We start from the raw sequence: 72089 nt of genomic DNA, 5'->3' as shown, positions 1-72089 counted from the left end.
ACTTTCAATATTCTGTTATATTTTGTTCTAAGAGGTCTATTATTGTCATAAATCAAATAAAAGGCTTCAGTTATTCTGAAAGAAAATTCAACACGTCAATGTTAGAGAGCATACTTACTGTCATGTATAAAGCGCACATTTTCCTCATGTGCAGGGGTGAAGAGCTCCCCACTGTTAGTAGGGGATCGGGGGCTTGAAGTCCGCTTGTAACTATTCACCATCCTGGGAGCAGATGAGCTTCATAAACATGAAAACAGCAAAATTAGCAGCATCAACACATATCCATTTCATTAGTATTTTAATCATTGTTTACTGTAAACTAAACTTCACATTATAATCTTCTATGTCTGAAGCCCGACGCAGTACATTCCTAAAATTAGATTTGATGAAACTATAATGATCACTGTCAACACTAGCTCATTTGTATTTGTGTATTAGCACTTCAGTGCAGTGACTTTTTTCAGACCTGGTCATTCTGTTTGCAGTCTGTACTCGCTCCTCGCTCCTCTATGGTGAGTGGATTTGAAGGATACAAAGGTTCAGAAGTCCTCAGCTGGATTCTAACAATAAACAAGAGTGACAAATGTAGCATCCCCACATGATCTAAGAAGTCAGTTTCTAACACTGGTGGAATATAACCAAGTACATTTGCTCATGTACTGTACTTAAATACAATTTTGAGATACTTGTACTTTACTTGAGTATTTTGTTTTCATGGAACTTTTATACTCCACTACATTTCAGAGACAAATATACACTCTTTACTCTACTACATTTATCTGACAGCTTTAGTTGCTAATTACTTTACAAAATTAAGATTTTTGCTTAAAAAATATAAAACGTGCTTATAAAATATGATGCTTGTTATAAATTAAACTACCCAACAGTGTATACAAGTAGAGCTGAAACGATTAGTGATTAATCAATAAGTTGTGTGACAGTAAACTAATTATTAACTATTTTGATAATTGTTTAAAGTCATTGTTCAAAAGCAAAGCAAAAATGCCAAACATTTCATGGCTCCAGCTTCTCAAATGTGAAGATTTGCTGCTTTTCTTATTGATTATCTTAATCATTTTTTACTTATTTTTTAATCATTTTGAATTTTGGACTATTGATCGAACAAAACTAGCATTATGAAGGTGTCATTAAAGGCTCTGGATAAGTGAAATGGCATTATTCTCTATTTTCTGAATATCTGCAAACCAAACAATCAACTGATAAATCAGGAAAATGATTAGCAGGTTAATCCATAATGAAAATAATCATTAGTAGTAATAATATAATAATAAATAATTATTATGTATACAAGTAGTAGAACTGAAACATTAGTGATTAATCATTTAAGTTGTGTGACTAATAACTATTTATTAAATATTTAATTATTTGTTTATTTCAAAAGTTCAAAAAAAAAAAAAAAAACCAAACATGGTGGCAGCTTCATGTGAAGATTTGCTGCTTTTTTTTTATTTTATATATTTTATTTTTTTTTTTTTTTTTTTTTTTTTTTTTTTTTTTTATTTATTGACGAACAAAACTAGCATTATGAATGAAGGTGTAAGGGCTCTGGATAAGTGAAATGGCATTATTCTCTATTTTCTGAATATCTGCAAACCAAACAATCAACTGATAAATCAGGAAAATGATTAGCAGGTTAATCCATAATGAAAATAATCATTAGTAGCATAAAATAGTTGAAATGCATCAGTAATAATAATGTAATAATAACATTTATAGTAGTATAGAGCTGAAATGATTAGTTAATTAATCGATCAGCTGATCTAAAGAAAAATAATAAGCAAATATTTTGACACTAATATTGATATAGGTATTTTTTGAAGCAAAAATAGAAAAACAACACCAAATATTCTCTAATTCCAGGCTCTCAAATGAGCTGCTTTTCTTTGCCTTATATCACTGTAAACTAAATATTTTTGAGTAATTGGACTCTTAGTCAAACAAAACAATACTTTTGAAGATTTCACTTTTGGCTCTGCAAAGTTGCGATGGGCATTTTTTGATGTTCATTGACTAAACAATTAATTAATTTAAAAAATAATCGGCAGATTAATCAATAATGAAATTAATCATTAGTTGCCGCCTCTTAATGGTATAACAGTAACAGAACCAGTTTTTCAGAGTTATGTGAACTTTTAATTCTTTAAGTCAATTTTTTTGATTATACTTCAAACTTTTAATTAATTTTAATTTAACTTCAATCCAGGAGTTCTACTTGTAATTATGTATTTCTACACTGTGGTGTATGTACACGTACGTAAGTAAAGGATCTGAACACTTCCTCCACCACTGCTTTCTAAATGTCATAACACAGACCTACATTTATTTGAAAGCTGACAGTTTAGTTTGTCAGCTAGATACAGTACAACTATACTATAACATCTGATGGGTTCTGATGAGTCAAGTAACATTAGTAACAATACAGGTGTCGTTAACTCATCGTTGCAAACGTTAACTAATTTCTATATAGCCAAGGTACGCTAAACGTCTGTAGAAAATGAACAAATATTAACATTAGGAAACCAAGAGGCTATTGTTTACGTTTTGACTTCAGTAGCTTCAGTAGTGTTAGCAGCAGGCTCCCGAGCCAAACCCAGTATGTTTACCACTGGTCTAACTCTCATGAACAACAGTATGTACTGTCTCTCAAAATCGTTTCTGATTGTTGGGATCTGTGTTCTCCTCCAGTTACATCCTGAGGGACAGCTAACTATAGATTTGCTGACACAATAGTTTTAGCTAACTTTAGCCAGCTAGCTTGTGATTTGCATTGTCTTGTCGTAACGTTAGCTTAAAACAGCTAATATTTCAACAGCGTTACCGGTACAAAATATCTATTAGAAAGACACTTAACCCAATAATGATATTTTCAAGCTACCCAGTAAAGAACACAGTGTGAAAATAATCAACCAACCTTTTTTTATAATCTTTCTTTTCGATTTTTTTTTTTATTCAGAGACTGTATACGCCGTTAGACCTGGCTAAAACGTTGCCAATGCCAACCAATCATTTCCGGGAAAGGACACGGAAGTGCAAGGGCTCTAATAATATATACTCTATAATATATATAATATAATATATTATATTATATATATTATAACATAAAATAATATAATATGAAATGACATGATATAATATAATATAACGCAGAGAAATGTGCAATAGAACAGACTGGAGATCAGCTGAAGTAGCTTAATTAAAGACTTGGTAGCTCAATGGAGGAGGCTAAAATAAGTGAAAGAGTATCTATACATTAATTAATCTACATAGTTTTTTTTCCACCTTCTTTATCATTTTCTGTCTTATTTTTAAAAAAAGTACAACATTACAGTAAATTTTTCGTTGTTGTCACTGTATTTCAATTATTACATTCATGTCAGGATTTCAGGATGTATTATTATTTTTTTTTAATCATTTTTGTGTAGATGTACATATATCACAGTTTTTAAGCAGCGACGGAAAGACCTGACTAAAGCTGAGGGCACATCATGTAGCACAGGTGATTTTGTACCATAGTAACAATGCTTTACACAAAAAGGAGGATGGTTGAAAAGCTACAGCTTGAAGTGATGGTGGTGAAAATACCACACTGATCTCTCTAGTTCTTGTATTACACTTTAATTTTTGTTAAACAGACTACACAACTGCAAGTCAGTCATATTTATAAAAGTTTTCTTTATTTATGAAAATGTACAAAAATAATTATTGAGGAGAAAATTATAAGACTTTAATTGCTGATTTCTACCACAGAAAAAAAACAACAGCAATACATTAGGGAAAAAATACTGCAACAGTAGAAGTGCTTGTACAGCATAAACTTGATGTTTTCTTTTTTTTATTCCTGATCTATCAGTGAAGTATCAATTATTAATTTGGACGAACCTCTTTCTGCCCAGCAGTGAGGATACATAACTCTTTGTGTAGGACACAAACATCTCGGCCCAAATTCTGTGTTGTAAATTCGATATACAGGTAGTCTGGAAACATACAGGCTGTAGAAGTGCAACCAGCTACTTAACTGCTACACTAACACAGACACAATTGATACAATGCTTAAGCTGAAATATTTGTGAGGATGCAAATGAATCTAATTTTCTTCTGAAAGGACTATACATAACAAGTAAAGGTGACGTTCCGATTCAGTGACACATTGTTGGCATTGTGGTACATGAGCTGTGAGTGAAGACAGAGATATTTGCAGAATTGCAGAACATTTACAGCATAGACACTGGCAGTGTGACAAATACACAACGGCACAAAATAAAATGAAATGAAATATTAAGAGAAATCACCAGTAAGGGAAATACAGCTTCATTGAGTATTGCGTCATGGCTATAATTAAAAAAAAAAAAAAAAAATCTCATAGCAATTTTTGCTACACTTTTGAAACCAACAAAGAGACCCACCGTCTTGCTTTACACGATCAGTGACAAGGCCTGAGCTGTGGCTATGCCCTATTACAATTTGTTTGGTATTGTATACTGTTAAATATGTTCTCTTTAAAAAAAAATCTTTTCCAAGTGGCTGCTCATCTTTTTGTCTTGTCTTCTGCTGTTCTCTCTTGGGTCCATGTGGGGCCCAGTCACACACAGCCAGTCTCAAACAGTTTGGCCAGCTCTTTGCAGTCTGGGTCGATGAGGTCTGCAGGCTTCTCTCCGCTCTCATTCTCCGCCTCTGTGCTGGCTCCCATCGACAGCAGATAACTGAGTGAAGAATGAAGCAGAATATTGTTGAACAAATGAGGGATTCCCATTACAAATATATATGAAAACATGACATTATCATTTGTGTAACCGATCTTCCACAGTGGCTGTGGTTTTTCATTGTTTCACTGTCTCAACACTGAGCCTTCAGAGTGAGGGGAACTGTCAGAGGTATTGGCACAGCTCTATGTATAGTGGATCATGTTATGACCATGATTTCTCCTTATGGATATGCATAAACACAAAACATCTCCCTGTTATTTGTAAATTCTCTCCTATCCATTGTTTGTCCCTCTTTTATTCCCTGGGCTTGTTTTAGGATGAAAACCATGTTTTGTGTATTGTGATGGTTGAATTATGTCACTGCTTAATACATGCAAGATGCCTAGTCATTTTTAATACCTATTGCCAATGTCCAAAGCCAAACTACCAGTGTCATATACAGATAAATTTTGTCTGGTGAGGCTGTTGCAGTTAAGTGACCTGTTCTTGTTCTTTGGATGTTTCCACAATCTGTATGTCATAGAAGATATTCTAATTCCAAGCTTCACATTAACGTGGTGTCAAATGCCTCTAATTGTTGTAGAGCATATTAGAATTAAATATCTATGTTTTGTTGGAAAGAACTTTATTTTGCTTTTCAGAAATCAGTGGCCAACGATGAAGATGTATGTGATTTAGTCAGTGTCACTAAAACATTAAAGGTGAAATTACGTGGCAATTTCTGGGTAGCCATCACTGCAGGCCATGTGAAGTGGCGTCCAGCCATCCTCATCTCGCTGATGAACATCAGCGCCATATTTCACCAGCAGCTTCACCACCTCCAGGTTTCCCGTAAGCACCGCTTCATGTAGTGCTGCCATACCTGCACACAAGACTAAATTAGTCCTCTGCAGCAGGCACTGCTGCGCACGGCCATGCAGGCAGGTCACTGTTGAACATCAAATGATGCCATGCTTGGCATTATTTGTAACGTCAGAGCTGATTAGTTTAGGATTGTGAATGCCTGCAGGGAATATTGCTGGACAGTGGGTGAAGTAGAAGCTGTGGGAATTTAACTCACCTGAGGGGAAGACTGTATCCACACGAACCTTCCTCGCTCTCATGAACCGACCAATTTGCTCCAAATCTCCTCGTCTAACAATATCCTGGAAGATGATGTCATTGGGGAAGTGCACAGTTCTCTTTGCAGGTGCGACCGCTATTACAGGTGCAGGATTCTCCTGTGCTTGAGTGCGATGTGCTGAGCTGTACCGTGACCCTTTGCTATATGAAGGGATGTATGTTGCTGTAGTTTTGTGAGTGGATGTGTAATGTGATGGAGTGTAATGTGTTGTGCTATACTGTGTCGGGGTGTACTTTGTTGCAGTCGCATAGGTGGATGAGTAGTGCGTTGATGTGTAATGCAAGGGGGTGTAATAGGTGGGTGTGTGGTATGTTGGTGTGTACTGTGAGCTGCGTGTGTACGTTGACACTGGTACGTGGTAGTTGTACTTCATCACTGCAGTGGTTGCGGCTCTTCCTCCCCCTCTGCTGTCAGCCCAGGAGGAGGGAAGTGAGAAATCCAAGAGAATGCACCAATCCAATAAAAGAGCAGTATCCTTTGCTGCGTGTCCTTTTTGTCCTCTCCTCGCTTGTCTCTTATCCTTTTACTCTCCAGCTGGAGTAGCCCCTGCTGTTACTCACTTTGCATAATACAAGTACTTTTCAAATCCTTTGCCTCACTTCACTATGTCCCAATCCCCTTCCTTTAGCTTGTATTGTCCTCTTTTTCTCGCCTGCTGTGAATTTCTCCCATCTGAATTTTGAAAAGGTCTGTTGCACAGTACGTTTGCTGTTGCACAGAACCGTCGTTTGATAGAGCTAGTTGCAGAGGAGTCCTATATACCCTCTGTAGGGCTATTTTGGGGCCTAATATCCAGTGACTTCAGCTTAGAAATGAGTGGCCTTTTGTCCAGCTCCTCCCACTGTATAGTCACATGTCCACTGACACTACACCCACCCCATAGATCATAAAAAATGTTGACAACCAAAATGTTCTCTTAGAGTCTTGCTTGGGACATCTTCCCACACACACGCCTAAACAACTTTGATTAATATCAGAGCTAAACATTGCCAGAAGAAAGAGACTATTCCTCAAATTCATGTTTGTAGGAGGCTTGAAGCCATGTTAGTTCCTTATTTTGGGCCATTGCAAGCAGTTACGTATATCAGTTTTCTGTGAGTCATGTTTTGGTGCTTATTATTGGCAGATATTGCAGGACAAATAAACAACATCAAAGAGCAACAGCACATGATTTCATTGTGGCACATGTTGTTGATTTGTCTGTTTACATCATAGCTGATGGTGCAATATAATCCTAGCTATACTGTTTTGATTTCAAGAACACTTTGAAAATATTTGTAATTTTGAAACTACAGAGGGGGTTTGAAGTAAAGTTTCACAATTTTCCAAATTCAGTCAAGTGCTTCTGATTGTTTTTGCTCCTTTCGTCCATGTTCCTTCTTGTGTTCTCCATTGACCTGCAGGTTTGTCACGTGAAACTTCCTGCCCGCCCTTTGCGTCATAACCAGACACAACAATAAAATTCTCCCGTTGAGGTTATCAGTGGAAGTCCAGTCACGAGCAACTGAGGGGACAAACTGAGTAAATCATCTCCCCTCAAATGCCACTGAAAAGTCACACAGTTGCCTGAAACGCAGCTATTTACAACACGGAACTTGTACCATGCACTGCAATACACACAGCGACTTTATAACCTCCTAAATGTGAAATGTTGCATTTTTCTCAGACAGAAGTTCTATTGATATCGATGACTATATGCTTAGATGAATTTCCTTCATAAATGTAATATTCAAAATGTAGAATAACTGATTTTCATCACTGTGTGACATGCAATATGTGTGAACGGTGCTATAACATTGTGGTAGTGGCACCAGCTGTCCCCGGACAGACTTCTAAGACTGGTTAAAACTGGTTCACAAAACATTTGGAAGAGGACTTGGGCATCTCACAGATGCTGCCAATTTTGCAGAGGAAATAGCACAGCTATCTCCAACATTCGCTTCTCTGCAGTGGCTCCCTGTTAAATCCAGAATAGAATTTAAAACCCGACTCCTCACCTATAAATCCCTTAATGGAGCCCATTGTACCCTTTTACCCCACTAGAACACTGTGCTCCTAGAACGCAGGCTCACTTTTGGTTCCTAGAATCTCCAACAGTAGAACGGGAGGAAGACACCCTCTCCACATTTAAGAGTAGGCTTAAAACCTTCCTTTCTGATAAAGCTTATAGTTAGGTCCTCCTGTTTCTTTATGCAGCTATTTTCTGCCTCTGGAGCTGCAGAGTCTGGATCTGTGACTGTAAACCACCAGCTACCCCCATGATCCTGCTCAACACCCACTGCTACAATCATTATTATTAGTCTTATTATTAGTCTTCTTCTCTTCCTAAGATAACTTTTGTTATGATTTGGTACTATATAAATAGAATTGATGCGACCTGACAAAATCCTCAGGTTTTTGTCTCTCAACAAAACTCCAACCACTTAACGTATGACCTTGCTCCAGACCTTGATCTTCGGTGTTGTAATTTGCAGCTATTCTACTGCAGTGTAGATTTTAGACGGTCTACATTACTTTGAGGACTTCTGCTCACCCATCTTCACCTTCATAACAAGGCTGTCATACAACAGCTATGCTTCTAAGACTGGAAGCGCAGAAAAAAGGCAGGTAGCTTTTTTTCAAAACTGAAAACGCAAATAATTTACACAATTACACAGTTTGTTTCAAGCTGCTTTATGGCATATTTCCAGTTTTGTGTGTTACTCAACCAGAGGAGGGAGATCATATGACTCATACTATTCCAGCAGCAAATGATCAATGAATCTCTTCAACTCTTCAACTATACAGAAAAAATTTCTGTGAATGAATGTGTCAAGACACTAGCGTGATACCACACAGTCTATTTTCGATCCAGTACAAAATCAGGGCCAGAATCACTGATATCAGTAGTGATACTTTTTATTTTGAAAAGCAGCTAATGTAACGGTATGTAAATGTATGGAAGTGAAGAGCCATGTCTCATAATTTAGTAGGTGAGTGCATTATCAATAGGCTTTTTCTGATTGTATATGCATCATTTTATCTAGAGAATCCTGTTAGTGGCAGCACCTTGAGAACCATGTACCTACAGTTCATTATGCGTTTAGTTCCTTGTTACATTTATTTATAAATGTAACAAGAATTTTTTATTTATTTTAAATGTAAAATTATACTTACTAATTTTAGTCTCAAATTTATATTGATAAAATAAAATGTAAAATATTTTTACGATTGGAGAAAAATGAATATGGCGCACATCCTGTTTTAGGCAAGTTCTACAAGCAAATGCATATTTAATGAAGTAAACATTTTACAGAGTCAGGCTGTTTGTGTGTGTACAGTATATGTGTGTGCATATTACGTATAAGTTATAAGTTAAAACCAAACCTACTATTTTGACGTTAAAACACAACTTTGTTTTCAATAATTCCAAAGAAACTTGTTTACAGTGTGAATTCTCTGAACTAGGGAGGTGAAAGCTACATGCATGCATACAAGAACAACGGGGAATCAAATCAGGAGAAATAAATCTGACTTATTTTAGGTGAATAAAAAAACGCAGAGAGAAAGGATTCAGCATTTCAGCGCCAGAACTTTACTCCTTGCCATCTGAACAGACAATATAACCGAACAGGTATCTGAATAAATACAATATTAACTATTCAAATACTAAGACATTTTTGGTGTCTGGTCAAAACCTTCAGCCAGACCTGAACAAATATCCTGGCTCCAGCCCTGAGCAACAATCGCAATGGATTACTAAGTAGGATGGGACTACTGCTTCCCTGGGCCTTATTTTAATCAGAAAAACATGGTGGTGTTAAATTCAATTAATAAAGCCGTAACCCTCAGCAGTAACATTGAGGGAGCTGATGGCACCACACAGAGCTGAAATCTCTAATATTCGAATAATCCCTGTTACATCAATGACTGTTGTTGCCGATAATGTCTTCGGCGATGTTTCATAAACAGTGTTTTCAGCTCTGACTTCATGGTAAGTTTCTTGATAGATCATAACATGCACCCAAAAGGTCAGGTAGGTAGGGGGAAGGCAGCCTGAGGCTATGTATAGCATGTATAGTAGGAGGCGTGCGAGACCTCTCTCTGGCATGTGTCCAGGACTGGGCCTGACACCGGGATGTTCCCACCAGCTGAGCTTCTCGTTTCTTCTGGTGAGGAAAGAGTGAGGGAAGCTGAAAAGAGTATCACCACTGCTCAGGGACGCCCCTGCACCGCCACAATACCATATAAGAGACTCTGAAACCTGATAGCTGCTTTTAAAAGTTTCTTCCTCAAGCTGTGAACATTTAAATACTCTCACTTCAATTTGTCTATACATCTGCTCTAAGCCTCTTTTCCCCTGTTCCCCCTGTTTACAGACCAGTTGGGCAGGGAGGGGATAAATAATAATTCACAATGGCATTCAGACCCGGGCTCAACTCTTAATTTCTCTTCTCTTCCTTTCTCTCTGCGTTTTTTTATTCACCTAAAATAAGTCAGATTTATTTCTCCTGATATGATTCCCCGTTGTTCTTGTGTGCATGCATGTAGCTTTCACCTCCCTAGTTCAGAGAATTCAAACTGTAAACAAGTTTCTTTGGAATTATTGAAAACAAAGTTGTGTTTTAACGTCAAAGTAGTAGGTTTGGTTTTAACTTATAACTTATACGTAATATGCACACACATATACTGTACACACACAAACAGCCTGACTCTGTAAAATGTTTACTTCATTAAATATACATTTGCTTGTAGAACTTGCCTAAAACAGGATGTGCGCCATATTCATTTTTCTCCAATCGTAAAAATATTTTACATTTTATTTTATCAATATAAATTTGAGACTAAAATTAGTAAGTATAATTTTACATCGGCAGATTTTATAAATAAATGTAACAAGGAACTAAATGCATAATGAACTGTAGGTACATGGTTCTCAAGGTGCTGCCACTAACAGGATTCTCTAGATAAAATGATGCATATACAATCAGAAAAAGCCTATTGATAATGCACTCACCTACTAAATTATGCGACATGGCTCTTCACTTCCATACATTTACATACCGTTACATTAGCTGCTTTTCAAAATAAAAAGTATCACTACTGATATCAGTGATTCTGGCCCTGATGTCATTTTGTACTGGATCGAAAATAGACTGTGTGGTATCACGCTAGTGTCTTGACACATTCATTCACAGAAATTTTTTTTGTATAGTTGAATCTTTTGGGTTAAAGACAACTGTGGACGCTTACAACATTTAACTTGTGTAAAGATGATGTTAACAATATTATTTGAATTAAAATCAGTTTTTACTGCTGGCTTAAATCAGCATAGACAACCAAACTGAAATACTGACATCGCTAACTTATTATCAACAAAATATAAATGACAATCCGTCAATCTGTGCTCAGACCGATCTATTCGTTTCCCTTTACTACTGTGTCTGGCCCTATATGGCCATCTATTCAGTGACAAACACTTCAGGAGACATGAAAGTGAAGCCAAAAGAAAGACAGTCTTAATAGTGACCTGTCAAGAGGCTTATCAGTGGGCTATACATGCTACAAAAAAGCCAACTATGCATTCCTTAACGCTCAACTGACTCGCGTGATGCAGGTAGGAGGCAGCTTGGTGATTCCATCCTCTAAAAATAAAGGCCGTGAAGCATCCTGTCTGTGTATAGCATGTTATGAATGTATTCTGCCATCCTCATAAACATTGTTGACCAAAAAGGTCAGTGTAACACAAGTCATATGCATCTCTGAAAATTCTGTTTGAATAATCCATGTCTGTGCATACACATAGTTTCACAGCTTTGTTTTGACTCTTAGCAGGAATTTTAAACAGAAGTAGGGCACAGGCGGTCGAGAAAATGCAGACCATCTGCCAGGTTGTCGGTAGGTATATTTTTACAAAAACACCGCCCGTTCTTGTCTGCACCCCCCTTGCATGGCTTTACAAGCCTTTTCTCAGAAACCACCCCACTGTCCTGGGCAAATGGGGTCCCATGGGTGACTGCAGGAATATTTTCCTCAGCAGGCGGCATATGAACACACCTACATCACTAGACGGTAAACACTGTAGGGATTAGTCTCTGTCTGGATCCCCACAGGCCCAATGGGAGAAACTCCCTTGGGTCGAAAAGTATCTGGTTACGGCACGCGTGGTGGGCAGAAAAAAAAGGCGTTGGAATCTAAATCAGGAGTGAGTAATCCTCTGTCTTTCAGCGAGAAAGAGGGACACCATGATGCCTACTGCAGTGGAGATGGTCCCATCTTGGGAAACTCAAAGTGAGAAGCAACAACAGACTACATTAAAGCCAACTACTTGTTAGTGATTCAGAGTTTAAATGTGGCACATTTGGCCTGATACTCAGTCTCAACATATAAAAACCAGAATAGATATTTGCTAGACATCACAATATTTGGGATCTGTAATCGTAGATCTTTAATAAAAGATCTTGTATCGTATCTGTTGCTTACGCATGTAGAGACGTGGTACCTGCTATTTTCGCCAGTACACTATTTGGTTGAGTCACTTTGAGGACAGTTGATGCATCCGAAATAAAATGAACTGGCAAATATTAAGGATGTGCAGTATTTAAGGTTTGAGAAAAAATATGGCTACACTAGAGTTAACTCCACTGAACTGGATTGTCATCAATAATGATCTTCTTTCCACTGCGCTCTCGGCGAAAAAACTAATTACATAAGGGAAAAACAACAGCCATCCTAAATCATTTCATTCAAGTAATGCTAATTCTTTCCTGAATATTTGTTCTGGCATTTAATTCAAAGAAAACCTCACCCAGTAAAAGGCTTATTTTATTAAGCATCGTGCTCTTATTGAATCCTCCCACGCATGTAGTCTACAGGAACATGTGGCATGAGGTAAATTCGTAAACGGATGAGTCCCCGCACAGAGCCAAGTGAGCAAATTAGTCAAGCCAACCAAAAGTAAATTGAGCCATATGCTGTTGAAAATGAGCCCAACTACCATCTGGCCCTACATACGTGACATGGCCCTCGTGGTTCCCATGCCTCTAGACTCTTAAGTTGCTGGACCCTCCCAGTCATGAGCGCATAGTTTCCATGGGAATGGGTCCATATTCATTACCACTGACTGAATGAAAACATGTATGTATTTTTTTAACATCATGCTATTCAAATGATAAATATGTTTGATCCTTTTTGAGCCTTATTTAGATTTTTTTCTTTTTCATTTGGCATGAAACCCATACATAGCGCCCATTATAATAGTTGGTCAGTTCCAACAAACACTGTTAAAAAAACAAGATAACTCAATGAGTTATCCCCTTGGTTATACCGTTCATCTTTTTACATTAATATAGACCTTTTTATACAAATTGGGCTCATATTTTTCATTGTTTTTATTAACCGAATGTGATTGCCTGAAGACAATAATTCAGCACAACACCAACATCTGGGACCGAGTTTGTGCTTAGTGGAGAGCATACCCAGAGTCAGTACCAATAGTCAAAATATGCCAGTTCCACAAAGTGGACTTAGTGGAGATTTTTTCATCACTGTAAATGAAGTGGAACATGAGTTATAGCTGTTTGCCCATTTTAAGCATTTTACTTAATAAGTGCAACATGACATTTTACCTCATACAATGGCAGCATCACATGCCCTGTCAGTTTTATATTTGTGTTTATTTAGTTGTCATTAGAAATGCCTCTTTGCTGCTGTACCGAGCTTGAAAAAAACTGGCAGGCACAGTATGTCTCGATTAGAAATCATCTCTTCAGTGCTCCCATGTTGTTTGACTGGGCCAATAACAGCTTGATGGTGGAATGTGAATCTTACTTTTTAAGTTCCTCCTTGCCCAAACTTTGAACAAGGTTTGGTCCAAATCCATTCCAAAGAAACATAAAACAGACATTAACGGACAAAAAGATACAATCTCACCTCATAAGACTTTGAAAATAACTGGGCTCGGGCTGCATTTTAACAACAAAACAAAAGCGACATACTTTTTTCTGTCAGTTAAACTTAATTAAAATAGTTTCAAGGGGCACTTCACAGGTTTGGTTTATTCATCTGAGGAGTACTGCTCAGCCTGTGAAAACAGTTATGTAATATCTTCTGGGGGTCTGGATGAACTTTTAAAGATTGAAAAAATCAGGATATCTCGGCCTCTTTTGCTTCGATTTTGACCAGTCTTTTTAAAATCTGTTTCTTGTGAGTTTCCTCTCCAGCAATATTTACTGGATTACCCCTAAAACATTATTGTAAGTAAGTTTTTGTAAAGAAGAGTGGCTAAGCCTACAGAGTCTCATAGAGAGCTGTTGTTGCATTAGATAGCAGCAAGAAATGATTGTTTGTATTCTATTTCATGGATTAATGGTCATAATCTTAAAAAAAACTTGTACCTCTACTCAATTCATCTGGGTTTCAGGTAAGATATGGGTATTTATATAGTTTTAAATCATTAATTACTTGTTATCATGGCTATTATGTAGCCATAAACAATAACAGGTGCAGACTGGCAGAGGTGAATGAGGACTGCCCACTGGGAGTGTAAATGTGTTTTTTGTCCCAGGAGAAATTTAACTGTTCAGACATGTTGGCATAAGACAGGGCAGAGCATTTGAACCCAGGCACCTCCTGACTCCTCATAAACACTTTTATATTTTCCAGTGACCCAGGTAACCCAAAATTAAAAGGCTTCCAGTACAGCTGTGAATATCTTGTCCCTTGAGAAGGTTCAAAGCTTTTATAGACTGTTTAGAATAGTTATTAATATGCCATCCGGTGGCCCAAGTGAAGACAAGGGAAAAAAAGCTTCTACCCCACTGAGGGACTCCGTTGCTGACATTGGCCGAGTAAAAAGACCGCTGTGCTGCAAAGAGGCAAAGGCAGTAGACAGGAGCCGCAGCTGTCTGAGTAACGGTGAGAGCAAGATTGCTCGGACTTAGCACAGAAGGGAGTGGGAGTAGCACCAAGGCTGGCTGACTGTTTGTGTGAGGATAGGGTTACCTTAGCGGAAGCCCGCATCCATGGAAAAGGAGGTCAGAGGTTAAAAGTTGTGCGTAATTTGTTGATGCCTGATTGCACAATAAGGGCATGTGCTTGAGTCTGGAAATGGTCAGTGGTCACTGAAGAAAACTGTGTGTCCCGTGAACCTCCTCCACTGCTGCTGTGTGCTCTGACCAGGTTTCAAAAGGTTATAATGAATTAAGTTCCTGGATCTGTGAGAGCTAAAGCAATTAAACATGAAGGACATCAAACAGGTGTCCTTACTAAATCTACCCTTTACTCAGCATATGAAGGACAACAAAGTATCATACTGTCACACAATGGCATGCCTGGGCTGCCTTTAGCCTGCAGCCTTTATACAACACACTGAGATGTGTCTGCTTGGCAGTGACAAGAATAAAAAAATATATTGTATATACGTGATGCCAGCTTCAAAACTGGCAATTACCTCTTAATCTTCAATATTTTTCCCACCAGGAAACTGATGTGTCAAATGCAGCATCATACAAACATCTTAACATGTCATATAAAAGTAATGTAAATTAAATTAATTTTATTGTCAATTAGTTCTAAGGCTTGAATTGAATTTAGGTCATGGTTTGTATATTGTGTAGACCAACCCTCACATTTTAAAACAAATATTCTCCAATAAATTATGAATATTAGAAACAACTGGGCAGCACAGTGTTGCGGTGGTCAGCACTGTCTCCTCACAGCAAGAAGGTTCTGGGTTTGAACCTGCCGGCTGGCTGGGGCCCCCCTTCATGGAGCCTGCATGCCCTCCTCTTGCCTGCGTGGGCCTCCTCAGGGTACTCCGGTTTCCTTCCACACTCCAAAGACATGCAGGTTAGGTTAATTGGCAACTCTAATTTTTTGGACAGGACACCCTGTCCACCCCGTCCAGGGTGTACCCCGGCCCAGTGTCAGCTGCGATTGGCTCCAGGCCCCCCGCGGCCCTCAAGGATGCGTGGTATAGCTAATGGATGGATGGATACCAGAAATGATTATTTCCAGTTTGAGACTGGCTCTATTTCTCACACGGTACTGGAGAAAAGCAATAGATCATTATAAGAATACATTTAAAAGGGATAGATGTGCTCAGGTTTGTGTAAATATTTCTATACTATGCAAGACAAATGATATGATAACATATTTGTCTCTGTCATGTTACTTAAGGAGTCTTATTACATTATGTTGGATTTGACACAATATATATCTGGTTGAGGTTTTATCATCACAATGACGAGGGATCGTGGTTACTCAGATTACCCATTATACCATGAATGAATTTAAATAAAAATGCTTGTCATAAAACATGAAATTATTATTATTAAATTATTACATTATTAGGAAATTAGGGAATTAGTATTTCTGCACAACTTGAATTGAGTTATATGGGTAGACAAAACATTCAATGTACACAGTAACTGTATTTTTATGTCTTTTCATTAAATCCTTTGGCACCACTACAAAAAACATTTTGTGTGATTTAGTCTCACATAGCCTGACCTGCCTCCATGAACTGTGTAGATATTCTTCATGAAAACAACCTTATATTCATAATTTGCTAAAACTACTATTTTACTCCTAATATTACTACTACTACTGCAAATACACCTTGATTACAAGAATGCATAAATAGAAGAGTAGTAATACTGTAATAATATAGAGTAGTTATATTGAATCTCAGCATTTAAATTAACTAATGTTAAATGATTATAATGAGAGGTGCAAATATAAAACCACATACATTGAGGAATATCTCTTTAACATTAATGTTCCTTTGCAGGAAGAAAAAAGATGAGGTTACACGATGACCTCAGTGCTGCGTCTGAAGACTGGCCCCATAAGGCCAAGTCAAAGACAGGATATTCCCAGAATGCATTTCACAGGGGTCAATATGCTAATTTTAGCACAGCAGCCAATGGCAATTCAGGAGTCGTGCTCTAGATACAGGCGAGGCTGGATCAGGTTACGTACACGAACAGTGTACGTGCAGTAATAAAGACTGTACTGGGCCCGTAAGACTGATCTATCACTCTTACCATATGTATGTAGTCAAGCCCCTTTCCTTAGTTACCTCACTATCAGCACCATAAGCACTGATCATGTGACGGCATCATTCTCTGGGGATGGTGGTGGTGGTGGGTGTTATATGAATCCCAAAGGTCTGTCAGGGTACATGACCTCACACATCATAACTTTGGGAATGGTAGTAAATCCATCATCTTCCCCCTGACAGAACAGACAGACAGTTACGATCTGAAGGTAGAATGGCCCCATTCTTGGTGCAGTGTCTAAAATGACCGACAGGAATGCACTCAAATCACTCTCCTCGTCCCTGCCTCTTTCACAATCAGTTTTGTGGCAAACAATTTGTCATATGACTTTGTGGTTTTGTCTCTTGGTCACATGTCTCCAAAAACAAATCCAAGGCAGCTTCAGGCTATTTTTTTCTTTGCCCACTGTTTAATTATACCCCAGCAGCCTATTTCTAATGATACTGTATAACTTACATTTCTGATATTCATATAACACAGTATCAGTTCCATTGTGCCTGATCACTGCTGCTCAGAATATGCTGTTCCCTCGTCAAGCCCTCCTGGTTAAATAATACAATTAATAAACCATGAGTCGACTGAGATGCAGTTCTATCCTCAGAGCAGGAGTGAGTTTTCATTTTGGCACCTCAGAGCTGAAGCCATATCCATTCATAGATGACTTCGGCAAGAGTGAGCTCAGGCGCCTGAGGGAATGGTGCAAACCCTGGAAATATTGTACCACATCCTGGTGTCACATGTTGTGCACACATTCATGCAGACTTGGCACAGTTTCATCGATGAACAAAGCTCAGAGCTGGCGGAGGCGGAGAGAACAGACAGTTCTGTGAACCGGCATAGCACACACACATATACACAAGCACGCATGGACAAATGGCAGACAGGCAGATAATGAAGATGAGCACTTCATCTGCAGGCCGGTCTATACGTTACCTTGTGCTAAGAATGGAGATGAGAGCACGGTTGATGGTGGTAGCCTGTTGGTGTTAGCTCTGGTGTCAGGTGTTACAGATTCCCACATGGATTTGATCTGTTGTTCAGTGTTCCTGAGAGCTTCCTGTCAAAAAGCAGATCCTCATAATCCACACTGTCGACAGTAGTTGCCATGAACTGACTGAACCCGATGTAGGCTTTGAATTAAGGTCTAGTGCAGCACCTTTATAATTTGCTTATCTTGTCCCCAGCTCAACTGCTGGCAGGTTAAAACCTTGTTTTTCCAAAGTGTCAAGCGCTCGAGAACCGAGAGAAATGATGACTAAGGCACTTTTGACTTAATGCAGGACTTCGAAAGAGGTCAGAGAATTGTGCGAAGTCATACAAACTAAAATAAACTAAACTAAACAAACTAAACAAAATCCGTGAACCGAAGTGAAACTATGGACAACAATAACAATAGAGAGGGTTTATGTGACAGTAGCAATGTAGAAAGCTTTATTAATCTGGCAAGCCATTGATGGCTAACAGGCCGTTTTCACAGGAGACATTTTTTACCTGTCACAGTAGAAAAAGATGAGGTTTAAATAATAACATTGATGATGGCTGAATTCCATTTAGCTCCCTCAGCTTCAGGATCACAGTACTGTACACGCTGCCTCACTGTCACAGCTTACTGGGTCACTTGAATTTAAAGGAGCCATCGTAATGTTGTTAGTAATATCTGTGCTTTACCGACTATGACAAGTCAAAATGTCTGCCCATGGGTCGATCGGCTTGTCGATAAAAATTTCTGATTTTTTTTCTTTGCTCTGTATTTTTTTTCGGGGCATTTTTCCATTTATTTTGATACCGGGCAGTGTCAACTCAGACTGGGGATGTTGCAATTACATGAGCAGCGTCTGCTCTCTGCCACCAGGACACCCCCACATTTATGAACTCTTAATCAAGTTGGACAGCCATCGTTTCAGGGAGGTTACATCAGCCCTTTAGAAGAGTCTGTAGAGTATATTTACAATGATTAGTTTAACACAACAGTTGCACGCCTTGTCAATATAAAGGTCAGAACCTTGAAGCATAATATTATTATATATAATATTACACACAAGGGACCCCCCCTTCCCTTGTGTGTAATATTTTATTTATTTATTATCATTTCAATAGTTCAAACTCATAAAGAAATAACTGCCTGCGCTGTGATAAAGGCACCGTTCTGGTGTAACTTCATGCTGCAGTTTAAGGGGTCGACTCATACAAAATGTGTATCAAAGACATTCACAATCGATTAGACAGAAAATTGATCTACAAAAAGTTTTGGTCATCGATTAATAGTTTGAGTCTTTTTTTGAAGCAAAATGACTGATGATTCTCTGGTTCCCACTTCTTAAACAGCAGGTTTTTGGACTGTACAAACATTTTGAATAAGTCAAGCCGGGGTCCGGGAAATTGCAACAGGCCTTTTTTTAAATTTCTTGGTTCAAACCACTTAACTAATTAATACACTGTTTCCTCATCTGACATAACGGGTTCAGTTATGTATAACACACAGCCTCAAAAGATTCACCGGCTAGACATATCAGTCCTATGTTTATTGAGACCTTGAATAAGTTCATGTTATATCTTTCAATTACACCCCAGATAATGGAAATGGAAACTGATATTTCCTGATGTAGTGTCAACACAGAACAAAGAAACTCACATTAAAACAGCAGCCAGCAGCCAGGCAGAGGTTTCCATGTGATGCGCTGCCTCTCTGCCTGAAGTCCTCTAGTGGTTTAAGAAGAACTGGTTCTCACATAGCAGAGGGCTCTAATGAACTGGCTAAGGGGTGATCATGGCTAAAGAGGTGATGTCACTACTATGCTGAGTTCTTATTCTGCCGCCACTGGAAGGATGATTTTTTTGAATGATTTTTTCACAGGGGGTCTCTGCACTCTCTCTCTCTTAAAACTAAAAGAAAAAGCAAAGAAGCAAAAGAAACAAACACATTTTTTTTTTTATTTTATTGCAAAGGCAAAAACAAAGCAAGTAACAGTGTGGAATGTTCTCAAAAAAAATAAAAAAAAAAAATACTGTAATTGTTACTGTGTGTGTTTAGGGTTTTTTCAGGTTTTTTACTCAGACTGTGCAGCAGCTTTTAAATAAATAAATATATATAAATATTCTTGTTCAGTCATCATGTCATCAGTTGGGCTTTTTTTTCATTTTCACATGGACAGCAGTGTTCAGTGTGTGCACACTTGTGTCCATCTCGTCCATGTGGTCATCCTGGGCAGAGTGGTCGCCTTGGTTACCATGGTCAACGTGGCCACTGGGGTCACCGGGGTCAACGTGGTCAACGTGGTCAACGTGGTGAGCCGTATCAAGATTCAGCTGCGCATATTCTACTGACCCCTGCTGAAAGGGTACAAAAAAATGAAACACGAGGCTAATATGAAGAAAGAAAATGGCTCTAATTTGAGCTGGATAACTGAAACTGATACTGGTTACAAAATTTTTACATGACACAGACTGACTGCTTATAACGAGCTATCTGTGATTGATAACATGATGTCCACTCATTCATCTTGAACAGAGTGATCAACAAGAACAGTTACAGTTTCAGAGTGTTCCTAATCATTTCTTGAAGGTTTGCTGAAAGTAAACTGAAGGTTTACTGGAAAGAACTACATAATTTGGAACAAATTATGAGGAAATTATAGGGAAAAAAATACAAAGTTCTAAAGCTCTAACTTCAGTTGGTTTCGGTAAAAGCATTTGTTAATTTCCAGAGAAATTTCCTTGAAAGAAATGCTCCATTTAAATTGAAGTAAAAATGTATTAATCATTCATTTATTATTGTAAACATTAGTCCTCACATATGTTGAATGGTATGCTTGCCTGTAAGCAAATTGCACGTTTTTGCATGTTCAGCTAATCTGCTATGAGCTGACGAGAAGTCTCCAGAACAACAGCGCCTAGTATTGAACTTTCCTAAAATTGAGGGACTTACAAATGATCAAAATTAAAGCAGCAAAGCCTAATATATTCTGACTTTTAGTCCATAGTATATATATCAAAAGCAAAACACTACATTTCCCATAATAGCTGAATAGTGGGTAGTTTCTTTCATATGACCCTCCCAACTGCTAAATGTCCACATCTTTCAAATACAGTTTGTGATGTAGGCTTTTTGTAATAAAAAAAAAAAAAATCTAAATTTGTGTGTCCAAATTCTGAGTGTGAAAATGTATCCACTATAATGAACATGAACACAATTAGCGCCAAATTAAACGATTCTTTTCGGGACATTTCCTCTGTAATTATTAGTAAACTATCACAAATTCATGAAGCAGTAAAATAAGGCATTACAGTGGGTTCTACATAACTAAGAATATAATACTTTCAGTTACCTGTTTACAAACAATAAAACCTGACTCCACAGGGCTTCCATTTATTGCACTGTGTCTGTCCGTGAGAGGTCTCTCTGAGCAAACACACAACAGATTCGTGAGTGTGTGTGGGCCTATTTGTAATATGTGCATGCACTGTGTGCATGATGGGTGTGTGATGTGTGTGTGCTGCTACTTACACCATCAGCCTGCTCTGGAACACCTGCAAAAACAAAATCAAGAGGACAAGCTCAGGGAACAAAGAGGAGTCTGAGGTTTTAAGGAGGACTTGCACACTCATAAGCACTCAAATGAACAGCTCCCCCACTACCTGGAAACTGGGAGCTTATCACGTTGCATGCACTCGCGCTATTATGTATATGCTAATGAAGTCTTTCCCTATGAGCAAGGATGTTGCTAGAGCACATAGAGTAAAAACAAACCAGATATCATGTTTTCCTTCACTTCTGCTGCATCATCGTGTGACACTTAATGACATTTAAACTGCTAGGAGTTGTTAGGAGCCAATGACTGAACAATGGACAAGAGTTTCCCCCAGGAGTATCAAACAATGGAGCATGTTGCTCACATAGTCCTAACGGATGTACCCGCTGTTTGGGTCTGATTGTTGGTACAGGAAGTTGTCTTTGATGAAAGCAGGAAGTGGACACCTGGCGACTGGGCCTTCTGTTTTAATGGGACATTCTTTCACTAACAATGCAGATGTTTACAGCCGGAGTTGATCCTGTTTCCTGGCGCTTTTTTTCAAATGTCAGCCAGCAGCCTGATTTTCTCACTGTGTAACGTAAGAGGGATTTGAATAAAGAGCAGGATGTTAGTCATACCTTGCTTGGAGTTCCTCACTTCGCCGTACACTGTGTCTGTGCCCTTCTTCACAGGAGCTAACATGGAACAAACACGTAATTATTTTAGGCAGTGTTTTTAAGGTCAAATTTAAGGTTCAGTTTAACAACTGTGATATGACTGTACATTTTTGAAAAGAAAAATGAAAATCCGGAGGCAGCTTCACCTTTGTTGGGATCTGCCGGTCTGGTCTTGACCTCTGTGTATTGAGGTTCTATAGCATTCACACTACTCTGGTCATCTGACTCTGCGTCAGAAAACAGTGGCTGGCATTAACTAACTTAAACTTAATTGCATTTCATATTATTTTAAAAACTGCAAACAGCACAGCAATCAAATAAGGATAATGTTTAAAAGATATGGCTGCTGATATTCAGTATTCCTCTTATTGTTAACAAATGTAGTTTATTTTGAGTTTCACAGACATCGCCCTGCTGCTGTAAATACCTGCTAGTGCACCAATGTGTATTTATCAGCAGTTGAAGATAGTTCCCAATAAATACATTATTTACTTCTGTTTGAGTAACATTCGCTAAAAAACTACGGTGAAACTACATATTTGTGACCCATTTTTAGATTTATGTCTTCATTTGGATCCAATAGCCTTAGGGCTGGATCACAGACAGGGTAGGGAAGTCAGAAAGTACTGAGAGAGACAGATTAACACATTATTGGTTTTGATCTTTGTGTGGGATTTGTTGACAATTAGATAAATAGAGAGTAATACCAGCCTTATCCTTTAATAATAATATGCATAAAATTCAAACTATATGCCTATACACTGTACTCACCAGAACCTGATACATGTTCACTCCAAACACTCTTTCCTATCATGCCTGGTGTGACTACACAGAGAGGACAAAAACACGACAGCTGTTGAATCAGTACAATCTACAGCACTACCTTAACGCTTACAAATGAACAGTGAACAAAGAAAACATTTTTTTCAAATGAGTTAACTAAACATAGTTTGCTCTTCAGTACAATTTGCAGCCCTGTATTCGTATGAGTATATGAAGCTTTACCGTTTGCAGCCTCATTGACCTCTGCCTGGGTGAGGCTCAGCCGCTCTACTTTGGTGCTGGCTGACTTCCTAAGACGAGGTAGACACAAAACACGATTAGCTTTTTAAAACAGGAAGCTCTATGGGCGTCACCATTGTACTCCTTCTTGTCACTCATATTACTTCACTTTTAAAACACTGATTTTTGATAAGAACAAGAGTAATGCTACTCACACTGACAGCTCGCCTGTTCTTTTCCTCTTAAATTGAAGGAGACGTGTTTTAAAGGCGATAACAAAGCTAAAAGCCAGTATGAGCAGGATGCAGAAGACTGCAATAAGACCTTTCTTCCAGACAGCCAAATTCACTGTTGAATACATGTGAATTAAATATATGAATGGGTCTGGCATTATATTATAATTTCATTATAAAACACAGCATTCAAAATTAACCCACAAAACCTCAACTATGTATAATCATTTTGTTTCATTATCATGTCAGAGTTCAGATAAGGTCAGTTCAGGCTTTGTTAAAAGTTTATTTTAAATCTACACTCACTGCAAAGGGGGTTAGCTGGATGCCAAAAATGTGAATGAATGCAAATTCCAACATTCCAATACTTTTTATCTAAAATTTCCTCAGGGACTAAACTCATTATGGCTAAATTATATATTTTCTAGTCAAGCAATAAGTATTCTAATAAATGCTGAGTCAAAAAACAATGTGTACCCTGAGATGAAAAACAGATTGTTATTCCTCTTCTTCTAATAATACAAAGTTACAATTTCTTTATGAAATCCATTATATTTCATTCTTAAAATCTAACTATGGGGTCAGACTGAGAAACCTGTCAAACTAATAATGCAGTGTTATGAGAATCTTACACTTAATCACATGAATATCCTTTCTTTTTAAAACTTTCATTGGTCAACACAAAGATAGACATACAGGAACAGATGCACAACCTCATCACTGCTATTAATTGAAGATAAAACCCACCTTTAATCATGACAGTGTGACTCTGCTTAGTTTCATTGGCCGGGTTGGTGCTCACACAGTAGTATCCCCCTTTATGCTTTCCATTGATATTGTGTATGAAGTGGGATTCTTTCAGTTTCTTGGAGACCTTAGAAGAAATCTTAATCCCTGTCTCAGCATGATACCAGGTGAAGGTGATGGGAAGAGTGCCTCTCTCAACAGAGCAGGTGAGAGTCACATCCTGCCCCTCAGAGACGTCCCCCATGCTGGGGAGTATGGTCAACACTAGTTTTGACACAGGCTCTGCAGAGAGTAAAATGTATGTTATACTCGCAGTCCACAAAGTTTTTACATTAGTTTAACTGATTGTCATTGTTCTCGCATCCCGCACACCTATTACGTTGGTTGAATGGAACAGCTGATGCACTGTTCCTGCCATGGGAGAGTTGTTTGGCTTGTTTTGCGCGTGGCAATTGAAGTTATTTAATTCGAGGCTGTTAAAGATGGCTGAGGAGTCAAAGATGGCTTGTTCTCCCACCTTGCGCACCACCCTTTGCCCATTCAGCCCGCCAGGGCCATCCAAAGTGTACGTGATGGGCAGAGTGCCATTGTCACTGTGACAGAGCAGCTGGAAGCGCTTCCCCAACACAAGCGTACCGCCAACAACACTCAGCACGGGTTTTGAAACAAGAACTGGGGATAAAGATAATTAACCAGTTAGTCATTCCAACAGAAACAAACAAGACACAAATGAACAAGAGTATAGCCATGCTATCAGCACTGTGAGGTTGTGCCTGGGCACAGTTTGAGCTAAATGCTAACATCAGCATTCTTATATGCTCATAATGACAATGCTAACATGCTGATTTTTAGCAGGTATCATATTTACCATGTTCACCATCTTAGTTTAGTATGTTAGCATTCTAACACTTTCTAATCAGCACCAAACACATTGTGCAGCTTAGGCTGATGGGAATGTCATTAGTGTTCTAGGCATTTGGTTGTAACCAACATATTGGACTAAGTGAAATTTTGATCTGATGGTCGATAGATGAAACATCAGCATTACCAGAGTCATTACAATTCATCCTTAGAGGAACAAGAATTTTAAAATAATCCATCCAATAATTGTAAATATATTTCAATAAAAATCCAAAACGTCAACCCCACTGTGGCTAGAATAAAAATAAAGGGACCATAAAGGTCATTAAGATTCATCATCTGGGAATCATACATTTCGGAATCCATCTAGTAGATATTGAGTTTGATGTTTGAGTCTGGATTGAAGTGGTAGACTGGCTAACTGACAGACTGTCCCCCAAAAAAACAGCCCATTATTTTTAATTTCAATTTCATGACTTACCCTTAGCTTTAACAACAAGGTTTTGGCTTTCTTTTACGAGAGTGTGTTCAAGAGAGGCAACCTGGAATTTACACGTGTAGTTGCCAGTTGTATTTGGGTGTGCCATGGCAATATATGTCTTTGAAGAGGTGACGCTGACGTTATCTTTGTAGATGGAGAACTGCATGGTTCTATTGCTGATCCTCTCAGGAACATAAAAAGAGACAGAGCAGGTCAGTTTGAAGCTGTCTCCCTCATATATGTCTACAGGCTGCACAGTCAGGCGTGGCTTTGAAAACAGCTCTATTGGGTCAGACAACAAAAATGAAGCATTATATAATGTTTATACCATATATTTTTTATTTTGAACATAGAAAAGGTCTTTAAACTTAAGATGGTACTTAATGTGATGTTACAAATTTCATAATAAGTGGGATATCCAGCACTTGCCTTTGACTTTGATTATTTCATAGGTTTCTTTCTGCACATTGCCCAACTCTGCCTTGCACGTGAGCTCCCCAGAGTCGCCTTCTTCTGCTCTGAATCGATGACTGAGGCTGACTGGAGCTTTCTTGAGGATCCTCCTTTCCCTTGTCAAGAATACTTCAACGTTCTTCAGTGAACTCACCACTTTACAGACCACCTCCATTATGTCACCCTCAAAGACATGAGAAGAGGGCAGCACATTCATGACCGGGGAAATGTAGAGTCCTGCAAGACAATAACTCAGAATTGTCAATCGCACGTCCTTCTTCGACCAATCTGATCTTTTCTCTGTGACTTAACAACTCTTCTAATCACCTCTGACTATCACTCGAATCTCGTTGCTGTAGTTGGAGCGTCTGGTCCCATGAACCATATTGATCTCATAGTCGCAGTACAGGAAATAATCTCCAACCTGTTTCAGGACCAGCGTGGTCTCCGATGAGTTCCCAGTGGGTGCTACCTGCTTCATCTTCTGAGGCTCTTCGTATCTAAATCTCTTGAAAAAACGGAACACTAGGGATCCTTTCTCCTCTGGAGCACTGCAAGTGGCTATGAATTCGTCACCCTCATAGAATGTAGTCTTATTCAGATACAAAATGGGGGTCTGCAGGCCTGAGGAGTGGAAAGCAAAGCCGTTACTCTACATAGTGATGCTGGTTGTTCAGATATAACAGTACACATACATGAGCTGCCCTGGATATAAGGAATCCCGGGATCACGGTTGGGTGTGGGAAAGCCTGTATCCTGTCAAATCCTAATCCTGCCAAAAAGGAACTAAGACAGTTTTCAAGCTTGATGACAAATGCTCCAGGTTTTGTATGTTTTAAGCACATTAACTACAAAGTGTATACATTTACATTCCTGAGACTAATTTTTCAAAGTTTGCTTTAAGTCAAAAAGACTATTTGATATGGCAGAGGAAATCTAAAAACATGTCGGTATGCTAAAAGAATTTCTAACATCCAGAAATTAAATGTCTGCAGCTGTAATGCAACATTTCTAAAGCAGGAATATACAAAACTCCCATTATTAAGCCAAAATGTTAAATGGGATTGATATTTAACTCAAGCACATTTCGGGTTTCTAAAAATGGTTATTATTATTAATCAGTCTAAAATCTTATGTCATGTTGTGGAAAATGGTTTCAACAAGCAAAACTAATAAATAAACCCGGGTTTTAAAAAAATTATTGTTCCAAGTTGTCATCTCCAGCTTTACCTGTGACATCGAGTTTTCGGTTGAGGCTGGTTTTGCTCTTGTCTTTGACTGTGACCCGACATTCGTAATTTCCAGAGTCGGCTGCCCTGGCTGGGCTGAGTTCATATACGATTGAGTCTTCTGTGGTGGTAGAGTAGTGGATGGAATAGTCGTCCCGTGTAAGATGGAAAGTATGTGTCAGGTTTGGGATGCTGTCATGACTGACGCTGACCTGGCAGCGTACGGTCACCGGTGTCCCACTCTGAACTGTGCTGCTGGGCAGGATTGTCAGGCCAACGGAATCTATAATGTAAGCTGTAAGTCCCAATGTCACAGAGACACATATTAGAAAGAAATAATTTCATTTGGACTTAATTTGTCTCACTTATGTAAAAACAACACAAAGGAGTGAAGCAGTAATACAATACAAGAGTCAGTGTCTATTATTCTCTCAAAAACAAAGGTGAAGTCACTCCCTGGCTCCCAATCTACTGCACAGTAAGCAGGAGCTGCTGAAGGAAGTCAAAAGCTTCAACAAACAGTGTCTGACCCTTGCCTCCCACTGGGAGAGCTGTGTTGATTTATCCCAGCTTCTGCTCTCCCTCAGCAACAACAACACAGTGTAACCTGCCTCAACAGCTACAAAACAATCACTTTGTCCACATCCTCAAAGTACTGCTCTTAGTTTGGACACCGAGCTCTACGGTGATGTAGAGTGACTGAGGAAGTGAATGACTGCAGAGACAGTACATATTTAGAGTGAGTTAAGATTGCTTGTCAAAGACCACATGTAGGTATTGCAACTTTAGTGAAATAGTTAAACATTTTTGGAAATACACTTATTTACTTTCTTGCTAATAGTTAGATGAGAAGATCGAAACCATTCTCTTGCCTTGATAAAAAATGTGAAGCCATAGCCAGCAGCCAGTTAGCTTAGCACAAAGACTTGAAACAGGGGAAAAAGGCCAGCCTGAAAAAATGTGCCTACTGGCACCTGTGAAGTTCATAAATGATCACGTCAGATCTCTTTTGTTTAATCTGTATAAAACCGAAGCGTAAAAAAATGATAATTTAGCATTTTATGACCATTTTATGACCATTTTATGACTGTTTCTTGACCTGGAGCGGTGAATTCCTGGAGTCTCCGTTGGTTATTTTCAATCTCTAGGTCACAGCAAGACTTCAGGTTCCTTAGTGAGCTTCAGAGGTGCTGGTAGGTGATTGTGTTACCTTCGGACCAAGCTAAGCTAACCAGCTTCTGGCTGTAGCCTTATATTGAGTGGACAGACATAAGAGTGGTGTCAATTTTCTCATCTGATACTTGGCAAAAAGTGCATTCAGTAAAATGTTAATTTATTCCATTAAGACACTGACTGGCTCTATAACCATTTAGTTAAGAACTCCGGATAAACCTTGGGACAAAAAGAATACAAGAAGAATTCAAATACATGTTTGAAAACTATTAAAAATTTGAGTTCATCCAAACTCATGTTGATGTGATAGAAATACCCAGCTTCACCTGTGACAACTAAAAATAGCTTCAATGAATCTCATCAAAGACTTGACAATATCAAGGAGGCCAGGAGTGCATAACACAATGCAAATTTCCTGTAAAAAAATAACCGTGTGAGGTATAAATAGCATTCTTGTCTACTACAGCAAGAGCTGGATAACCTCAAACTGTCTCAACACTGATGGAACCGTAGACCAGCTATTAAACAAGAGTCAGCTATACGGTGCAGTATATAGCAGTTGTACTTACACGACTGTTCTGTGGCACACTGTGCTGTATTTGGAGTAAAGGAGGAAAAAAACAGAAGTGAGGGTCAGGAGATTATGTTTAACTGAAGGATCATCCTTTATCTTTGAAGCAGCAAAACAGTGGATCCTTACAGAAGTGGAGGAGGCTGGTGAGAAGCAGCAGCAGCAGCAGGTTAGGAGGTCTCGAGTCCATCTTGAGTGATGGTGGTACACTGCTGTAAGAATAAAATAGCTGCAGAGGGCCGATGAGACAGGGGCAGTAGAGGGCAGACAAAAGAACAGGGGAGGGCCGTAGGAAGGAAGAGGTGGAGTGTGTGGAAGTCACATTTTGGTTTTTCAGGTCATGGGGGGTAAATGGTGAGGGGGGGGTCTTATCATACATACTCCTTGTGCTGCTTGACTGACCAGGAAATGACTGTTACTTCCTCAGAAATCAGGCATTTACACTGTTTTTATTAGTGTGCGAGAGAAGAGAAATTTCAACAATGCGGCACAGGAGCCTTGCATAAACCTTCTGACCTTGCAACCTCCTCATTTTTCTCTCAGCATGGATCCAGTCTGGGAGTTTCTTACATGATTTAACATGTAATTATGAATGACACTCATGTAGAGCTATGCCAACTGCATAGTCTATGACTAAATTTTGTAATATTAGAGATGACCAAATCCCTAAATTTGGTCATCTCTCTGTTGCTTTCCCAGACAGACCAACAAACACATCAGGAATTATGCAACAACCTAAAGGCTGTGCTCCACTTTGCTTGGCCCACAAGCTCACCTCTTCAATTGTTAATGTCATCTGCTGTTTCTTTACTGAACTGCAGGGATTCCTACTGAGTCATGATCCAATCTCTGATTAAATATATTAAGCATAATCAAAACATACACTGTTTTGACAACAGCACCTTATACCCCATATTTAATCCTCTCTCCAGTGCTCTTGTTAAGACTGTCAGATGAAACTATGATGGAGCCACTTAATTATTTATAGGATACAAACTGAGATCTTAACAACTGTCAAGCTTTAACTGAAGAGCGTGTAGTGTTGATTTATATATGATGGACATGTGCGAGATTTGGGGAGAAATACACAACATAAGGGAATGGCAGATTAAATCATTATGGTATCAATCCTTCAGTTCGTCTGCTATCCAGTCAATGAGAAATTAGACTTGAGCAGTTAAACAGTATTGTTGGACAGGTGTTAATCTCACAACAAACATTGTAGTCATCATTGATGTTTCCCCATAAAATAAAAAAGCCTTAGGCTATGGGATTCCGCTGGGGAGCAGTCATTCCACCTGAAACTGTATATTTCTCTCATTATCACTGGTAACGCATAGAATAGTAATATCACAGACTGCAGCTCGCAATTTCACCTTTTGTTATCACAGATGCAAAACTGTGCAAATATTTCAATATTAAGAATATGGTTGTATTCGTATTATATTGCAGATTAATGTACGCAGTGTGCAGCATCTTGCAATCCTTAACTACGACCACAAAGAGGTGCTGAAGATTAACAAAAAAAAGGTTCCCGAAAACATGCTCTGCAGTTTTATCTGCATTGTAGTTCCAGTCACTTTCGTTTGTTCCAGATATTTGACAAAAGACATGTTTTCAAGCTGTACAGAGGTAGCAGCCTATAGTATGTATTGGATGCTGGATTTGGTAACCACTTGACCTTTTCTCTGGCGCTACCATCAGGCCTTTACATTTCCATTTTGTTTTCCATTTCCACTTTTACAGCTGCTTATTTTCTAGTTGGTATGTATACTTGGTTAAAAAATCTCCTGCTGATTTTATTCTTTTTTGTGTTACATCATTCTATAGATGATCATTTTAATTTATTTTAATTGAAGAGATTAATGTGTATTTAAGTTATATTTATTCAAAGTTATTCATTAATGTTGAGAGAATTTTCCATTCAAGAATTTTACCATTAAAATTACATTTAAACTGCAGAAGATTGCCTTTAGCACATTCCTTGTAGAGGGGATCAGTCTTGCATCACATAGTGAATTCCACTGTATGCAGAATGTTGCATGCACGTCTGCACAGTGTTATATCTTCAGGGCCGGCTTGGCCTGTGGTGCTGGGGCCCAATGTGACATCTTTTCATGGGGCCAAAATTCCTGGCAATGCCCCTGTATTTAAGGGCTTCTATGTTTCTGGAGGAACTTTCTAAAGTCTGAGCAAATAACCCTGATGATGTCATCAGGGTAAGCTCAGCTTTGGTGCTGAAATTTTGCAGAAGAAGCCTGCATTATGAACCAGGGGATGCAGTGGGTGTTTACCTGTCACAAAAGATGCCATCGAGTTGCACTATGGGAAGTGTAGGATCGACTGTTTTTGGAGTTTGACTCATACTAATGGACTAAAATTAAGGCTGTTGTGGCATCCCCTGCTTCAAACCTGTCCATTCCTTTTTTAACCTGTGTCTCTCATGAGATGCCCACCTGTATGGATTTGGATTATCTAGTGACTGGAGTACTCTTTTAAGATCTGCAATAAAAAGCTGGTCGACAAAAAAACAGAAAAAAACAAAACAAAAAAACACAACAGTCTAGGTTGACATAAAGGTTTACAATTTTTCATGCCCAGTTTCATGGCGGCGCAAAGACCAGCACAAGCAGAGGTTTGCCAGTTTGGCAAATTCCTGACCTTGAAAATTGCTTTGCCCGTCTGTGGGGTATTTTGGTGCCAAGCGCAGAGCGCACGGTACACAGGTGGGAGGAGAGGCGTGAACAGGTGGGAGATTCTGCAGCAACTGCATTCACACCAAAATACAGTTGTTGGTATTTTGGTGAAACATGTGTCTTGGACTTTCAGCTATTGATGCTGCTGCTCTAGCTGCTCTCCTTCTCCCTCGCGTTCCTTAACCTCTCGTGGCTCGTCCTCTACTCCTGCCAACACTACGTCTTCCCTGTCGCTGACTGGGAAGACTGGGGATGAAATCATTGTCGTCAGTCTAACAATAACCGAAGAAAACAACCTGCCAGTTACATAATCAGATTGCAAGGTTAACCTGTGTGAAAAACATTATTCCCCAATCTATACAGATTTGACAACATGTCAACAACTGCCTTATGCTGAGTTAAGATTTATTGAGGCTAATGTTAGCTGATAATGTTAGCCCATATTTCTGGTAATATGCTATTTGTTTAGAGTATGAATTAGACAGTTCGCCAATACTTACATATTGCCCCTTTAAAGCAGGATTGTCAGGAGTCAGTCTGCATTTCTCTATAAATTAGTATGAGTAATTTTTACAGTGGCCTATCTGTTGTCCACAGCCGCTTTATGCTGCATGAAAAGTTTCTCCTTCAGTTTATTAAATCCCTACAGCCATCTGAAGGCAGCAGGACACATATATTATGATAAATCTGCAGCTTCTGATTTGACAAGTGTAGCGCCAGAACGCATTGCCATTACGCTGTCCACTGTGTTTACCTTTACTAAAGCAAATGACACCAGGCTGCTACAACGTAACCCCCATATAATACTACACATACCAGACTGGTCCTTTATGGATCGGTATACTGTTGTCAATCCTGTGTGTCGTTACCTTCTCTCCAACTTTCTTTTTTAGCAAATGTTGAATTTCATGTTTTATGCTTTAAATACATTATGATGCAAATGCTGTTGTGTCACATTTTATGGTGTCATGTGAGAATTAATGATTTATGTGATACGATCGCGTGTGTCTGTTTTTGTGTGTGACTCCTTATCTAGCAAATTAGTTAAGGCTGTAATTGCTGTAATCTATCTATCAAAATAAAAATCACTTCAAGTCTCTAGGCATGGTTACAGCCCCATGAGGCTGTAATAATAAATACACACCAGAAGACTTGGATGGAGGAAAAATGAAGAGACAACTACGACATAGGTGAGGCAAAAATTGTTTCCTTCTAAAGGATATGTCAGAGAAAAGGCCACGTTGTACCCTTACACAAAGGGGTTTATCCTCTTTCTGATGAGTATAACAGTCTTGAGAGATTTCCAGGACAGTTATCCTTACGTTTTGGTCTGGAAAGCTAACTGAGAGACAATACATAGGGACTATCCTCAAGTGCCTAAACAAATTTGCAGTAATCTATTCATCATATGTTGAGCTATCTTATACAAATGCAATCATCAGCCTTTGAGTGACACTACATTAAAGGGCAAGTTGTTAACTTATTAAAAGATTGAGTCCTTTGGACAGCGTGACTTTGCTCTACCAGAGGCCTGGGAGTTTGAGGGCTGTTTTAAAATACTATATATGTGAGCACAGAGAGTAGGAGAGTAGTAAACAGATAAAGTGCAGCCCAGCTATATACTAAGTTTTGACTTAGTCTTGTTGTTTATATAACAACATCTTTTTACTGGTAACAGGAAGTGAAATATTTTTTTCCTCTTGATAGTGTGAGGACAAAGTGGAGCTGACACGATGTTTCCTGGTCTGATCCCCAAATCAGTTTCTCGTATTACGACTTACACATCCCGGGCCCACATTGTTAAAGACATACAGCAAATCAGTGAACTCAAAGCTCCATAAGGTGCAAGGACTCAAACTGCCAAAGGGCCCCCTCACTTTAGTGACTGTCAATAGTACTGTATAAACCTGTGTCTTAGGATCCATGATAAAGAAACTGTTATTGTTTTCAGAGTGCTTTCCTTTAATAGATGTCAACTACATCAATGTACAGCAGCTAATAGGTTGTGGGCCTCAAACAAAAACAATAATATCTTTCATTCAACCATAAAGCAGCCCCCTTTTTATGTAGTGTGGATAGCCTATCACTCACATCTCCATTCTCGTGGTGGAACATAGAAGACACATTCATATATATGAGTCATTCTTTGACGAATGAGTATTAACATAGTAAGCTTCTGTAGCTCCCTTAGTCCTTACTTACAAACAGGAAAAATGACATCTGCCCTCAGGATGATTTTAAGGGCCTGTGACTGACAGGGGGCCTAAAAAAATATGAGAACATTAGGTATTTATTTTGCAATATTAAATTATTCAGTATAGTCTTAATGACTTGATAAGTTGACATTTTGACCTGACTCATTCTGCTGGATGAGCATAGTGTACGATAGTGTTTGCATGTGTTTACTGTATTTCACGACTGTAAGAAGTGTATTACACTGAAGGGAGTGATTGATGGTAGTACCACTGACACCATTCTCGTTCAGTCCAGGGCAGCGGTGTGATTGATGTCTTCACCCTCGGCTGTATACCACTTCTGTCGGACTGCCGAACGGGTTCTGGGTCTGCTGGCTCTGCTGCACGCTGTAATATGGATCTCAGTGAGTTAAGATTCAGCCACTGCAGAGATGCATCTTATGTATGAAGTTTTCTTTTTGAGGGGGGATCATCAGTGTGGCTCCATCAAACATCTACAGCACACATGCTTAGGACCAACCTCATAAATTTACTGTATTTACGAGATGTTACATACATGTACAGCAAATGCATGACATTGGGTTTTGTTTTTTTTAGTTTTTTTAAACTTAAATTAGATTGATTTTAACTTATTATTATAGAACAAACACAAACAGTAGTGTCAGTGAGGTACACAACTTAATGATACAACTTAACATGTCCCAGTCACTGTATAAATGTTTTCGTGGCATCATTGTGATGGTTGTTCTAGGCAAAAAATTCTCAAAACATGTGTGAGTCTTTCCATATGATATATCTCTTCAACTATGTCTAGCTGTTTCTCAGAGTAGTGGGGTCCTCTTTATACCATTTCCTTGGGATTGCCCTCTTGGTTGCTGCTAAAAGAACTTCTACCAGGTATCGGTCCGCATGTTGTACATTTTTGTGTGTCAGATTACCTAAATATAGCACTACATGGGTCTTGGGTAATACATGAGCTAATATCATTGTTAACTCTGCCCATACATCATCCCAATAGTCTCTCGATTTCATACATTCCCAGAATACATGAGTGTTTTTCTCACCACACATCCACCAGCATGACAGTTCTAGTTTTAGGAGTAATAAAAAATCTGACTACATTTTTCCAGAAGAGTTCCTTCCATAGTGGAGCTGGTGGTTGTTTGTTGTATCTCTCATATATTGTACCAGTCTTTTTTAGATATTTGTATTTTGAGTTCTATTTCCCATTTATCTATAATGTAGAGTGTAGATCAACACCAAACCTTGGTAAAAAAAAACAGAAATCACTCTACCAACAATGTTCTTGTATGCTGGTTTGAAATTGGAATCATAAGCCATCAAACTGAGAACTTTTACCTCCTTCTTCAAATTATATTTCTTAACCAGCGTATGCCAGGTTTCCAAAGTGAATTTAGTGACTGAACTAAGCTTTTCCTCATTTTCCTTAAACATTTCCGTATTTGCATCAGACTCTGGACATGGCATCTCTCCAAATTTAATTCAATATCTTTCCATCTTGTAGTAGACCTGGTATCACACCAATATTCTTATATATATATACATATATATATATATATATCTGAGCATAATAACATTCTTTAAGATTTGGTAAAGCCATACCTCCCCTATCTTTGGGGAGTTAAAGGGTTGTGTATTTAATCTTTGGCTTCTTTCGCCTCCAAGTGAACCTTGATTTTTTTTTTTTTATCCCACTCCCAAAACTCTAACAGAGAGATTGCCACCAGCAGAGATTCAAACAAATACAGAATTCTTAATGATTTCTATTATTGAGCCAAAGTCTAATGTAAGAGCTGACCATCTTTCCATATCTTTTTGAATCTCCTGATTTAGGGATATATAATTTTATTTGTAATGGTACAAGTAATACTCCTTGATATTTTATTGTTTTTGCCTTCCATCTAAGATCAAATGCTTGTTGGATTGCTTGTGTTGGGTGATAATTTATTGACTAAATTTGTGTTTTTGCTACATTAAGCTTTTAACCTGCATAGTAGTTAGAAGATTGTAACTACTTCATTAACTTTGGGAGGCAATTATCTGGCTGTTTTAAGTAGATCAAGATGTCATCCGTGAACAACCGAATTTTGTGCTCTGCACCTCTCACCTCCACCCCCTTAATATCTTCATCTTGTCGTATCGCTTGTGTCAAAGGCTCAATGAAAATCACCAAGAGGGTGGGGGACAGACAGCAACCCTGTCTTGTATCTCTCTCCAACTTAAACCAATTTGTAAGATTCCCATTTAATTTTATTCTTGCCATTGGTTATTGGTATAGTTGTTTTAACACAGTCGACTGAATCTTTGTTGAAGCCAAATTTTTTCAGGCATAGATATAGAGATTTCCAACATACGCTATCGAAAGCTTTTTAAGTGTCATTAGTATGGCACTTTTTCCCTCTCTTTGTACTTCTTCAATTACATGTAATGTGCTTCTAATGTTATCCTGTGTTCGACGTCCCTTAATATAAGCTTGATTGGTCCTTAATTAAATCTGATAGGACTCAAATCTTTAGGATATAAAAGGTGTATACATCTTATACTCGCAGATTACTATTGATATTTGCCTATAATTTTCACAGAGTTCTTTGTTCTTTCCTCCCTTGGGGATTACTGTAATAATGGCCTCTTTTCATGAGGGGGGGATCTTAATGTTTCATTAAATGATGCTAATAGCAGTGGAGTTATTTCCTTTTTAGACATTTTATTCATTTCAGAAGGAAAACCATCACTTCCTGGCACCTTATTAGATTTTAATTTATTAATTGCTTCTTCCACTGCTTTTTCAGTGATATTTGAATTTAGAATGGCATTCTGTCTTTCCCCTATTGCTGGTGAATTTAAAACGTTTTTTTTTTTTTTTTTACTGTCTCTTCATCCACAGAGGGTGGCTGAGAATACAGCCTTTTATAGTAATTTTCATATAAATTTTCTATGTCTTCTGATTTGAATACTGATGTGTTGGATGTAAGATCTCTAATGTTATAAACTGCATTAAGCAGCTGTTGCGTTCTTCTATGCCTGGCTAATATTTTAGTTGCTTTGGGTCCCCCTTCATATTAGGTTTGTTTCAGGAATTAATAATATCTCTCTATTTTTTCTTTGCTTCTTTAATTTGATGTAGTGTCCTTGGGTCATTTGTTTTTCTATGCTGTTGTTCTAAGATTCTGAGCTCTCCAGTATCTGGTATAGTTGTAACACACAGGGTTTTGTGTGTGTGGAAAAGGTTTTTTAAAAATTTTTTTAAGGAATTTAAAACAGACATAATGAACTGTGCTGATGTTGCTCTGAATTACGCAAGGACATTTTTATTGTTACAGTTTAGTCTGAGGGGGGGAGAAGGGAAGATATGAGTAAAAAACTAATTTAGACTCCTTTCTTATTTAGGCCTATGGGAAATGTTGCTGGATAATAAAACATTTGATCGAAAGACATGAGATGGGAAATGTGGGTTATGCTCAGAGGCAAAAATCTTCAGGGCCTAATTGCAAGCAATCAGCTTGAGCTTTGTAGAAAATCTAGCATGTACATTCATGGTAACTTGCTTTTATGGGAACCTTAGTGGAATAAATGGTTTAATACAACAAATGGAAGAGACAAAAATTTATGTGGGGCAATGGATTCATCTGCAGAATGTTTGCTGACTGTAGATATCTCAGATTGACTCTACCACCCACAGCCAAATGTTGACTTTACAAAGCCACTCACCGTCTTCTGCTCCCCGGCATGGTGTGTTTTGACAGAGTCCAGCCAGTTGCGCACCCTGGGAGCTTTTGCACCTCACGTCAGGCCAGGTGACACAGGACTAGAAACACTGTTGATGAGGGACGACATGGAGATTTTTCTGCCTCTGGTGTAACAGCATGCAGGAGGCTGGGAGCATGTTGCTACTAGGCAAAGCTTTGAGGCTACCTGCCCTACACAGCCTCACACACCCAACCACAACTCCAGCTTTCTTTCACCCACTGTCTGTCTGTTCTAGTGTCATGACTATTCTGTTTCACTAATTTATCTAAATGGCTTTAAATTCCTACTTTTCATCTTTGTCACACTCTCCTGCTTTCTTTTTTTTTCCTGCTTCCCGTCTTTTTCCTAATTGTTTTCTTCTACATCATGTTTTACATCTTCTTTTTCTAAATAGGTCTTATGACTGACTTTCTCTCACATCCTCTGTCTCTTTCTATCCTCCTTGCTCCACCCACCTCATGTCTGCAGAATCAATAATAAATGATCTGAGAGGCTTGGCTGTGACAGGCTCTCTGCATCGACTCTCTCATGGTTACTTGGGAGGATTAGACAATACTCCAGATTCAGCAGCAGGTTTACAGTAGGACAGTGAGGCAGAGAAAAGTCATGCTCATTGTTCTGTACTGCAGAACATTAACGGTGAGATCTCCTGGATGTGTGCATCACGGCACAGCTGGCTTTCAAATGCCCCCTTGTTGCTCCTTAATACTGCACATGTATCCATGGCATGCTGTACATGGACGGCTCCATTTAAACTCCACAGGGGCCTGTTGCTCTGAGATGCCTGCTGTGTGCTCACTCTCCTCAAAAACCTGGATCCAAAGCCTCCTTTGTTCACATGCCAGTTTGAACATGAGCTTAATTCTTTTTCTAACTCCCTTTTTTTGTTGTTGTTTTTAAGCTCCAGTTAGATCCACCCTGCTGAAGTGTCCTTGAGCAATAGACTCCAGGGGTGTTTTTATGTTGCAGATCCTGTTGAGAATCACACAGAGAGGCAGAGGATCACATCTGTGTTACTCTCAAAATCTATTATGCAGGCATCAGAGAACATAAACACTAATTGCCCTGTAACTCAATCAGCTTGAAACAGCTTGTTTTTTTTCTCTCATAAAGGTTGCAAAAAGAGAGGGCTTCAGAGGGCTGAGAATCTGAACGTATCGAGACGCACAGTTCGTGCCACTAATTCCCCAGTTGCCATTAAACCATAGAGGAAGAAGAGGATGCAACGAGATGACGTTATTGAAAGAGCACCACTGGAACCTCGAACAGGATGGAAATGTGGTGTTTATGTTCGTTTCGTGTATTAGTTTGAGGAACGTAACAGTCTCATCATTGCGCCACACAGATCTGATGTTTTCATCTGCCTCTATGTTTCCTCTCTCCAGTTGAAGCTTTAGTGACATTTAAGTTACAACGGATTTTGTGTTTATATTATAGCGTCCAACCAATGTTACCAAGCAGTCAGACCCCATTTACACCTGGTATCAACATGATCTGTATCTGGATACAGTATCTTAAGTGTTCACGTTATCTTATTCCGCCTGCATTGCAACCTGATCTTATGCAGTTAAGTTAGTCAGTTATTAACTTGTCACCAAACATGGCAAGTACCAGATCAGCTGAACACTATGCCATAGATGGGCGTCATTCATTTCTCTCACTTTTTGTGAGGGGAGATATGTTAGCTACTGCTGCTACCTGTAGCTTTTGCCGGGGTTGCTAGGGGAGTTAGCAGGAAAGGGTAGAGTTAGGGGACCTTTCAACGCTGTTTTCTAACGAATGTGGTCTCGCTGTATGGATTGCGTGTAGACCTGGCTGAGATTTGATCACAATGCGACACAGTCCACCTCCACATGTGCTGTAGCCCTTTGCTGTTTAAGGTAAGGCTGTGGGTTTCATACAAACAAGCCAATATCCACTTGTAACAACTGGCCTTTCTCTACTACCACACTACCACATTCAGAACCAAAACTTGAAGAGTCCCTGTCTGGAAAACCATGTCGAATCATGATAGAAAAAATGCAGATGACGAGCCTCACATAACAGCAATGTGAGCGCTGGCTGAGAGAAAGCTCTAAATAGCCTCCTCAGAACAGGGGCTCTCCAGAGAGCGGAGTCTTTCTTTGGGTTCTCATACATCATGAGATGGGTGTTGGTTTGTATTCAGAGTGAAGTGCTGACACACTAAAGTCAAGACGGTCCTGCACAGCGATGAGAAAAGGCGGAGGAGAGCCTTGAGACCCGTCATGCAGGCCTGTTGTCAGTGCTCCAACCTCAGTGGCAGACACAAGAAAGTGTTTATGCATGCAGTGTTTCAAAATTATCTTTACTGGTTAGACTTTAGCTGTTCTTAGCACGCTGAACACATTTTTAGTTGTTGGGTTTGACCTGATGTTGTATGCTACTCCCACAAGTCACTGCAGTGTCAGCCAGTAAAGTAATCAACCCCTGAGGGAGCAGGGCTGCCTCAGTTAATCTGGATAGTTCTGATTAAAGCAGGCATTTAACCTCAATGCTTAACTCAGTTAAAATCCCGTGGGCCTTCTCACAGTGAAAGGCATCTGGGAGAGCCCACTCACAATCAGTATGAGCGTTCTGTTCATTCATGGGATAAAGACAAAAGACCAGCTCCTCTGTGCAATCACACTACTCCTCCAGCTCTGCCCAGGACTCATCTAGAATCATAGAAAATGTGTGTGTGTGTGTGTATGGTTGAGGGTAGAGAGAGACCTGTGTCTCCACACCTGCCTACCATTGCATGTCCCAAAGTGACAAAGAACTTTCCAGAGTCTTACTCTCTGCCTGCCTTGTTTGGCACCAGGAGTACAGAAATGTTTTAGGTTGCAAATGTGTAAAAACACTGAAACTGAAAAAGTATTTTCTTTCCCCCGCTGAAACTTGAAACTATTATGCAAATACAGCCAGGAAGGTACAGCTGCAGGTACAAGGCTCGACATTTTTACCTATTTTCTCAGTAAATGTCAATAACAGCCCATTTTAAAAATGAAAATACCAGCACACAGGAGGGTAGCCGTTGGAGGAAAGTGTCTTAAAAGTAAAAAGGAAGTGGTGAGTAAGTCATTTATTGCAGTGTGTTAGCATGGAGCATTACGTAACTCCCAGCCATTGCTGGCATTGGCCTTTATAGCAAAACAATGAGTCTAATTTGGGAGGAACTCTAATTAGCTGGAAAAAAACTTAATACAATATTAAGTTAAAATGGATGTTCTAGATTCAGAGATGCCCTTTGCCATCTCTTGGCAAACAAAACGCTAAAAAATGACATCCTGATTTTTAGGTGTCTGTATGTATTTAAATGCTTCGTGTAAATGGTTTTCCCAATGCAAAGGAGCGGATGGAATTGTTGTATATGTGGAAACAAGTGACGTTTTGTATGATGAATGGTTCTGAGCAACTTAAAGAGGATTTATTATTGATATTTTCAGTGGTCGTAATATAGTGTGAAAATCATTGCAGTTTGCTCCAATGTTTCAATGATTTGTAATGATGACCCAGTTATTTGCAAAACAAAAAACATCTTCATACTCACTTTTTACCCAAATATATCTAAATATACCTTAGAACGTCTGCACCCTGATCCTCCATTGGTCAGAATTAGCAATTATACAGATTTTATTAAGAACACGTACTGGTAACGGCCAAACATAACCTGATCCAGATCAAATACTTCTCTTTGTTCAACTATGTTCATTTGCAGCTGTAAGCCGATATGCGTAAAGAGACCGTGGATACTTTGATGTAGTGTCCTTGGGTCATTTGTTTTTCTATGCTGTTGTTCTAAGATTCTGAGCTCTCCAGTATCTGGTATAGTTGTAACACACAGTAGTGTCCTTCCTGCACGTGTCTCACAATAAATGCCTTTTAATGTGAGAGTGGAGGCTCAGTGGTGATGGTGACTTTCACATGTATCTAATGTTCGCTAAGATTTCCTCCATATAACCAATATAGATATTCTCTGCACCTTTTGTCGGGAGGTCATTTTGAAACTTTGCATGGATGGAATAAATTTTATGAAAGCTCCATAGAGAAAAATGGCACCGAAAATCAAAGCTGATGTCACATCTAATGAACAACTAATTTTTAGTAACTTGAGTTAGACACACTCCTGAGGGAACTATGTTGTTTAGCAGGTCGGTTTTGGTTTGGTTTAGTCGTCAGGAATAAACCAAACCACGACTAACCACCACTAACAATTCCAGTACAGACCTGTATCTTTTATGTAGATTTTTTTCATTTTGAAGGTGAAGCCATTTGCAGTGCAGTCTTGGAAGAGAGACCTTGCATGAATAAAGTCTGATTTGATTTAGCAGTCATTTATCCCTCTGGTTACCTATGTTAAGATTATTTGTTTCATTTCATCATTTTTACCTCTTATTTCATCACCTGTATATCAAAGTGCAGAGTGGATGTGCTCTACTCAAAATTCAGGCTAAGGATGAATTACAAAGGCTTATTGGGATACCCCACCACACACATACACTCTCATAGAAATGTATGTCTTAATTCAGTTATTAATGAATAGAAATAAAACCTTTGATGTACGCAAAGAAAAAGGCTCCATTTTAAAATCCAATTAATGTGACTGCAGAGCTGGAGGCCATTGTCAATACTGAAAAGACTCAGTAGGAGAAAACAACAAATGGATGGGAGAGAAAGAAAGGAACCCATGAACTCCAGCACTTGACTGTCTGATCAGCCCGAGGAGACAGATGCTAATTGGAGGTGACCATCTCTCAGCACTGACATGGAAATGAGACACAACAGAGGATGCAGACAGATCGGACAGATGGTCAAAAATGGATGGTAGAGGAAGGTGAATAGCAGGTAAAAAAACAAAAAAACAAAAACTGCTTAACAGGGGCATTTCTTTCCTTGACCTTGAAACTTCTTCACCTGAAAAATAATCACTGTGCAGATAAAAAGAATACATGTGACCACTGACACCACAAACCAGTCGCAGTGTTATTTTGTACTTCAAAAGAATCTTCCTGACCTTGGCAGTGTTGGTATTCAGGCACAATACATGCTATGTAATTTGCTGGTTTTTTTATTCCACCTATTCAGATGTGACTTCAATGAGCCATGCTGCATTCCATCTATTCATTTCCTCTCTGACGAAAAGATTTACAGAAAAAAGCCCGGACAACGAGGTATGTGCAAAGTGACCTGGGTGCTGCGTATCTAAGCATAGAAACTATTTGGTGAATGACTGGGATTTTTGTTTAGGAATGATTATAGCGGCAAAAAAAAAAAATTTGACCAGAATATAATGAAACTGTAACTATAGTAACGGCCCTGTTAATAATGAGAAAGCTGTCAGATGGCTCGTCTACCTTTGTCTGTGAATGACAGCAGGATGAAAAGAGGGCAATGAAATCCTTTGATTTCAGCGGTTTATTAGGACCAACTAGTACGTCGCATGGAGGCAAATTAAAAGGGGCAGAGGTGCATTAGGGCGCAGGAGGGGGCATCGCCTCTTCAATTACATGTTGTGTCACTTCATCTTCTCCGTCTGAGTAAATTGTGTTCTGTTTTTGTTACTTTAGATCTTACTTTTGCACCAATGTGAGTACAAATACGTGTGAGACTGCTCCCAGTAATCTTATTAAACTGGTAAGTGTCAGCGTAGGGAGTGAATTCAATATATATCTTCATCGTGGTTTGCATTGTTTTCATTATTATGAAAAGAAACAACCATCACTTATATCAATATGTAGTAAAGACACAAGTTTCCAGTTTCCAGCATAATCTCTTTGGACATAACTGAAAGTCCAGTTTTCATTACCTTTTCCAAGTGTAACACTTTGGTATCACAGTGATCCACAGAACGAACACATCTGTATTATAAATAAACTAATGAGCCATTATAAAAGTCCACGTATAAAATGTGAAGAGAAAGCTAAGATAATTTGGACGAATGTGAACCAAAAGTAATCCTTTCTCAGATACTCCGTGTAAAAACCCATGCTGACTTCCCTCAGGGGTTCCGGGGAAAAGCCTTCACTCAGGGTCTTTCAACTACAGCAAAACACAGAGACCTTCACATGCAGCTCAGATTTGGTCTCCATAAATGGGGCCTGGTGGCACAGGAGACCATGTGGGAGGGAGGCAGAACAAGGCAGGGACATGCTGTGTTGGCTTCCAATTAACTTGGAAAAAAGTCATTGTTTTAAAATCACTGGCACTTCCCTCTATGCCGTCCTAAAGCACGTTCCCCCATCCCAAACACAAACACACACATTATGGCTTCTTCCTACCCTTTTTTTATTTGATGTGTGTGTGGCTGTGTGTCACAGAGGCATACCAATCTCTGTACTCTACCACACACACCGGTTGTTACTGCCATTGTTAATGTCATGGCCGCGGATGAGTTTCTCTGTTTTTTTAAAATTACCAATAAATCAAAGTATATCTGTGTGTGTGGTTTACATGACACTTCATCGACTTATCTGGTCCTGACTGATGGTTCACCACAACCGCTACTAATGAAATTGGAAGTTAAAATCAGCTTGTTACCCTGTTTGGGAAATATTTAGTTCTCCATTGTCCATTAACTGTGTAAAATCGAAGTGAGCTAAATGGATTAAGTAATTTTCTACGAAAGTAAGCTGTTTACACACTCATACCAAAGACGTTAAAGAAGAGAAGAAGGTTCAGGTTCACCCAATTATTGTTGAATACTAATTATAAAACTGTCAGAGAGCCCTTGATTCTGAGTTAAATATCCGCCCTTGCCCCGTTTTACAGCATGTCACCTCATCAGGTCATTGTGCACATGTAAGTTATGGCTGCATGTTGCTAGAAAATAAAGGGGATATGAATGTGTATCAGAGGTAGGATCATATAGTTGGTAGGCGGTAGGAGGTCTTACATGTTGAGTCTGACATAGGGCTGTTACTGGTTGTCACTCGTATTGCGTCAGAGGACATTTGCGTAAAGTTGACCCTTTCCCAGTGGTGCCTCTGGGTGCCTTTAAAGTCTCTGTAGCTCAGCTGGCCGTGCAATGCGAGGTTCCTTTCAGATTGAAAAGCTTCACAACCCGGTCTGACTGCCTACTTCTCGCCACACTCATCCTCAGAACCTATATGGGCTGTGTTAATTCACGCTAAGTCAGAAACTGATGACTTTTGAAAGAGTGACACCCTGGTCTTAAGTGTTTTGGGAAACGGTATGGGAACACACGGTTGGTTTGTGCCAGAGGATCTCAGGTTAGACACAGACCAGACTATGAAAAGTTCAGAAATTTACAATAACTCCAGGCAATGCAAATGTACAAGTTCAATGTCAGAAATCTCCTCTAAAACACCTGAAATCCAGCGAAAAAAATCTTAAAGCACCATATGTTGGAGAAAAAGATGCCCAGATCAGGGCCCGAGTGTATCTCTGGACCTCTCTTCCATAACTTAACTTCAGTGAAGTTGATGAGTGACTGGAGTCTCAAAAAGTTCACAAAAACTCACTGGAGATGATCAGAGTTCAATGCAATGGAGTTTATTCTTTCACAAGGGATAAACCCGAGTTAGCTCTGGAAACCCAACCCATTTTTTATACCCCAAATCGCCCCTCCTTGCTGGTGGGTTTCCGCCGTCTTTCCTAAAAAATGAACTTCACTTCATCGGGAAATGATGGTGTAATGCTTTCCATATTTGGTTACATCCTCCATATCCACCAGGACATAATGGTGTCAGTCTCTTTGGAAAATCCCCAACTCTCCCGTCCTGCCTGGGTAAATCTGCCTGACACCACTATCTCCAAGGTGTCTTAGGCCACATTTTTTTTTAAACTTTAATATTTCCAAACATTTTCTTAACTCAGATTTATTACAATACTTCTATTACTCATTGCAAGCCCAATCACTGAGTTTGATTATCATTAAAATCAATGTTAAGAGTTAAAATCAATGTCCAATACATTCTGGTCTATACTGTAACTGACAGAGTATATTCTTAATATACTTTTGCACACAGAGTATATTTCTTGGGATTTTACTACTACACACATCTTAGAGATATGGTGCTTGCTCTTAGCTCTATATCTCTTTTTTGATAAAGGGACGTAAACATCAAACTTCTCACCAGCAGTAGCTAAGGTGAGAAGAAACAAAAGTGTGTATAATCCTCTCTGTAGAACTGATGTTCAGGATGGATCTAATTTTAGATTTCAGAGACAGAAAAAAAACATGACTGTACAAGCTTTTTAGTATGCTAGCAACTATATTCCATTGTTGCAATACACCACCTGTGTCATTCATGCTAATCATCACCTGCGACTATAAGACAGAAAAAAGTGCTTCCAATGAAGTGTAGGCACACATAAACCCTTCTCAGGTCAAGACTAACTCATTCTTCCCCGATCCTGGTCCACTCTAGTCCAACCCAGCTCCGCAGCGGTTAACAAGCTCTGCCCGTTGGGCTGCTCGAGCCGCTGGTGTGTGTGTGAGTGTGTGAGCGAGTGAGCAGCGGTTGACAGCTGTAGTAAAGCATCAGGGACTACGAGGAGTGGACTTGCTGCACCTGCTTTAAGCCCACCTCTTCTGTTCAACATGAAGGACTTTAGCGCAGATCACAGCACTCACTGCCTCTAATTAATCTAACCGTTCAATAAGCATGAACATACAGCTTGCAACCCCCCCATGCATAGGCAAGGCGTATGCAAAGAAATGATGAGTAAGGAGTTGCGGGCAATGAGGAGGGTTGCCATCAAAGGGAGGAAGAGGACCCATGTGGGGGTAAATGGCTGCAGATTTCCATCACACTGTACGTCTCACTGCTTGATGGATAACAGTCATAATGCAGATCATGCATACAAGGCTTAGAGACACACAACCCTGGCTCAGTTTTATGTACCCGCCCTCTACCTGACCAGACAGGACCAATAAACAGCCGCATGTAGGCGTGAGTATGTGCGCGTATGTGCGCGTCTGTGCGCGCGCGTGTGTCTGCGATAAGAACACACACTGCTTGAGACAGAGGTAGAGCTGGCAGCAGCTTTGACGCTGAGGCTGAAAAGACTCTTTGGGTGTGTGTGTGTTGGAAAATATCCTCAGCGTCCTAACTGATGCATGAACAAAACAATCCGAATAAAAACTGCGGTGCACTCATCCATACTCAATATTTCAGATGGACTTTACAGGTGCCGCTATTACCACACAGCCTTATTATTTGTGATGCTGCATTGCTTCATGAGAGGAAAAAAAACAAAACAAGCAGAGGCAGACCCATCCAGCAGAGAGGAGACAAGCCGACACAGATATATTTGAGATAAAGATGTTAAAAGAGGGCAAACCTCTGGCTGTGCAGCTGGTAATTACTGTATGACACACTATACGACGTGTGCATGGCGCAAACCCGCCCCCCAGGATGCTGCAGGGAGGCTGGGGACAGAGCGAGGAACTGGCATTTACCCACAGGTCTGTACTTTGACATTAGCATAGCTTTACACTCAATTATGTAGAGAGCATGACAATCATATTCACACGGCTGACGTATAGCAGCGAATGGTGATTAGAGCCAAGAACAAAAACATATAATCCCTCCGGTTTCAATTATGGGATTTAATTATAGCAACAGCTAAGACCACTTTATTCATGTCTGCTGTGTGGTATTAAGCTAAATGCATGTATATTGAATGACTCAAGGGAAAATATATGCAAAGTAATGCAGAGGAAAGCCAGTGTTTGCTGTTTACTTTGCAGTGATACATGCCAGGAGTCAGATCAAGTTGTGTACATTTCTGCATCCTGTCTGGTCCTTTGATGTGTGTGTCCTGCTATGGGTGACTGTCATGTCCTGCCGTATCTTTGCATCTAGAAACAGAAAACGTCAAAATTTCCCAAGGTTGTTCTGTTAAACAAAAAGGCAAAGTCAGTAGTCTGAATAGGTAAGAGGTATATTTTTTAATCCTGCTCAGTCTGACAGACCAGTGCACCATTTGACAGTCCAGATTTGGGCGTCTCTTGATCACATTTTCACTTAGCAGAATTTATTATAAGAATAATTCATGATATGCAGCCAATTCCGCTCTGGTGATCACAAGTCAAAACAGTGTTGAAGAGAGCAGAAATCAGGACCCACATGCATAAATCTGTGAGCTGACAGGTATAATTTAAAAAGCAATATGTTGATTGTGCTTTTGGCTACTGAAGTACGTAGCATAATTGAATATAATATAAAATTTTTTAAAAAGGGCAAAATTAAGTTGTATTCCTCTGTAAAATAACAATGTAAGATAGAAAAAGATCCCACAAGCAGAAAAAGAAGCAGTATCAGCAAAGCATTATGAAATCTATCTATCTAGTTCAGTCTTTAGGGGACATATGGAGATATTTTGCTTTTATTAATCTAGGCACTATGACTCCATCTGTTCCATGTAATTGTGATATTGTTTGGGATAGTCATAATGTGCGATGAAAATGCTACATTAACTCTGGAATACACAAAACTCAGTTTTTAAAATACATCGGATGGTTAGGAAAAAGTTCACGAAGTCACCATCCAAACCAAACACTAAATCGAGTTGTACAAAGTGTCATTGAACTGACGCTTTGCTGAATCCTTGCCTCTACTCCTTCACCTCCGAGTAGCATTCTCTGTTCTTGATTCCCGGTTTGAGGCCCAGAACAAAGACTGAGGGTTTAAGCACCAGCTCTCACTCACTGAGGGGACAAAGTACTGCTTCTGATAATAAAGTGGCTCCTGAGCTGAATTAACAATAATAAGTTATTTTCTTCCAAAGAACAAGGATCAGTGCCCTATGGGGGGTCCTCTGTGCTGCCAGTGCCCTGAAAAATCTTAACTGCACTACTTTGTTCAGCTATAAATCTGATATCCCAGACTGGCTTCATAAAGCACTATTACATTACTGTACAGTGGAAACTGGGTCGTTCTATATATCATTATGCTATAAAGTCACCCTTTATAAGACTTTGGGACAAAAATGCACATGAGGTGAGGGTTGTCATTGCTGTTGCTGCATTAGTGACTCAAGTGCACCAGAGCAGAGCTTCATTTGATATGATTAATTTCAATAGTAACAGGTTTTGAATTTGGCTATCAGTTCAACCCTATCGCCAGATAAGATCATTGATAATGTAGAAATGAAAACCCCAGGTTATACTCATTGACATTGATTGTAGTTGTGGCAAATAAACAATAATTTACACTGTAATAAGGCTTTTTGCAGGAATCTTATCACGACTGCAACAACATTAAAAAGTTCACACTGTTCCCAAACGAGCCCCAGCAAAACAAAGTGCAACACTTAAAAGCAGTATCTTCCTTTAACTTCTGTGTCAGCTCTGCTACACCCTGTCTCTTGTGGTCTGTCTCATATTTTAGGTATCAAGTGTAATGTACTGCTTAATACAACTATGTCTTTTTCTGTAGGTATTCACAAAATCTTTGGTAACTTCTCAAGGAAATTGAGTTTTAAATTATTGTGCTTCAACACAGATATGGCGCTTTGTTTCTTTTTTTAACCAGCAGGGAGTTGTAGGAGTGTTGAGAAGTCATGAAAATGTAATAACTGCAATATTATCATCATCCCCTTGGAAAGTCTTCCAAACTATGAAGCCCTTTGGTAGCAGTGCTGACATTAGCTCTCACTCTCTGCTTTGCTCCTAATGGACTTAAGATTTATGTGCCGGTGTGAGATGACAGTGATAATTCACCCTTACTTTGAAGAGGAGGATCTACTTAAGAGTGTGAGAGAGTTCAGTAAACAGCCTCATGTTTTTGCCTTCTCTGATCCAAAACTTAAAATGCATGTAGTGAAGTGAGTCGATGTGAAACAAGGATGGAGCTGGACGCTACGTTTCTTATTCACACACCTCACATGGAGTGCCACGACTCCGGCCAGGAACAGAAATGAGAAGCGTGTTATCCATATGACAGCAGGCAAGCCCCCTCTGGCTCTGGCTCTGGTGTGATTTCAAAAGGTAACAGAGTGTTCTGGCACGTACGAGAAGGCTTTGAGAAAGGATCGGGCTCTCCCTTGATTGGACCAGCTCAGGGAGACCTGGAGCAGACCAGAAGAAGTGTGGTAACAATCCGCCTTGCCCTGACACACACCTTCCCCTGGGACAACAGGACAGGACTCTCATCAAACGAGACACACAGAGTTTTCAAACTTTGTTGTGCCTTTCATATCTTTGTTCTCTTTTTTTGTCTGACTATGCTTTGCAAAACATAACAACTTTTATGGAGAAAGGAAAGTTGTCCCTCTTCCCCTGGTTACTCTAGATCAAAAAAGTTAGTAAATGTTTATGAAAAGCATATCCACTATGGTTTGATGATCAGTTGTGCAGACATATTATCCTCATCTGCTTCACTGACCTCTTTGTCGCGGCACTGTCAAAAAGGCCAGAAAAACAGACTATGCTAAACTCAGGAGGCCATGTAGGCCTCCACAAAGCAGAATGACTTACAACAGCCCTGCTGAGCCAAGGAATTGGGCTGGACAGAGCCCTGATGAAAAGGCCACAGTTGGAGAAAGAGAAAAACAACAAGCCTGTTCTACAACAGGAGATTCACAACTTGTTGTCGATCATTCAACCTACATGTCACTTATACCTGATCTGCCACCAACAAATGAGGTTCAAAGGCCTAAAGAGAAAGAGCAGTGATACTGAGAAAACAGCAGCAAGAGGAGATGGAGGTTAAACACAAACATAATTTAAACGTTAGAGTAAAAGAAATATAGCCTACACTAATGCAGCACTTTATTAGGAACACCACACTAATACTGACCAGGGCCTCCCTTTGCTCTTGAAACAGCCTTAGTTCTTTGTGGTCGGGCTCCCACGAAATGTTGGAAACATTTCTTTGAGATTTTGGTTCACGTTGACATGACTGTGTCACATAATTTCTGCAGATTTGTCAACTGCATATTCACCATTGACCACAGCCCAAAGGTGTCTTAGGTGTATTAGATTCAGATCTGGTGACTGGGGAGGCCTCTGAAGTACACTGAACGCATAGTCGTGTTCATGAAGCCAGTTTGAGACAATTTTTGCTTTGTGACATGTTGCATTATCATGCTGGAAATAACTGTCACAAGATTGGCAAATTGTGGCCATAAAGGGATGTACATGGTAAATACTCAGATAGGCTGTGGCATTCAGACAATAATTGATTGGTATTATGGGGCCCAAGGTGTGCCAAGAAAACATTTCCCAACCCATTACACCATCACCAGCCTGGAGGTGTGTCTGTGCCCACTGCAGTCTCAGATTTCTGTTCTTGGCTGACAGGAGTGGAACCCAAAGTGGTTTTCTGCTTTTGTTGCCCATCCGCCTCGAGGTTCGACTTGTTGTGCATTCTGAGATGCTTTTCTGCTCACCACAGTCGTAAAGAGCGGTTATCTGAGTTACCGTAGGCTTTCTGTCAGCTCCAACCAGTCTGGCCATTCCCCTCTGACCTCTCATTAACAAGGTGTTTCCATCCGCTGAGCTGCTGCTCGCTGGATTTTTTTTGTTTTTGGCACCACTCTGAATAAACTCTAGAGTCTGTTGTGTGTGAAAATCACAAGAGATCAGCAGTTTCAGAAATACTTAAACCAGAAAACCAGTCACTGAGATCACATTTTTTCCCCATTCTGATGTTTGATGTGAACATTAACTGAAGCTCCTGACCTGTCTTTGCATTATTTTATGCACTGCGCTGCTGCTGCATGATTGGCTGATTGGATAATTGTATGAATAAGTAGTTGTGTAGGTGTTCCTAATAAAGTGCTCAGTGAGCGTATATAGACGTTTAACCTTAATCACTGAATTGGTATATACTCAGGAAAAATGTTTGATTTATCGTTTTAAAAGTACAATGATAACAGCTGAATGTGTGCAATCAGATTTAAGAATGATTGTGCTGATGATTGTTTAATGTTTAAGAAATGGCATTAAAGTAAGAATTAACCTTCAAAGGCTGCCAGGCCTCTAAATGTTGGACTGCGATGGATGCTGATGATTTGTCTGCATCATCCGGCGTCTGCAAACCAAATGTACAGCAACTTTTGGACTGGAGTTTCGGACTGTTTCTTTATTCAGCCTAACTCTTCTGAATCCTTTAACATTTGATACATTTTTACTATTTATTGCTTTTAGCTTCTGCATTAACTAAACAAATTAGTTAAAGGAAGAGTTTCTTGGTTTTTATAATATTTTCCCAAAGGGTTTCTTTAAAGTATTAGCAGCCTCTCCTCAGTGATGTAAAAGCACAGATTGTGTGTGGCTAGACCAGATCCAACAACTGTTTGAAATCAAAGGGAGCTGTAGTTCATTAAAGTGTTTTCACAATGTATCTTTAAGTCAGGCAATAAAGGTGCTCGTGAGAAGTAAGTGGGGAAGACTTTTGGAAGTACACATTTAGCAGCTGGACAAATCTCCTTTGCCTCAGCCTATTCTTGATTAGAAACCTGTTCAATAAAATAGTAGGCAGGCTAGTCTTTACCACATTAATGTGAGGGCTGAACTGGACACCCAGGGTATCAGTACCCTGTTGCCTTTTGCTGAACCCCATTCCATTCCTGTAAGATTTGGAAAGAGTCACCTTTATAAATCAATCATGATGTGATGATGCAAGGTCAAGTGAAAGGTTTTTGGAGGATTCATAAACATTTTTCATGCAGGAATTAAAAAGTTTTTTTGCTGAGGCACATTAGGACAAATCAGCAGATCAACCCGGCTAAAATCCCACAAGTCCTGCTTTGAACCTGCCACTAAGCCTGCATGAACAACTGGCAGAGAGAGTGAGTGGCAGATTAGAGATACATCTCAACCCATTGGCATAATCACATCTATTTGCTTTAACCTTCTATATATTGAATGGTTTAAACTGCCATTGCAGTCACATATCTGCAGGCAAACTGCCCTCTTCACTCCTTTTCGTGCCATTTCAACTTGAAAGCAGCAGAGAAGCCCCCCCTCGGTATGATACATTTTGGGATTTTTGTGCAGAGTCTCTTGAGTTCAAACCCTGGGGAAAGATTCAATCCTCTCCTCCCTCTGCTCATTCCTCACTCTCTCTAGCACTGAAGTCATGGGAGTGAAGAAGCAGGAGGAAGATGCTTGGTAAAATGGCAGGCACTTGAGAAATGAAATAGGAACCCATAAGGGACTTAAGAAGGCTACTGTAGGTACTGACAGCAATCAGTGCAATACACAATCACTAGTGTGCATTAGAAAGTCTATACTTGTGCTGTGCCTAAGGATAGATGTGTGTTCATGTGTGTGTATGTCTGCACACCGGGCTGCCTGCTCAGGAAACTGACAGGGCTTGTTATTTTAAGTCCTGGGGCTAAGGGGTTTGGTGTGAAAGGGGGACAGGTAAGAAAGACAAAGAAAAACTTGCAAGAGGAAACAAAAAAAAAAAAAAAAAATGAAAAAAGAAACAAAGAAACTCAGAGAGTTCATAACTGTCACTCATTGAAGATGCAAATGCAACATCTAACCGGTTGGCTTGATAGGAAATTATTACAGTATAACTAACACCGGTTTCTGCAAGATGTCCTTTGTATTTCCATATGTGTTTCTCTGCTGCAAGTAGGCACAATGTACAGTAACATGCCAGTATTCATACTTTTTTGGGGGGGAATTTTGCCACAGATGCGCAGTTCGTAATACTGCAAATATATAAATATTGCAGTACTTTCATCAGTGGGCCACAGGCTCAGTTACCATTGTGTTACGTCATTCGGCGATAGATAGTGACTTAACAGACATTTATTTAAATGAAAATCTTCAAAACTGCCACCTTAAAGAGTAAAACAAATAAGAAATCTAAAGCAAAATCAAATCAGTTTACTAAATAGCCCCAAATGCTCCAGCCACAGTGGATTTTTTTTTTCCAACTTAATCTATAAATTTATATCCTAGCCTATAGTTCTTGTAATCTGTGCTCCTTGGCAGGTTGACAATTTGTGCTGTATTAGTGATTATTTACAAAACAGTAAATATTTTCAACTTTGGCCTCACATGCTACAGTATCATCTTTCCCTTTATAACCTATTCCCTTTATAATTCGACACTTTGGGAAATACGCTTATTTACTTTATTGCCAAAAGTTAGTTAGGAAGATTAATACTATATGGTTGTATACTAAATATGCAGCCATACCCAGCTGCTCAATAGCTTTAGCTTAGCACAAACACTGGAAATGGGGGAAAACAGCTAGCATGGCACTGTGTGAAGGTAATAGAATCCACCAACCAGCACCTCCAAAGATCAATAATTAATATGTTCTTTATTGTAATATATACAAAGTCTTGTTGTTACCATGGGGTTGCCAGGAACTTGCTTAGCCCGGCAAAGAAACAGTCCGACCATAAAACATTTTACACTTCGGTCTTGTACGGATTAAACAAACGATATATAGCGTGTTAATTAGTAAGCTTTTTGTGGTGCCGTTTGGCAGATTTTTGTCACTGTTTCCCCATGTTTCCAGTCTTTGTGCTAAGCTAAGCTAACCAGCTGCTAGCTCTAGCCTTTAATGGACATCTATCTATATCTCAATCTATGCCTTCTAACAGGCAGAGGGCTCCAGTTGTATGTGGATAATGATGGGGTGAAGTTGACATAGATGTTAGTGTAAGATGGAGATTGCACAAGTGTATACCGTATATAAAGTAAGTATTTAAGCAGCAACATTCACACACACAAAGATATTTGCCCAACTACAGCTGATTAATACAAGGTGGTGACCAGCAGCTGTTGTACATCCTAATTATCAAAATCAATCGTAACAGTTTGTGGACTACCCTAAACTTATGAAACTAGTGTTTAATAAAATTAAGGAATGAGGAAATCTTTGAATGTCATCAATGATTCATCAACAAGTGAATCAGATGTTTCTGATTTTCTCCATCAACATTACATAACTCTGTTCTGCGCTGGCTAACAAGGACAACATGTTTTTTTTTCTTGCTCAAAGGCTGCTTGTCTGTTTTTGTTGAAGAATATCTAGATTCTCCTCAGCACTCAGGGGAAGGACTCACTACACTGCTGCGGCTCCCTGTCATCCAACACTGTAGGCATGGGTAAGCTAGCCAGTGCTTTAAGTTTCAGGTGTCTGTAACTGTGAATGCAGGCAGCTTTAAGATTCCTCAAGGAATGCTTTAGTTACATAACAATGAAGGTTGTGTTGTCTGCAGAGTCAGATCCATGAAGGATCAATAACACAGGGACCCCTTTCAGTTTCTCTTTTCAGTTACTCGAGGCCAAAAGATGCAAATACATACAGTTGTTTTTGTTTTACAGCCAATCAAAGCTATAGAAGCAGTTGCCAAAGCACTTGAAAAAAAAAAAATACAAGCTCAAAAGTAGTCTGGGCAAAAGGGATTTGGAGTAAAGTACATGAGCCTGTGGGAGTGCAGTCAGGGTTTTGAACATGAAGATGTCCTTGGGATAGGAGACGACTCTGGCCACGTCATGACTCTCACATCCAATAATGCTGTGCCATCAGAAACTTTAGCTCTCTTTCAACCTTCTACCACAATTAAAGGGAGGGAGGGAAGCCTCTAATGGTTCAATAAACTTATCAGGGATTCTGCGTTTATATCTTTGGGGCTGAATTCCATTAAGAGCAAAATAAAAATTGCATACAAGTACAAATCATCTCTTATTCAACATGAATATATTACAGTTAACTTGTGGTTAGTAGAAACTATCTTGTATTTAGGATTAAAAACAATGTGTATATTATTTGCAGTCTGACAGTCACATTTTAAAGATGCTTTTATCACTCATTTCTGATGCAGTTAGAACTGAATAATAATCTCCCCATATCACACTAAGAAGATCCTGCATAGGAGAATTACAATATTCTGTTATATTCTACTGTATAATAGATGTAGAATAATAGATTAAAGCCTAATCATTACACTAAATAGTGGGTCTAATCAAACAGGGCATCTTTTGTAGGGTACAAACATAGTGCTTTTATTTTGAGCAGCCTCCACAGGATGACTCAATAGCCTCCTTTTCTCACATCACTTAGCCTAAGTATAAGATTAGCGAATTTGAACTAACTATTAAGACAAAACATCACCAACTTCTCTGTTTTCCTTGTTTAAAGCACCAGGCATGGTTGTCCAGTAGAGGAAAAGCGCAGTGTTTGTCCTCAGAGTTGATCCATTTTCCATTTTGTTTGCTTGGAGCATTTCTAGAGAACTTGCAAGGCATGCTGGGTGGATAAAAGTGAAATGCCTGGAGCTCAAAGCAGCATTCAAAATGCTTCAAAAGATTCAGAAAAAATTACAAAAGGTGCTTCAAACTGCTAAATATACACTCTGTGTAATCATAGCCATCATAATTTGGTGGGAGTCAGTAGTAACATTACTGGTAAATGTTCAAGCCAGAGGCCACACAAAATACCACAGGAGGGTATTTTGTGCATGGTTCAGTATAAATACCTTTCCACATCTTTTTTCATTTATGAATGAGAGGGTAATGTTTCGATTACCACACACACTTACACACATACACAAATTAGGCCTTGAAATTGTAATGATCAGATTCTTGTTCCCCATATCAGCCTGACTTTCATCAGGCAGAACTTAGAAACAACAGTCTACAGGCATGCTAGCAGATAGCCGGGATTTGAGTCATGTAAATGATAACACCTGCATGACAACATGCTCATAATGATCATGCTAACATGCAGGTCTAATTTTTGCCATGTCCACCATCTTAGTTTAGAGTGTCAGTGTCAGCTGAGGCTGATGCGCACCTTACGCCTTTTGCTGGTATTTAGTCGCAAACTAAAGTATGGAAAAAAAGAAATTTTGACTTGATGTCTGCACTAGATGAAAGTAAGAACATCAGCAAAGTCATGATAGTTTATACTGAGGGGGACATGAATCTGTGTACCAAATTTGACTGCATTCCATCCGATGGCTCTTGAGACATTTCAAAACAAAAAATGTCAACCTCGTGGCATGCTAGAAGAAAAGTCAGGGGATCCTCAAAGTCAGTAGGATTCATCCTCTGGGAACCATGAATGTCTGTACTAAATCTTCAAATCCATCAACAAGATGTTAAGTAATGAAGAAAATTTACATCTGTAGAACATTTCATGGCAATCCATCAAATAGTTGTTGGGGTATTTCAGTCTGAAACAAAATGGTGGAAGGACTGGCAGTGCCATTTCTAAGCCATGCAGGTCCTTCCATGTCTAAAAGTTGTCGAAAACCTTGTTAAACACACCATTTGCTCTACTGTATTTTGGGTGGTAACTGTGCAATAAAAAACTGACAGAAGTTGTAGAGCTGCCTTGTCTTGCAGCTGAGACACAGTCTGACACTACAACTATGGATGTGAGTTCATGAGAAATTGCCTGGTGGCTTGAAAGAGTCATTACTGGTAATTGTGAACAGGGGGCTGAAAGGAGTCATATTGGAAACACATTCTGTGATGTTAAGGCCACAGGCTTCAGTTATTGTGCAACAATGTGGGTCCGTGGCAGAGTGACAGAAGAGGGAAAACCCTTCAGGCAATCCCAAGCAACGGCAGCCTCTTCAACAATCTAATACAGACTGCAGTAATATAACCCCACATGCATAATGCAATAGCTAAATGAAATAACAATAGAAATAGAACGACAAGTTAAGACCCAGCTTCATAGTGGTAACAGTCCACTGTTATAAAAGCATGGGGGGGGGGTTACGGAATAATGAGGGCTCTGCACTGTAGTTGACCACCCGGTCACCTTCCTCTAACTCACACATTACCATTACATAATCTATAAAAAACACCTATGTCCACGCATCCAAAACTTAAACTCCTGTCTATAGCTTAATATTTAATGGACAATGTAACACCCGTCAAGCAAGCGAAGGAGATGATACCGCAGATAGGTAATAGCTGCCTGTTGTACCATTAGAAGTGAAATCACCGTTAAATGGTGTGAAGCAGAAGGAACACTCTGTCTAATAGGGTGTAACTCTAGGTATTAAATTCTGACAGAATTGTGACTGTGAAAAAACTCTTCGTTTTGCACAACTGAGAAGACCAGAGAAAGACAGAACTAAATGCAAATGAATGGGTGGACTCCACTGACCTCAAAGTTGTCTTCCACAAATTGCTGTCTAAATCATCTCATTTGGTGCCTGAGGCAATTACTGGATCCAATTTACACGCTGAAGAAAACAGGAAAGATGAGACTTTCAGCAGCCAGAATACCATTATACTGTATCCCATGGACATTATCCACCGCATTAAATGTAGGACCGCGGGAAAACAACTTTGCAGAATGTGTCATAAAATCCCATCAAGAAAAATACAGAAAAATTACATTTCTTACAATACAATATATATTGGCTCTAGCCCCCCCGACCATCACAGGATAAGCGGTATAGCTAATGGATGGATGGATGGAGGGAATACAATACATTAATATTAACATGAAATATATTAAAGTGTGATATATTGTATGGCTATCATATTATGTTTAAGATACAGAACATTAAACAAACTGCTTCTCTTTGCCGTAGCTGTTTTCAATCTGTAACATTAAAAAAAAAAAAAAAACTGGGTGTGTGACAGTCCTTAAAAGTAGATTACACATGAAGTGTTATACTTAAAAGCACATCCAGAAACCACAGGGGGATTCAACCAAAACAACCTTTCATTGGCACTGGTTCACATTCCCAATTAGAGTTCAGTTTTGTCAGGTCTGCATTAAAGGTCCCATATTTTACACACAGATTTTATTTGAAGTTTTGATATTCATAAGAAGATATGTTTTTGGTTTTAAGTACCAAAAACCATCTCAATATAGTTTTACATGTCCTCTCTCACGCTTCTCTCTAGGGGCTCTAGCAAGAACAGTGTGTTTTGTGTCTCTCTCATTAATATTAATGAGTCTCTCTTCCGATTGGCTGACTGTTTTCTGAGTGACGCACAGCCAGGCCAACTACAGGCAATGGATTGTAGCCTACTGTAGCTTGGTACCACTCACCGGTAAATGCAAATGGCGATCTCCACCTATGAGGAAAATGTTATCCGACCTTACATGTTTGAGCTGGAGTTAGACACTGAATCAGAGACGGAAGGAGAAAACCAGCCACCTCCTCAAACACGCTTACAACAGAACCTTAGGGAATGGTAATTTACGTTTTTGTCAGATTTTTTTAGCATGTTATTGTTAAAGAGTAACATAACAAGGTAATATTAACATCGCAGTAATGCTGTGTACAGCTGCAATCAACTTGGTCTGTTGACTAACTGGGACTTATTTATTTTTTAAAAATTATAGATGTAAAAACTCATTTGATCCAATTATACTTGCTTTATAGTAGGTAGCTAACGCTTTCCTGGTGTAGTTGTAACTTACTGATAGAGTCGAGGTTACAAGCTGTAAATTACAGACGTTACTTTTTCCTCAAAACAGTTTACTTATGGTAACTATGCAAAAATGCCCACCAAACGCGAGCATGTATGCTGCAAGGAGACTCCCTGGGTAGATCTGTCTAACTAGCAAATGTTCAACTTTGCAAAAATCATTACATTCTGGTATCAAAGTTTACAAATTCTCCTGTTCATTAGGTTCTAAGAAGAATGAACCAGCAATCATCCGCTCATAACTGCATGATTAACCATCCTGGCCTTGAACCTTTATGATTGGGTGTATATTCTCTATAAAATGCACATAACAATTACTGGGTTGACTATGGCCCTTTGAGGCAAAGGTTAGAATGGTAAATTATGCATGAATTCATAAATATGACGAAGACTATGCTTAATTGTGGGCATATAGAGTTAAACTGAATTACTAAACAGAATAATTATCACCATTGGTTTATAATAATATTAAGTTCACATTATAAAAATTAAATAAAAAAGAAAAGAAAAGAACTTCCACTCACTGTCTTGCTTGGTGATGAAAATATATATTGGATTACAACATTTTTGGTCTATCCGACCTTCATCAGGGATGATGAAAATAGCTGATTCCTGTTTCCTGACATTCAACAATTGTACAATGTCTCCTCAACATTTTTCTGTCTTGTCGCTAGCTCAGCAAAAGAATAACCAGTTGGTGTTGTGTTGTTAATACAGTTAAAACAACAATAACTAACAGTTGGTCTGGTTGGGCCGTGCTGGAGTTATGGCTGAGGGAGGTGGCTGGAAAGTTGTGAAATCTAAACCTTACTGAAGTTCTGACGGCTCGTATAAAGGCACGGTTTCTGAATATGGGCTGTGCGCATTTCTCTTTGGATTTAGTGTTTTGATACTTTCACAGTATTTAAAAGAACACGTAGACCTGCTTTATAATTAAAAAACACATGAAAATCTCACTTTCTACAATATGGGACCTTTTAATTTTCTAAAAACCAAATCTCTGTGTGTCTTACATTTTATTGTTCTGTTTTCAAAATTGTCCACCAGAGTGGAAAATTGTCTTTGGCTAAAAGCTGCATAAGAACAAGTAACATATAAAACTAGTAACATATAGAGTTAATATGGCAAAAAGATGCCACTGAGACAAAAGTCTAGAGTACACTACAGTGCTAAAGTGAAAATTACATGAAAAAATAAATGAGAGGAAGCATAAAACATTAAACCGTAATATAAAATACTGTGGTGTATTTGGTCCTAAACCAAAGCACTGTACATATTAAAGTTGACCTGATGACAGTGCCAGATAAAAGGTCAAGGGATGGAAGTTATTACAATCAATCCTATGAGGAATATGAGTGTTTGTACCAAATTTGATGGCAATCCATCCAATAGTTGTTGATATATTTCAGTAACAAACAAAAAAATGTCAACCCCACATTGCTATAGAAAAAGTCAAGTGATCACTAAAGTCAGTAGGATTCATCCATGAACCATGAATGTCCACAAAAAATTTCATGGCGAGGAGTGGGCTGACCCAACTACACAGTCAAGCTACGTTGCAAGGAATGAGTGGACTGGCAGCGGAAAGCTAGCCAAGCTCACCAGGGTTCCTTTAAGGCCTGCATCCTTTTTTGTTGTTGGCAGTCGAAGGCATTTAGTGAAAGATGTTTCTGTGAATTGCTGGTACAGCCATTAGTGGTTAGTCAATCCCGTAGACCTAACAATGGAACATCTTACTAGTCCTACCTGTGCCATGATACATTTCTTAGTTGTCCAGACATTCCAGTGTGAACTAAAAATGTCCACCTGTTGGTGGTGCTAGACAAAAGGACAGAGGATCACCAAAATCATTAGGAAATATCGTCTGAAAACCATTAATGTTTCTACAAAATTTAACTGCAATCTATCCAACAGTTGTTGGGATATTTCTGTCTTGGTCAAAGTGGTAGATAAGATAAGGTTTTCCTGCAAACGTAATTTTAATGTTACCGACTGAAGCAGAGACTTGATAAACCACACTAGAAAACTGTCTCACAGGTATTATCTTGTTTCTTCTAGTGCTAAAGATAATTTCTGTACTGGATGATTCAATTTTCTTGTAATCACATAAAGCCTCTGAACTTTTTCAGCTTTGCTCACAATAACACAGAGCTCCACTAATAATTTTCACACTCCCTAACAGAGAGTTAACAACTGCTATCATTGCATTTATTGATGCCTAAAGGTGCAAACATGAATGGTAATGCAGAAGACTCCAAATCAAATATCCAATTTTAATGTCACCATATTTTTAAACTTTGAAGCGAGCTCTAATTGCCCATTAACACTACAACATGTACTACTGTTACACAACTCACTCCTGCATCACAGAAATAAGAAGTCAAAACCATCTGGTACTTTACCCCTGAGGCAATTAAACAAACATGACCTCAATCTCTCTCCTGCTAGCTCCTTGGCATATGCTGGCAAGCCACCTGTTTAGTGTACTGCTAATTTGACACTGTTTGGGGAGATGATGGATGTGTGTTTGAAAGCCAGCTGACAAGAGACTGTTCAGCGTTTTACCGTGCGCTATAGCTATGCAAAACCCTCTCATGGCCTCTAGCTATGAGAGGGTTTGAGAGAGCTTTTCAGAAAAATATTCGCACTGAGTTGGATGTGAAGGCATTTGAATAAAGTGAGGGAACAGTACTATCGGTGGGGTTTTTTTTTCTTCACTGATGTCTACTGGGGAAACATACTGATATAATGTGCTATATATCATTGCATGAGGGAAATAACAACCTGGCAACAACTTGGCATCTAAGTGAATTCACAAAGCTTCTGATCAGATGCTTTCATCCCGCAGCGGAGCTTTCTTTGATCTTAACACCATTCTGACTCTTTTTTTCCCTCTCTTCCTTTTAGCTTCGTCTTCCTCAACTGCCATGGAAGGTCACGGGTACGGAGCCGATCTGATCACACTGTATATGTCAGAGAGCCTGCGAATTGTCATTATTCATGAATTCACAGCAGTGAGAGTCGGGCCTCTGGGTGCCACATGCCTCAGGAGGAGGACAGGAAAGATCCCAGAGGAGCAGAGTTCAAAGCCATCAGCTGCCCTGACTGAGACCACAACTGGGAGATTTCTTAACTGCTTTCCAGTCTGTGTGTGCATATGTACTGTGTGTTGGTAATGTTACATGAGGATAAAGGTATGAGAGGGGGCAAAATCTCATCAAGTTATATGTAAGTCGAATTTGTTTTGAAATCCTTTGGGATTTTTGATGCCACTGTTTGAACATGTTGGTTTTTATTCTGCTGTATTCCACGATGACCCCTTTTGCAGGAACACAAACATGACTATGAACAAAAATCTGCATCAAATCAATTTTTCCAAGCCCAACAGAAGGAGGATTTTTTTCCTCAGTTAATTAGTGCTGAAACGTTACACGAACAAAAAGTCCTCCAAACTAAGGTCAAAATAGGTCACATTTGTCATTCCCTACCAAAAAAATCCATTTGAGCATTTTTGGATCTTACTGGAGGATCACTTCCAGTGTGATGGTTAAAGAAATACTTCAACATTTGGGGAAACCCACTTATTTGCTTTCTTGCTGAGAGTTAGATGAGAAGTTCAATACCACTCTCATGTCTGTACAGTAAATATGAAGCTACAGCCAGCAGCCATTTAGCTGTAAAACCACAAGCTGCCTTCTCATCTAACTTTCGGCTAGAAAGCTAATAAGTGTATTTCCCTGAATGTAAAATTATTCCTTTAGGGTTCAGTTAAGCTGAAGAAAAACTTTGTGGTCTTAGCAAAAAGAAGTTTGTATGGCAACCAACAACCGTACCACAAGCAAAAAACTAAAGCAGCTTTGCTGATGTTGCTACAGGTTACTTTTGAAAGATAAATAGTAGGGGTGCAACTAATGATTATTTTTATTCTCCATTAATCCTTTGATTAATCATTTGGTCTGTTAAATTTCAGAAAATGGTTAAAAATGCCTGTTATAATTTCTCACAAAACAAGTCAGCCAGCCTTATCTCATCATCACACTGAGGCTCCACCTCTCTACTATTAGCCAATGATTTCACAGGGTTCTGTGCTAACTTAAACCACCTTACCAATGTTTTCTCGCTCACAACTTTGCCCCTCAATCAGCCCCATCTCCCTCTTGGGATCTCAGATTGGCTGCTTTTCATAGGCCTCTATCCCTATACATCTTTTTACTCCACCGGGTCAATGCCAAAGTCTTTATTAAACAGAGTCTCTGCATTTTTGTTAATTTGTGTCTTTCCTAATTGAATTTAAAAAAAAGCATTAAATCCTTACATTTGAGAAGCTGGAACCAGAGGAATTGGTTTGGCATTTTTGGTTGAAAAGAGACTAAAACGATCAATCCTGATCGAAATAGTTTGCAATTCATTTTCTGCCGAGTAATCAAATAATCAGGTAATCATTGCAGCTCTCATAAATAACAAACCAGGAAGTCCAATTAGAAGGTTTACAGAGTCCAACCATCTTCTCTTGCTCCTCCTCCTTTGGATGCTGTCCATCCTCTTGCTGTCTCACACCAAACTCTATTTTGAACATTTTCACACATTTATTGTGCTTTATGTGCAGTTAACTGGAAGATAATGTGCAAAAAAAACCTTTTTTGCACTAAAAAAAGTGACTTGACCGAATATTTAACTGGATTTTCAAGACATCACAGATTCAAAACACACATGTATGTTATAAATTCATACATTCAGTGTCTTCGCAAAAAGATGCAGAGTAGATGACAGAGTGGTGGTGACAGTGCATAGCAGGGTTGATGTAGTGTCATTACTAAGACCTTAGAAGTAACTACTTCTTTAATGATCATCCACCAATTCAGATTGTGGCCTTTTGTCCAGCCTCTATGCAGACTGTGATGTGATATATACTATACCTCTTTAATTACAACCTATGCGGGAAGTAATGAGCTACCTGGTTGAGTGCCCTATCAGCACTTCTCTCAGAAGGTTTGACATTTACTGCACTCCCTCTATGTCGAGGTAAGTGTTCACCCTCTGTCTTCCTCTGTAGGCTGAGCAGGTTTACTGCATAGCCTGAGCGCAGCATGGTCTGCACCCTAGAAGACACATACATATACAGAGAGGGAGGGTGCAGCTGAGCCTGAAAATATCCCGCCTGTCCTAGTCTACTTTGGCGAGTAATGTTGAGGGTGTAATATGGGGGGTGAAAATGAGACAAAGAGAGATAAAAGAAGGTGAGGGTGAAGTAAAGGGTGGGGCAGTAATGGTTGAGATAACAGGACAGATGGTGATAAGCAGGGAGGGGATTTGAGCTGCAGGTTGAATCCAGGCACAGGGCGAAAAAAATAAATTCAGATTAATCCCTCCGGTAGTGCCATCTCTACCCTCTAAGCCTTTGAACACATCATAAATACGTTCAATTATATATTATTTTATTAAAAAAGAAGTACATCATTGATTTAATTTCATTTGATGAAATGCACTAAACAATCCATTTAGCTGTTAACGCGTTACAAAGATGAAGTGGACTATGGCTGATTATTTTAAAAAACTAAATGAGGTGAGAGAGGAGGAGGCTGGTGTAAAGGGAGAGCCAATGAGAGGTTCTGACAGACACAACTGATGATGAGAGTGCAGGCGTCAGGGAGAGACCCACTGAGCCAGTGAAGAAGAAAAAGTACTACTTTCAACCACAATGGCTAACGCAGTACCCATGGTTGTGGTACGAGCGGAATGCTATGCTGTGTGTGTATTGTAGGCAATGTGGCCCTTCCATTGCAAGAAGCTCCTAACTTGTTACCAGGTCAACACAGTTTAAGCTTGAAACTTGTTGGTAGCAGTGGAAAAGTAAGTCTGGAGTCCTGTGATGTCGATTTCTGACATTCAGAGGATGATGACATTCTGTGAAATGTTACTATTCATAAGTAAAAAGGATCAAGACATCTCAGCTTCAATAATATTCAACAGTGAAATTCAAATCTATGCCAGCAAAAGTCAGACAACGTGATATGGTTTTAAACTGCATGTATCTAATTTTAGACAGAGACTTTTGATATGTGTTTAACAAGCAGGAATCCCTCAGCTGAATTCATGGTGAGGGTGTCCTACGACAAAATTTTTGTAGAGAAGGGAATTTGGAGGGAAAATACCCCAATCCTAACTTGAAACACAGTATTTAATAGTTTTTAGTCGACCACTTTGGTCCAGACTGAATTATCTCAACATATGTTGGATGGATTGTACAGACATTCTTGGTCCTCAGAGGATGAAGCCTACTGACTTTGGTGATCTCCTGACTTTTTTCTCCAGTGAAATGTCTTGACAACTATCCAATGCTTTGCTATAATATTTGGCGCATATATTCATAGTGCACAGTGGAAGAATCTTAATGACTTTAGTGGACTTCAGACTTCTCTGTTAGTGCCACCAGCAGGTCAAAATTTTCACTTATCCAGTGAGATATTTCAACATCTACTGCTTGGATTGCACCAAATTTGTACAGAAATTAATGGTTCCCAGAGAAGGAATGTTAATAACTTTAGAGATCCTCAGACTTCTCCTCAAGTGCTGCCAGCACAATTTTGATTCTGAGTGAAATAACTCAACAGCTATTGAATGGATGACATGAAAGTGTAACACCTTTGATTATTCTTAATTTTTCATGTAGCACCATCACCAGGTCAACATTTTGATCAGTCTAATACTTTGTTTAATGACCAAATATCCTCAAAAATAATGACTCTCCCATCAGCTTAAGCTCTGCTTCGTATTTGGTGCTAATTAGCAAATGCTATAATGCTAACACAACAAACTAAGATGCTAACATTATAGCTGCTACACATGTTAGCATTATCAATGCATGTTAGCATGATGATGTTAGCTAAAAGCACCGCTGTGCTTAAGTACAACATCACAGAGCATGAATGGCTGTAAACTCTTAGTCTTGTTATACAATAAATTAAGGTCTCAATAGGAAATGTTCCTTCTTCTAATGTGTGTTGTGGCATTTTGAGATTTATTGCTCTATTAAAGGGACATTAAACAGGATTTTACGAGCACATTTGCTTCATTGGCAGATGTAGAAACCCTCAACTCAACAGTGTTCCCAAACTTTGGATTTTCTGTCTCCAAACAGCTGAGGTGATGACAGCAAGTGGTAAACCTAACCTCCAGCCTGCAGAACTGTCTTGTCACAAACTAGCCTGAAAAATTTCAGCTGCTGCACGTTTGTCTACAGGTTTTTAATGACCGTACCCCTCCTGTTCGCTTCCGAAAAACCCTGCAGTGTGTGCCAAAGCTCATTTTAATCACTTGTAAAAACCAGTGGATGAGTGAATCATTTTCTGTGTTGAGCTTCAATCTGTGCCACGCAACAGAACCAGCCACATTTAATGCTGATGTGTATTTGCTGTACACAGTGCTGCATTTGTGGCCATATGTACAACTGATGTACTGTACACTAGGCTACACTCTGTCTTTGGTTGCAGTAATTTATGCTGAACAGAGAGCCATGGCCGGTAGAAGCTGGGGTAGAAGGGATTGCTTTGTGCACCTAAGTCTCCTTTCCTCCATATGTTATGATGGAAAGTCACAACGGCATGACGCAAATGCTCCTCCTCCTCCTCCATCGCCACCCTGATTTGTTCTTTTTCATTCCCTGTCTCTTTCTCTCAATGGATTACGGATTGTCTACCTCCTGCTCACGCACCGCTATTACAAGTTCTTAATCCTTTTGGGTTTTATTCACAGTTGCCCCTGTGCTGCAGATGATTGCTGATTAGACTCATTGCTCTGTGAGAGATTCTCTCCTGTTAGTTTATTCAAGGAAATCATGACTTAAATATCCATGAAACTCCTTTTTTTCCAAAGGACACAATGGGAGTAAAAGACCCTGAAAAGTGATAATTATAACTAAAGTCATTGCCAGTGAAAGTACGTGGTGTGGAAAAATAAATATACTTTTTACCAAAATACATGCTTTTACTTTATCAAAATACATACCTTTTTAAAAAATTACTTGGACATTTTTTGTTTTTGTTGGATGGTCAAAAGTATAGAGATGACACGAAATGAGGAGACAGCGATTGGGACAAAAGCCACATTAAAAAATATATATTTTAAGGACGTACCAAGAATGCCTACTTGCACTGACTATTTTTCATAAATTGAAAATTTTTTTACAGAAGTTTTGATATTGTTTTACTGTTGTGAAATGGCTACCAGGTTTGGAATGTTTGTCCGGTAATGCTTTATTTCAAGGGTACCATAGTTTCCTACAATGTCCTAGAAATGTACTGATGTTTAACTATAAATTCATAGGCTATTCCCTGGAAAGAACTGTGTAATGTCGTACTTATTTTAGGGAACTGAGGCTTTGTTCAGTTGGTGTACTTCCAGTGAATTAATATGAATTCATTCCTAAATTCATTCCTATCATACCCTAGAGAGTGTTTCAGTCAAAAATGCAAAAAAAAGGAAAAATATGACAACAAGCAAGCATACTGTTACAACAAATATGGAAAATACATTTTCAGATACTTAATTATGATGTTATGATGATGATAATGGTGTTATTTCAAGGAAAATGTTCTAGAAATAAATAAGTGTCAATATCAATAATGTAAAATAACTGTTGAATAAATAGTTAATTAATAGTTAATTGTTAAATAAAATGACAAAATCATGACTAAACTAAATATCAGTAGACTCATATTTAACCAGGTTTTAACAGTTATTTCAATAAATTAACATGAATTAATCTAGCCAGAACTATTAGTTAAAGCATTAGCCTCAACCAAATCCAAAAATGGGTGTTTAAAATAGGCTCTTCTCCTCTGGGTCAAAGCCTTATGAGCAGACAGGAGCAGACAGCAGAAGAACAGAAGGACAGAGAGGTAGCCACACACACACACACACACACACACACACACACACACACACACACACACACACACACACACACACACACACACACACACACACACACACACACACACACACACAAATACACACAAACCAGACAAGAAGAGATAAATGGCAAACCTCCCATATCTCGGAGCAGAGATCCTACCACCACTGGGATTATCTTCTTGAATGATATTTGATGAGAGCCGGACCTGCTGAAGCAGAAATCCAAGCAGCGGTGTCACCAGACCTGAGCAGCACCTCTGCTCTGTGTGACAGGCATCATGTGTGATTTATGAATTGGTTATAAGAAGAACACAGTGGTCAGTTGGATAAAGGTTACAGCTCAAAATGAGATCACCGTGGCTCCTCTTGATTTGGGAAGACAAGGGTTTAGATATTGAATCAACTGACATTGGCCGATATTTGAACTAAATTCATAGGAGTGGATATATTTCTATCGTATCTGTCAGAAATACATCCTGAGTTATGTGTAGGGCTCAACATTTTTAGTTTTTATTTCAAAAAAATTTTCATAAAAATCCAGGTGAAATCTGCAATATAAAATGACTAATACTAAAACTAATAATAATAAGAAAGGGACTCTGTTCCATGATTAGCACATAATTTACACTTATCCTCCTGTTTAATGTTCAATTTTTTTTTTTTTTAATGTTCAACATTAAGCTAGCAGCTTCACAATGTACTGTTGTCAGTACTTGTCAAAGATAGTTTGTGAGGGAAGAACCTCCACTGTACAACCACGAGTGAGCTGAGTGTTTCTATAGTTCTAACAGATCCAATAGTACCGACACTGGCGGGGGTGGAACTCTTCCATTGAACTTTCATTCATATCATGTCAACAATTTAAGCTTTTCAACTTTATATTTTTGAACCATGACCAAGAATCCAGAAGCTCATAAAAAAAAAGGTGTGTGAGATTAAGTTTTCTACAGCTGTGTTATTTCAGTGTATCAGATACACAAGTTATTTAATCAACATTTACATAAATGTAAGTATCAGATTGGACTCAGTATCCGCACATATCCACTTTTAAAAGACTTGGTTTGGGGCTAAAAAGAGTTCATCAGGACATTGATTCTTTTTATCATTGATGTTCGTGCCACAAGACTTCATCTGTTGTAAGAATTGGTGAAATTTGTGGGAACATAAAGTCTGGATCAAATCTAGTTTATAAAAATCAGGTCTTAAAAAAATCACTAAAAATCAAACCAAGCCTTAAGTATGTCTTAAAGCAGTATTAATAGATTTTTTGGCCATGTGGAGGAAGCAGAACAAGTTGTAAAGACAACATATTATCACCTTACGATATGATATTATATGGTGAACGTAATAAAATAGAGTTGCCTATTTACAAATCCAGCAGAAATAGAGCAACATGGGCACTCACTCTCCTTTTAGGTCTACTCTGGTTCACTATGTTCACCAGCTCATTTTTCTGTCTGCTGTTTAACACCGAGCAGGTAGTGTGAAGTGGTTGTTTCACAGAAAACAGCTGCCTGCTGTGACTGGAAACAATGATGATGAGAGCAGTGAGAGCGAATCAGGACAGAAAAGTTGTGGTCTGTAAAACAAATAGCTGAAACATGAAAAAAAACGTTCTTTTTTTTTCCTCTTTTCTGTTTTTGACAAAGATGTTAAATTCAGATCTTAATGAGGTTATGGCTACGGTGGTAAATGTTATTAACTTCATAGTTGAGCGATCTGCTCTGACTCTCCGACAGTTCTAAATTTTACAAGCATTAGGGTGGTTAGTTTATTGCTGATGAACAAGATGAGTGGGAGGTTGGTGGGGTTAATGACCTAATGTGATCATTACAATATCCTGATAATGAGAGCAAAATGTTTCTTTAAAAATTGCACGTAGCCTATGAGGATGGAATAAAATTCCAGGTCTGTTGGAAATGTTTTGTTGATGTGGTGTAATAAACTTAATATTAAACGTAATGTTGATATAGCACACTAAAGAACATTTCATACTGGCACTTCAGGTCCAAATGGTTGCTGACCCCTGGTATACTGTATCTACAGTAGTGTTGTATATTGTAGATAGTAACCTTTGCCAAGGAGGTAATGTTTTTTTCGCCCATGTCTCTGTGTTGGTTTGTTTGTTGGTTTATTATCAAGCGGGATTAAGCAATGAGGACTGAACCAATTTTCACTGAAGTTGGTGGAGGGATGGGGCTTGGGTCAGGGAAGAACCCATTCAATTTTGTGGCAGAACGGGATAATTCACTGTGAATTAGATTTTTTTTTTCCTCTGAAGTCTGGTGCATGTTGTTTGACTCTGGCCTTTGTGGAGGTGGAGTATGTGCTCTACTGAGTGCCACTCTAGTTTGGTAGAAACCTTTTTCTGCCTTTTTGCCCCTGACATTCAGAATTACTATACTTACATTGTAAATCACGTAAAACCTGCTTTGGCAAAACCGTATTTAACCATAATCATGCAAATTCAGCAAATCTGAATTTAAATCTGAGTTACATAAATAGATAGAGGGCAGTCTGGGCCGAAGCACCCTGTACTTATCAACTAGTCCATGTTGGCTTTAACACTGACAGGCATCATTTATACATTAGAGAAAAAGAAAATAACATGGTCATTCATTTTTTGTGCTTTACTCTAATGTAACATTCTGCTCACATTGAACACGATCTCTTACCTCTAAACCTCGAGGCGCTTCACTCTCTGGACTGTGGTTCCTCTTTATAGACTCAATTACATTCTGTCAAATTTGTTGTCCCTTGAAGGCATGCAAACCAAGTGACGGTTTTACACACCAACACTCACTACAGTGAACTGGGTCCCCGCTAAATAACCAGCCTCACTCCTCTGGGTGATTGATTCCTTCCCCTCTGGAAACAAAGTGTCAGGGTGTCTCTCCACCGACTGATTTCTGAGTATCATTCGCTGCTCACTGGGATCACACTCTGCAGACTCTTTGGTGCACATAGCAAAACAGAGATGGAAGGATGATATTGATGATTAGGGTGAGGACTCAGCATTGTCACAGGACTTTTTTTAGAAAGCCTTTACAAAGCAGTTTGATACTGCAGAGTCCCAAATCAATGTCCATTTGCTAGACTTTGAAAAAAAAAAAAAAACAGCAACTGTCCGTATTTGCCTCTTAACTGATGGTGATTTATCATACGTCATCTCCTCGATGTAGGACATGTGTGAGGCAGGATTATGTAGCGAGGTGCAGCCTACAGGTTGGGATCAGCTTTACTGAGGTGGTGGATGATGACCGGAGGTGTTTCATCCTTTATAGTGACAGTACAGATCCTGTTACTATCCACTACTGCACCGTCAGCAGTGCTACAACTCAGCACCAGTAACTCTGGGCGATGGGCTTGCCAATAGCCAATTAATCTCTCCTTAATGAACCATATCAATAATGTAAAGGATTGCTCAGTAATTCAGACAACAATGTGTATGCTCCTTTTGCAGATCTTTACAATTCCACTTTAATCCTGTAACCTTATCAGTTTAGTTTTAGTTTTAGCAGCACAGAGTCGAAAACCATTAACACAAATAAAGTACTCAGTTAACATTGATAATAATCATGGTGACATTGATGATAACTGTGTGTGTGCATGTTGTGCATGAGCATACAGTACTTGTGGTATATTTCCAATGTCAGCCAAAAATCACCACAGCTGCAGAGTTCCTATTTCTGCTGATCCCATAAGCTCCTGAATATAAGCATGACTGTGGGAACATGAAGTCGCTGTGTTTTGGCACCAGACCCGAACGAGGCATCAGGTCCGGATAGGGCCAAACACGGGCTCATTTAAAAAAAACCACCACAGTTTAAGCTGCTGCTTCTGCTACCACACTGAGCTGGAGTGAGACCAAGATCAGAGACAAAATAATTAATCAGACTGCACAGTATCTGGGTCAGGCAACCTGCATCCCCAGCCAAGGGGAACTTCTCCACTGTGAAATTCAAAATAAATGGAATTGGAGAGGCATTTAGCTTGAGGGAGCCAAACATGGAACTAAATTATTAAACTCTCCAGTTCACGCAACACCTTTAATGCACAGTCTTGGCATCTAATTTCTGTTGGATCATTATTTTGCTCTCAATGTATATTTGTACACAGGTCTCTCATATCTCTAGTTCTAATCATTTTTGCTTGAGGATGGGGATCTTGTTAGTCATGTGTCAGGCGATGCTGTAGATCCCATGTTTTCCGATTGCCCACCTCATCACTCCCTCTCCATCGAGGGACACATATTTCATGACCAAGAGCTCTGTGATTGTTCCGGTACCTTTATCACAGCCAACAGTCTATAATTTACATCTTAGCCCCCACCCTTGT

At 39.1% G+C, this 72089-nt stretch overlaps 3 protein-coding genes and 1 long non-coding RNA gene across 5 annotated transcripts in view; 1 reads left to right on the top strand and 3 right to left on the bottom strand.

Annotated features, from left to right (window-relative positions):
- The window catches only part of mcrip1 (MAPK regulated corepressor interacting protein 1), a 5678-nt gene extending 2645 nt beyond the window's left edge, over positions 1–3033 (bottom strand). Inside the window, exons 1-3 of the mRNA XM_040156788.1 lie at positions 2933–3033; positions 467–560; positions 119–237 (exon numbers count right to left, since the gene is read on the bottom strand). Coding sequence (XP_040012722.1) covers positions 119–237; positions 467–474 — 127 coding nt within the window. The 5' untranslated portion in view covers positions 475–560; positions 2933–3033. The remainder of the gene's footprint in view (positions 1–118; positions 238–466; positions 561–2932) is intronic.
- Positions 3034–4486: 1453 nt separating this feature from the next.
- LOC120806081 (protein phosphatase 1 regulatory subunit 27) lies at positions 4487–6596 on the bottom strand. The gene is made up of 3 exons (XM_040156775.1): positions 5785–6596; positions 5436–5586; positions 4487–4721 (listed from the first exon to the last, which is right to left on the bottom strand). Exons 1-3 carry the CDS (start codon positions 6218–6220, stop codon positions 4601–4603), a joined length of 708 nt encoding a protein of 235 aa, XP_040012709.1. The 5' UTR covers positions 6221–6596; the 3' UTR covers positions 4487–4600.
- A 13631-nt stretch (positions 6597–20227) lies between these two features.
- pecam1 (platelet/endothelial cell adhesion molecule 1) lies at positions 20228–29053 on the bottom strand. The gene is made up of 15 exons (XM_040123849.1): positions 28957–29053; positions 28826–28849; positions 27085–27378; positions 26182–26478; positions 25831–26091; positions 25402–25683; positions 24432–24731; positions 24060–24341; positions 23295–23427; positions 23083–23150; positions 22849–22902; positions 22224–22304; positions 22039–22095; positions 21394–21416; positions 20228–21288 (listed from the first exon to the last, which is right to left on the bottom strand). The coding sequence occupies exons 1-15, from the start codon at positions 29015–29017 to the stop codon at positions 21256–21258; spliced, it is 2250 nt and encodes a 749-aa protein (XP_039979783.1). The 5' UTR covers positions 29018–29053; the 3' UTR covers positions 20228–21255.
- A 10119-nt stretch (positions 29054–39172) lies between these two features.
- Positions 39173–63072, top strand: LOC120788142. 2 transcript variants are annotated; one of them, XR_005707193.1, is made up of 5 exons: positions 39173–39366; positions 42096–42331; positions 42572–42657; positions 54454–54535; positions 61746–63072. It is a non-coding gene; the product is annotated as an uncharacterized LOC120788142 (long non-coding RNA). The 2 variants fall into 2 exon arrangements; XR_005707192.1 differs by lacking the exon at positions 54454–54535.
- The last annotated feature ends 9017 nt before the right edge of the window (positions 63073–72089 follow it).

Source organism: Xiphias gladius, chromosome 3 (assembly GCF_016859285.1).
Source record: "Xiphias gladius isolate SHS-SW01 ecotype Sanya breed wild chromosome 3, ASM1685928v1, whole genome shotgun sequence".
Classification (NCBI taxonomy): Eukaryota; Metazoa; Chordata; class Actinopteri; order Istiophoriformes; family Xiphiidae; genus Xiphias; species Xiphias gladius.
The sequence above is the reverse complement of the archived record's forward strand: the minus strand, read 5'-3'. Positions and strand labels throughout refer to the sequence as shown.

Excerpts from the sequence above, each read along its gene's own strand:
- pecam1 (XM_040123849.1), bottom strand. The coding sequence starts at position 29,017 with ATGGACTCGAGACCTCCTAACCTGCTGCTGCTGCTGCTTCTCACCAGC. Across the intron at positions 24,732-25,401 it reads CCTTGTTGTTAAAGCTAAGG|TTCTTGTTTCAAAACCCGTG; the intron begins GTAAGTCATGAA and ends CTTTATCCCCAG. Across the intron at positions 23,151-23,294 it reads AGAACAGGCGAGCTGTCAGT|GAAGTCAGCCAGCACCAAAG; the intron begins GTGAGTAGCATT and ends ACCTCGTCTTAG.
- LOC120806081 (XM_040156775.1), bottom strand. The coding sequence starts at position 6,220 with ATGAAGTACAACTACCACGTACCAGTGTCAACGTACACACGCAGCTCA. Across the intron at positions 5,587-5,784 it reads GGATACAGTCTTCCCCTCAG|GTATGGCAGCACTACATGAA; the intron begins GTGAGTTAAATT and ends TCTTGTGTGCAG. Across the intron at positions 4,722-5,435 it reads GGCTACCCAGAAATTGCCAC|TTATCTGCTGTCGATGGGAG; the intron begins GTAATTTCACCT and ends TTCTTCACTCAG.